The 60,677-nt window shown below is 36.8% G+C and overlaps 1 protein-coding gene and 1 non-coding gene across 2 annotated transcripts; both read right to left on the bottom strand.

Annotated features, from left to right (window-relative positions):
- Nucleotides 1-234: 234 nt before the first annotated feature.
- Nucleotides 235-33,785, bottom strand: LOC140139645 (uncharacterized). The gene is made up of 12 exons (XM_072161349.1): nt 33,686-33,785; nt 32,018-32,221; nt 30,918-31,166; nt 28,821-28,940; nt 27,103-27,360; nt 25,284-25,424; nt 24,071-24,196; nt 23,046-23,249; nt 21,543-21,836; nt 21,107-21,283; nt 18,987-19,238; nt 235-284 (listed from the first exon to the last, which is right to left on the bottom strand). The coding sequence occupies exons 1-12, from the start codon at nt 33,783-33,785 to the stop codon at nt 268-270; spliced, it is 2,142 nt and encodes a 713-aa protein (XP_072017450.1). The 3' UTR covers nt 235-267.
- An 8,000-nt stretch (nt 33,786-41,785) lies between these two features.
- On the bottom strand, nt 41,786-42,004 carry LOC140140173 (small nucleolar RNA U3). The gene has a single exon (XR_011857226.1). It is a non-coding gene; the product is annotated as a small nucleolar RNA U3 (small nucleolar RNA).
- Nucleotides 42,005-60,677: the final 18,673 nt, after the last annotated feature.

Here is a 60,677-nt window from a genome sequence, read left to right as displayed (position 1 = left end):
CACTGGCAACAAAGGTTTCCCTTTGGCTCAGAATAAAACGATTACAAAAATTAGAATATGTAATGAGATTCAAGATTTATTTACTGCGAGAGTGTCGAGAGAGGCAAGCGTCGAATTTGCAAAGATAATAAAAGGAACGATTGAACACTACATGTACCACAAAGAATATAACTTCATGGGCCCTTAAACAAGCAAGAGCTTACTCAATAAATAAATCATTATTGTACCATCAAGTAGTTTCTTGTGTTTCCAATCCATTATTGCTGGCTAGGTACATCCCGTACCTGTAAAAGAACAATCAACACATAACATGCAGCGAAGCTATACAATCATGTACCAACTCATATGACGGCGTTTACTACGCCTGGTTCTGCAGAAAACATTTTCTGGTTAATTTAAAAGTTCCGGTATCCAAATTTGTTTGCGCAGTTCTACAGAACTTTTTGTGTCAGTTCCTGCAGAACTGACACCTTCTCCTACAGGTTTGACGATCACGTGACAATTCGAATCATCATATCGAAATATCACGTGAGCTGTAAAAATATCAATATCAATATCAATACTATTCGTCAATTCAGCCCCAAACCAATTCGCCCACATGCTAATTCGAACCCTGTATATTGATGTACAAAAAAAGTTGGGCAAATTTAACTATTTCGTGATTTTTTCCATAACCGTTGTTTTACACCAAATCTGTATATTTAGATGCCTTGATGTCTTGCATTCGGTCACAAACCAATTCGTTGCACTGTGTGCACTTAACCCTCTATCTTTTAAACCAAGTATCCTAAAGAGTCGTGTGATATGTCGAACTTTTCCTCTGGTCATAAAGAACAAAAAGAGTCAGCGTTCGCGTATCTGTACGTAGCCGCAGTTTGTGGCCCTCACACCACGGGCTTCCGGTGAGCCGCCGGTCCTAGGAAATGGAATATTACTGATAAATATATAAAGATGGCAAAATCAGTAAACCAGTTCAAGTTACAAATAAAGAAAAGTCTAATAAAAAATTACATCTAATATTTAGGCATTATTTAATGACCTCACCCATCCCCACCCATCTCCACCCCAACTATCAATTTCTTCTGTGAACTGTGGAATGTCTATATGAAATGTTATAAATATTTATATTGGTTCTTTCTTTGCATGTTCTTCTCCTCTTTCTTTTTTCTTTTATTTGTTAACTTTGTGTAATTGTATGCTGTAACTTAAGGCAGTGTAAGGGGGTGCTCGCTTCAGGCCTTTGGGCCTTTTGAGAATATCCTCATTCAAATGTTGTGTCTTTTATATATATTTTGTATGTCGATTTGAATGAAAATAAAATGATGATGTATGATGATGATGTACATCATTTCCTACAGAGTCGTGAGATATGTCAAACTTTTCCATTGGTCATAAGGAAAAAAAAAAAAGTCAGTGGTCGCATATCTGTAGGATCATTGGTTTATAAGATATAATCATTTTTTAAAATTTTTTAACCAAATATCCTAGAGAGTCGTGCCATACCGTAAACGTTCGCCTAATGGCGCTTTTGGATTCATAGAAATGTGAGAGCGCCCTCCTTGTAAAATCTCAACAGCATTAAGGATACGTGTATGTTAAATTGAGCAACCTGGACATTATGCCTCAGAAAAAAAAATCGTGACTTGACCCAATACTTTAGGTCACTAGGTTAGTTGCTAGCGCAGCAAATGTTTTGGGTTTTTTTCAGGTATTCTTTCTCAAAGTGCCATTGGCCTTAATTTGTGTATCGATACCTAACTCATTTTGGTAAATCTTTCTATAACATTGTAATTTCTTCATATTTTTTGTTAATATTCTTCAGTTCAAAATTGACCCGTTAGCTCAGTCGGCAGAGGGTGCGCCTTGAATGGTGAAGGGCACTGGTTCTACATTTAACAGTTAAATGACCTTTGAAAATAGAACGGCCTCAACGTTTCAAATTGTGTAACTGCATTACTTTATTCTTTTATGCATTATAAATGATCAGCTATTGTTTTCTTTTCTTAAGGGGGTACTACCCTTGGCCAGTTTGGTGCCTATTTTTGCATTTTTCTCAAAAATTATAGCGCATTTGATACAAGATATGTATATTATAGGGGCAAGGACTACAACAACTGCACTGAAAATTCAGCAACTCAATACAAGTAGTTGGTCGAATCCAACCAAAAGTGTCCACGGGCCAAAAGTAAAAGTCCAAAATAAAAATGTCTCCACAATTTTTTCCTTTTGCCCATTGATTGATGGCATGTTGGCCTTATAGGAACCAAAAGTGCCATCCAGGACGTGTGATAGTAAATGTGACATCAAAACCCAATGTTACCTACGAATACCACTAGGATGCTTTCACTATCGCAATACTAATCCACCTAAAACAAATGGAATATTCCCATTAACGCTTTTTTCGTGTAATGTAGACCACAGGATGTCAGGAAAATGCTGGCTCAACCAGAAAATATTTGTTTTTATTTTTATAACGCGATCAATATGATCTTAGTCAATTTATGCTACAATCTCAGAAATATTTGTTCGAACACTTTTAAGGCCATATTGGAAATGGTCCCCCTTCTACCCCCGTACAATGTTGGCATGCCCAATATGCTCATCTTCACCATATCTTCTCCCAACATTGTTTGGTGGGGAAAGGGGAGGGGGCATGCTTAAGATGAACGTTGAGACAACACTATTATAATTCTTATTTTCCAGTGACTCATATAGCGTGCGCACTATGCTAAGAAGAACATGGGAATTACAGTGGGTGTTCGAACACATTTTTCCGGGATTGTCTACAAAATTGCTTAGCAAAATCATCTGATTTTAGTTTTTGGACAATAACTCTGCAGTTACGCCATCGATCTTAATGCAATTTGGCACACATGTCAGAGACATGATTTGCTATCATCTCACAAAATATGGAGGAAATCGATGAATATTTGGATAGCGGTCAGTTACCATAGATTTAATATAGCGTTTTGTACACACAAATATTAGGCCTTAATGGTTTATGTGCTATGTTAATTGCTCATATGTTCATATTGTATAATAAATTAAGAGGAGGAATTAAAATTTTATTTTCAGCTAGAAATAAAAAATAAACATTACTCGTAAATTCAATGTTATTTATTTAAATGTCACACAGTACCACGGTACGATAAATGGGGAGGGGGGGGGGCATCGAGAACGAGGGAGAGGGAGAGAGTGATAGGAAGGGAGAGAAACGCACCGGATACGCACATGTATTGCTTTAAAATTAGTTTATAATAAAAAAACATTACTTGACCAACATTTAAAAAACAGCCTAATGTGTGAAATTGTGTTCATTAAACATTTTAAATACACCATGGTTAGGATGGTCAAATGGTAAAACGTAATGATTTACACACATAGACAAGCACGCATATCCATCGATTTACCCTATAATAGAAAAGTAAATCATATTATTCTTTATGTTTTGTGTTCAATCGTGCATACTGTGTGTTTTCAATGGGGAGATGAGCAATGATTTACCTTTACCATGAATAGGGTTTCACACTTTCAGTGTACATAATTATACCCACAGAAGAGGCAACGTAAATCATGTTTTTAATGAATTTTGCCCATGTAAGATTGCATGTAGGCCTAAAAATAAAGGTCATTATCTATCATGCTCGTAATGATCGGTGGTTCTTTAATCGAAAAACAGCATTTTTGAAAATATTTTCTTTTATTCCATTCAAATATAATGACAATCATGAAATAACCATGAGCTTGCATACCAATCATTGAATATGTCAGTTAAAATTGATTTATGTGTCTTATACATTGCGCATGTGTGTCTTTTAATGTGCAATTGGTCTTGAACTTGAAACTTATTGACCAGCAAGTGACATGTGCACTTTTTATTACTTTTTTTTATTCTTCCTTCTTTTTTAATTATGGTTTTCTTTTTAGTTTAATTGTTCGTTTTATCTTCTTTAATTTCTTTTTAGTATTTTCTTTGCTTTTTTGTTTTTATTTCCTTTCTTTGTTTCTTTCATCTTTTTTATTGGGGGGGTCTTTAATGATTTTTTTTTCTTTTTCTTTGCTTGAATTCTTTGAGGTATACTTTCGTGGGGTCGGGAAGTACTGGTTTGGAGGGAGAAGTTTGGCAAAGCAAAGGACATAGGTTGGTATATGTCTTTGCATTATTTTGCTATCTACTGCAGATAACATTGATAAATTTGCATCCCACATCCGTATGATTTTTGCTTGACGGTGCGCTTAGTGTCATAGCAAATATAAAAGATGAAAATGTGAAATAGCAAACACTGATTTAGGAATTCCTCAGACATGTCTACAAAATAGCTTAGCAAAATCATCTGATTTTAGTTTTTGGACAATAACTCTGCAGTTACGCCATCGATCTTAATGCAATTTGGCACACATGTCAGAGACATGATTTGCTATCATCTCACAAAATATGGAGGAAATCGATGAATATTTGGATAGCGGTCAGTTACCATAGATTTAATATAGCGTTTTGTACACACAAATATTAGGCCTTAATGGTTTATGTGCTATGTTAATTGCTCATATGTTCATATTGTATAATAAATTAAGAGGAGGAATTAAAATTTTATTTTCAGCTAGAAATAAAAAATAAACATTACTCGTAAATTCAATGTTATTTATTTAAATGTCACACAGTACCACGGTACGATAAATGGGGAGGGGGGGAGCATCGAGAACGAGGGAGAGGGAGAGAGTGATAGGAAGGGAGAGAAACGCACCGGATACGCACATGTATTGCTTTAAAATTAGTTTATAATAAAAACATTACTTGACCAACATTTAAAAACAGCCTAATGTGTGAAATTGTGTTCATTAAACATTTTAAATACACCATGGTTAGGATGGTCAAATGGTAAAACGTAATGATTTACACACATAGACAAGCACGCATATCCATCGATTTACCCTATAAGGCTAGCTTCAGACTCCGTATTGTACGTACAATATTGTATGTACAATACTTTTCGTGACGTCAAAAAGTATTGCACGTGCAATAAATATACGTGCCACGACGAGTTGAATCAGATTAAATAACGCGCTATAACCATGACGGTTCATTGTTTGCTAAATCCAAACGAGGTCACCAGAAAATCTATGCAAGAGAAATTTCTACTGCTGCTGATGAAAAATCCTATAGTGCGTTTGGAGGTTTTTTCTGCACTTTACAAGTAGCCCTAATAAATTCATAAAACAATAAAAATCAAATAAAGATTTAGGGCAAATGTTTTTACTCACTGCTCATCTGATCCACTTTCCCAGGAAACTAAATACCGATACTCCTTAGTTTTTCCCTGACTTTCCAGACATAATTATGAGTAAACGTCAAATGTAATGCTTACAAAACAATCAAATATATATACATTCTTTTGCATTTTGTACATAAATATTGATATCAATAATGTAGGCCTACAAACATTAAAAAAGGGGGCCTAAGAGTATGTCTATTTTAATCATATACTAATTCCGCCATGCCCAAACATATCTTATTATGAAATCGTGTAATGGAACCCAAATTCCAATCAAAAATAAAAACAAATTTGTTATCAAATACACTAGGCCTATACATTGTATTATAGGAATTTAATAGATGGTTCATTTTAATAAATAAATAGATTAACACGGGTAATGGACAAGAAATATTTGGCAATACCGGATTTACCAGAGAGCCAGTGGATAAAGAAATTGATTAAAATTAAAACAAATTAAATGAGAAAATGAAAGCAAGGACATTTGGCGAAGTATTGTTTTAGAATTCGAAGGAGTCCTAAATGTTATCCTGGCCCCAGGACACTGATTAATGTAAATTCGACCCATAGTTATTTTATCTACTTTTGCCAGCATTCAACCTGTTCAATGTGATTTATGCCTATTTTTAATAAAATTCCGAAATCTGACGTATCAACGTTGTATCGTGCACAAATTATGATTCGAGACTATTTCATTTGACACGGTTGTATGGATTTCAGAAGATCGGTCCTATAATAGATATCGATTAGAGAATTACAGCAAGAGGCTTTGAGGATGCCGTAATCCTCTTGACCATCAACCAATCAGAGAGACATATTTCAGAAATATATTCGTAGGGTTGAAACTCTTTCAAATCTGAAATATATATTTCAAGTAATCTCGTTTCACACTTTAGCTTGCAATAAAGCCACGAAGGGGCGGTAATGTTAATATACGATTTCAGTCAAATATTGGTGCAAATATACGATTTCGGTCAACTATTTGGCTATCCTTTGCCCAAAATTATGAAATGTTTATTAGTAACAACAACTCTTAGGAGGGTTTTCGAGTAATTTTAGCGAAATAATGAGGTTAAATAAAAGAAAACCCACTTACAATTTTGGACGCTTAACTGTGGTGTTCTAGGGAATTAAAATATCACATTATTAACATGTTTAATTCAAAATCGTTGTCCTACAAGCACATGTTCAGATTGTGTGAACATTACAAATACAAACAATAAGGTTGAAAAATAACTAGCCATTTAAAAATGATTTTAAAAGATCGTCTATTTTGTAGCTTTATGACACTGAATAGGCCAAATATCTGCCTCTGACGAAAAAAAATGTTTTCCATGCTGATTTGTTTTTGTAACAAGTACCGTATGTCATTTCAAAAAGAAAGAAAAAAAGGTGGATATTACTTTTTAAAAACTCAACGCATTACTATTAATACGCCTATAATTAATGAATGAACAAGTATAGAAGGCGTTGCATCCGGTTCTGATGAGGGGGGAGGGGCACAAGCCGTTTTCGGCAGTTTTCCTATGGGATTTTCTAATATTTCAGATCAATGGGGGGCTTCCGTGCCCCTAACGCTACGGTTACTGCATTAACACGTTTATGGATGTATTGTGATGATCATAAGTAGGCCTATCATAACATGCCTCAACGATATCAATATGTAAAAAGGTGTTGCAAATTCATAACACAGCGTGTTATAATGTAACGAATGCTATGCCAAAACTATAAAAAAAAAAAAAAATATCAGTAGGCCCTATCAATAAAATCAGAACCAGAATAAATACAAAGGCAAATAATACTTTTAAACTTTCTAAATCAATATATGACTAAATATCAGTATAAATGAATCTCTAAATCAATTAATCAATCAGTTATCAATAAATAAATAAATAAATAAATAAATAAATAGGCCTAAATAGATAAATCTATAAATAAATAAATAAGATCTGAATGTGCCATTTATATTATTATTACAATTTTAATATTATTAATATTAGTATTAATACGACGTAATATTAACTTTAAAAAGGTACCCATTGATTATATAATAATTCAAGTACAGTTGAATCATGGTAGGTATTATGATACCTACCATGGTTGAATACAAGAAGACATTAAAAGATGTTCATCATTCCGTGCACTCACTAAATTTAGAACTCTTAGAAATTTGGCAACTCCGTATCAATTAAGCAACCTATGATTGTAGCAAAATATATATTTTCCCGGTACATACTATTTATTGCACGTGTAATACTTTTTGACGTCACGAAAAGTATTGTACATACAATATTGTACGTACAATACGGAGTCTGAAGCGCGCTTAATAGAAAAGTAAATCATATTATTCTTTATGTTTTGTGGTCAATCGTGCATACTGTGTGTTTTCAATGGGGAGATGAGCAATGATTTACCTTTACCATGAATAGGGTTTCACACTTTCAGTGTACATAATTATACCCACAGAAGAGGCAACGTAAATCGTGTTTTTAATGAATTTTGCCCATGTAAGATTGCATGTAGGCCTAAAAATAAAGGTCATTATCTATCATGCTCGTAATGATCGGTGGTTCTTTAATCGGAAAACAGCGTTTTTGAAAATATTTTCTTTTATTCCATTCAAATATAATGACAATCATGAAATAACCCTGAGCTTGCATACCAATCATTGAATATGTCAGTTAAAATTAATTTATGTGTCTTATACATTGCGCATGTGTGTCTTTTAATGTGCAATTGGTCTTGAACTTGAAACTTATTGACCAGCAAGTGACATGTGCACTTTTTATTACTTTTTTATTCTTCCTTCTTTTTTACTTTATGGTTTTATTTTTAGTTTGATTGTTCGTTTTATCTTCTTTAATTTCTTTTTAGTATTTTCTTTGCTTTTTTGTTTTTATTTCCTTTCTTTGTTTCTTTCATCTTTTTTATGGGGGGGGGGGTCTTTAATGATTTCTTTTTCTTTGTCTTTGCTTGAATTCTTTGAGGTATACTTTCGTGGGGTCAGGAAGTACTGGTTTGGAGGAGAAGTTTGGCAAAGCAAAGGACATAGGTTGGTATATGTCTTTGCATTATTTTGCTATCTACTGCAGATAACATTGATAAATTTGCATCCCACATCCGTATGATTTTTGCTTGACGGTGCGCTTAGTGTCATAGCAAATATAAAAGATGAAAATGTGAAGTAGCAAACACTGATTTAGGAATTCCTCAGACATGTCTACAAAATAGCTTAGCAAAATCATCTGATTTTAGTTTTTGGACAATAACTCTGCAGTTACGCCATCGATCTTAATGCAATTTGGCACACATGTCAGAGACATGATTTGCTATCATCTCACAAAATATGGAGGAAATCGATGAATATTTGGATAGCGGTCAGTTACCATAGATTTAATATAGCGTTTTGTACACACAAATATTAGGCCTCAATGGTTTATGTGCTATGTTAATTGCTCATATGTTCATATTGTATAATAAATTAAGAGGAGGAATTAAAATTTTATTTTCAGCTAGAAATAAAAAATAAACATTACTCGTAAATTCAATGTTATTTATTTAAATGTCACACAGTACCACGGTACGATAAATGGGGAGGGGGGGAGCATCGAGAACGAGGGAGAGGGAGAGAGTGATAGGAAGGGAGAGAAACGCACCGGATACGCACATGTATTGCTTTAAAATTAGTTTATAATAAAAAACATTACTTGACCAACATTTAAAAACAGCCTAATGTGTGAAATTGTGTTCATTAAACATTTTAAATACACCATGGTTAGGATGGTCAAATGGTAAAACGTAATGATTTACACACATAGACAAGCACGCATATCCATCGATTTACCCTATTAATAGAAAAGTAAATCATATTATTCTTTATGTTTTGTGGTCAATCGTGCATACTGTGTGTTTTCAATGGGGAGATGAGCAATGATTTACCTTTACCATGAATAGGGTTTCACACTTTCAGTGTACATAATTATACCCACAGAAGAGGCAACGTAAATCGTGTTTTTAATGAATTTTGCCCATGTAAGATTGCATGTAGGCCTAAAAATAAAGGTCATTATCTATCATGCTCGTAATGATCGGTGGTTCTTTAATCGGAAAACAGCATTTTTGAAAATATTTTCTTTTATTCCATTCAAATATAATGACAATCATGAAATAACCCTGAGCTTGCATACCAATCATTGAATATGTCAGTTAAAATTGATTTATGTGTCTTATACATTGCGCATGTGTGTCTTTTAATGTGCAATTGGTCTTGAACTTGAAACTTATTGACCAGCAAGTGACATGTGCACTTTTTATTACTTTTTTTATTCTTCCTTCTTTTTTAATTATGGTTTTCTTTTTTTTTTAATTGTTCGTTTTATCTTCTTTAATTTCTTTTTAGTATTTTCTTTGCATTTTTGTTTTGATTTCCTTTCTTTGTTTCTTTCATCTTTTTTATGGGGGGGGGGGTCTTTAATGATTTCTTTGTCTTTGTCTTTGCTTGAATTCTTTGAGGTATACTTTCGTGGGGTCGGGAAGTACTGGTTTGGAGGGAGAAGTTTGGCAAAGCAAAGGACATAGGTTGGTATATGTCTTTGCATTATTTTGCTATCTACTGCAGATAACATTGATAAATTTGCATCCCACATCCGTATGATTTTTGCTTGACGGTGCCCTTAGTGTCATAGCAAATATAAAAGATGGTGAATGATTTTCCAAAAAGATTTTCAACTTTTTAATTATCCAAATTGCTATGTTTTAAAATGTTTGGGGCTACGTATAATGTATTCTACGTCTTATTTGACTTAACTTAATCAAAATTTGATGAAAATATATGTTTAAACTGACCGATCCCTGAAATATTTGTGAATGGAATGTAATATTTTTTATTCCCTATGTTCCTTAGTATATATAAACTAACATGTGTAAATTTCATTTCAATCGCTCTACTGGATCTGAAGTTGTGAACCCAAATGTGAAGTAGCAAACACTGATTTAGGAATTCCTCAGACATGTCTACAAAATTGCTTAGCAAAATCATCTGATTTTAGTTTTTGGACAATAACTCTGCAGTTACGCCATCGATCTTAATGCAATTTGGCACACATGTCAGAGACATGATTTGCTATTATCTCACAAAATATGGAGGAAATCGATGAATATTTGGATAGCGGTCAGTTACCATAGATTTAATATAGCGTTTTGTACACACAAATATTAGGCCTTAATGGTTTATGTGCTATGTTAATTGCTCATATGTTCATATTGTATAATAAATTAAGAGGAGGAATTAAAATTTTATTTTCAGCTAGAAATAAAAATAAACATTACTCGTAAATTCAATGTTATTTATTTAAATGTCACACAGTACCACGGTATGATAAATGGGGAGGGGGGGGGGGGGGTATCGAGAACGAGGGAGAGGGAGAGAATGATAGGAAGGGGGAGAAACGCACCGGATACGCACATGTATTGCTTTAAAATTAGTTTATAATAAAAAACATTACTTGACCAACATTTAAAAAACAGCCTAATGTGTGAAATTGTGTTCATTAAACATTTTAAATACACCATGGTTAGGATGGTCAAATGGTAAAACGTAACGATTTACACACATAGACAAGCACGCATATCCATCGATTTACCCTATAATAGAAAAGTAAATCATATTATTCTTTATGTTTTGTGGTCAATCGTGCATACTGTGTGTTTTCAATGGGGAGATGAGCAATGATTTACCGTTACCATGAATAGGGTTTCACACTTTCAGTGTACATAATTATACCCACAGAAGAGACAACGTAAATCATGTTTTTAATGAATTTTGCCCATGTAAGATTGCATGTAGGCCTAAAAATAAAGGTCATTATCTATCATGCTCATAATGATCGGTGGTTCTTTAATCGGAAAACAGCATTTTTGAAAATATTTTCTTTTATTCCATTCAAATATAATGACAATCATGAAATAACCCTGAGCTTGCATACCAATCATTGAATATGTCAGTTAAAATTGATTTATGTGTCTTATACATTGCGCATGTGTGTCTTTTAATGTGCAATTGGTCTTGAACTTGAAACTTATTGACCAGCAAGTGACATGTGCACTTTTATTACTTTTTTTATTCTCCTTCTTTTTTAATTATGGTTTTCTTTTTAGTTTAATTGTTCGTTTTATCTTCTTTAATTTCTTTTTAGTATTTTCTTTGCTTTTTTATTTTGATTTCCTTTCTTTGTTTCTTTCATCTTTTTTATGGGGGGGTCTTTAATGATTTCTTTTTCTTTGTCTTTGCTTGAATTCTTTGCGGTACAGGGCAACTATAATTAGGTTTATACTAGGGTCCATCACTGTGTTGTCTAGATCATGAGACAATAAGAAAAGTCGTTTTGTCCAGGGTATTCGTAGGTAACCTTAGCGAAAACGTCAAAAATTACCTTCGAATAAATCAATTTAGACACAAATTACTCAGAAACCAGAAGGTCGGTAAACGTTTAAAATGAAGCACACATGACAGCTGACAAATCCAAGTATTTATCCCCTTCTAATCTGCTTTGAATCCGATTTTTCTTTCAAATGAGCAGACAGTCGTCTATTTCAGTACATATTTTTCATCAATTAAGCCGTATTCAGTTTTGCATGGTGGCATGTATGTGAATTCGCAACTTTCATTGACATATGATTTGATAGCGAACGTACAGGCCTTCTGTATGTACCGATATGGGCATTGGCATGAATGGTGTTTCACAATAGTTCATGATGTCAAATTGTATTTGTAGGCAACATTCAGCTACCGAAATCTACCTACGAATACTTACTTTTTTTGTTAATATCTCAGAAATGGTTAAATGCAGGCTATTGAAACATGGTAGTATTAAAGGGTGCATTACAATGCACCTATTGCTTAAATATAATTTACTATTCTCTCAGTTTGTGGAAATGACAGAGCTTTTAACATGTATTCGGAGGTAATGCATATTTTTACCAAACCTACCTTTGTGCCATTTAGAATTTCTGGCAGCTAAACACAATAATAAAGATGTCCGAATGCAATGCATTTCAGTATTGGACATATCAAAGCTTGTATCAATCGCGCATTTATTAGTGATTTCCATTTTTAAAAGATATATCTAGAGCTATGAAAAATTGTATTCGTAGGTAATGTAAAAAAAATACCACTCAAAAAAATTATCACAAAAATTCATAATTATGTACAAATATGTGAAAAATTGAACAGGCAATCTTTGAATACACACCTTTCAGGAAATCAATTTAGATTCAATGCAATGACTGCTTTTCATAACTGATTTAGATGTTTTTAAAAATACCTTAAGAAATATTTTTGAACAAATGGGTAAAAATACAATGTTTTTTGGTCTCTGTGTCTAAGTTTTTCACAGAAGGGGGTCTTATTATATATGGCGCGAAGCGTATGATCAAGGCAAATAAATACAATACAAAAACGAAAGCCAATTGATTAATACTTTTAAGTTATGGCCCTGAACATGCCGTGTACACTTTTCGTTGGATTCGACCAGTTATTGATTTATTGATCAAATACTGGTTTTCCTTCATTTTTGACTGTAACCCCACAACTGTTGTTTTTGCTGAAATAAAATTTCCAGTGCAGTAGTTGTAGCCCTTGCCCCTATAATATACATATCTTACTTGGCACCAATCCGCACCAATGCGCTATAATTTTTGAGAAAAATGCAAAAATAGGCACAAAATTGGGCAGGGGTGTAGTACCCCCTTCAAAGGATCGAACCCAAGTAGATCAAACCATGGAGCTATTATAAGATGGAGAGGAAATAGATTACGTAACGCATTGAAACCTTGTGCCGATTTGAAATCTGACAAGCTATTCATCGAAAGGTACCTTTTGTTTGGGACAAAGGGCTTCCACCATTAAATCGGTAAGCTGACCCGACAGTGTATTAACGCTTTACCTAGCAGGCTACTGTCAATAAATGATCAAATGCAAGTCGCGTGAAAGCGCTTAATGGAATGAAAAGTACCTATTGTTATACATAAACCCAAGGGTGTGATTGAGTAGCCGTAAGCACAAAAGGCACACATTAGCCGCTAATGCATAGTTCGTTGTCACCCCACTGACATTAGGTGCTTCATTTAAATAAATTGAATGCGCCTGCTGAATGATTACACATCATGGCTGCCATGTCTATAATGCATGGTATTAAATAGCTACGTCCCGGAGCTACGTATGCATGTAACATATAATAAGTATACAGGTATAGGCCTATATAAAAGTTGTTTTACAAATTGAGATTTTATTTTATTTTATTTTAAGAAGGAGAATGTCATAATCAGTGGCGTACTGAAGGGGCAGCTCTTCTGTGAGAGGTCTTGGGAGGGATGAGGTTGAAGGAGGGATATGAAGAATGAGAGGGACTGGAGGAAGAGAGAAAGAGAGAAAGAGGAAGAAATAAAGAGAAATAAATAAATAGACGTAAATAAATAGAAAGGTAAGGAAAATGATAGGAATGAGAGGGGACAAAACGTAAGAGGGGATGGAGAAGGAAGGGAGATAAGAAGAGGGAGTGATACTTTAGCAAGTACAGAGAAAGGAAAAGAAATGAATGACAAATAAATGTAGGCCTTATAATAATTATTATAGAAACTAAACACAGCCCCCCCTCCCTAACACTAACAGCACTATAGGCAGCCATTCGATAATGCCAATGCCTTTATGCGTTACGTATTTAAAACGCCCAGTCAGATGTATTTTTCACCTGCCAAGCACAAGTCACCCAATTTCGAAAATTGGACGTTGAATGTACACTCTCATGAATATTGATTGGCAACATTTTCCAATATGTCAGCGCTCAAATCGGACACAATAGAACAATAGACCATTCAGTGCGTTGGATCAGACCATTGATCATAATTATAACCATCAGACCACGAAGTAGTTACGTAACTCCGTGGTATCGGAACCAAGCACTGTTTGTATGGCGATCATTACGATCGCGCTATTTTGGTATGCCTTTTTTGTGTAGTGATTGTTTCGATCGTGGTTCATTACTTGAGCGCGTGATCCCGTTGAGGCGTTGACATAGTAACATTACGTAACTTCGATACTGAATAGTTGTCGAGTGCACATAAAATGGAAAGTCATTCAAAAGCGCCTTTTCTACATGTTGTGGAATCCTAGCCAGTATTCAATGATAGTCATTTATCTATAGAGGCCTTGCATGCGTTTATCGATTGGCTCCAAACAAAGGATTTGAACCGGTTTTTTCCCCGTAATCATGGTGCAGTGCAGTCCATTCAATCAAATGTTGTCATCAACCTATTTGATCGTAGTGCATTTTGTTATGTGTATGTGTGAGACGATCTGTCGCGGTAGATGCAATCATGCTTTTGTTGAATGCATTTGAGTAGTCCGCCATATTTACGGGATGATACGTCATATGCACAACCTCTGTTGGTCGTTGTATGATTTTGTTTGTTCACTCATTCAAATTTTATTTATATATATCATTTGAAGACTGAGCCTATTATGATATATCCTCCGTGGAACAGTTTCAAACAAATATAGCTAGGGATTATTGGGGCAGAGGTTATCTTTTGAATCCTCTTAGGGGCTATCATTTTTTTCGCACCCCCTATTTCGGCAACAAAAATTTTATGAACCCCAACCCCAAAATTGTATTGAAATCATTTTTTTTATAAATAAAATGAACACACTACCTGTGGTCATCGTGTGACTCCCTACATTTTGGTCATGAAACATTTTATGACCCCCTCCTATTTTTCTTTCCAAGAATTTATGACCCCCGTATATTTGGGATCCCCCCTTTCGAATAAAATGATATACCTCTTATGACCACTGAAGCATAGGCAAGGACACTCGCGCAAATTGAAAGACTTGTCGCTCGCGACAGTTCGCCTCACACACATAACAAATGCACTACGATCAAGTAGGTTCATGACAACATTTGATTGAATGGATTGAGTTACTCTATACAAAGAAAAAGAAACGATAAAACAAAGAATCATGAAAAAAGACACATAAAAGATAAAATAATAAAAACATATAAACAATGTTAAAGATCAAATCAAGAAAATAGAGAATAAAATTTCCCCAAATCAGAAAAAAAACATTGACAGACATCATAATCTGTCAGAAATTACTGCATGAGATTCGAACCATCAATCTTCCCCACATGTTTTCTTTATTCTCGCACTATAGTCTAATGCTCTGCTCACTGGGCCACAACGTATCAGGTGAATGGTTACTGCATTATCATGAACAAGTTTGTTTGATCTTGTTCATAATTGTATGTGTCGATAGGTTTCACCCTTTAACTACACGTATCCTTAATGATCAGTGATAATAGTCGGCTTTTACAGGGATGGCGCTCTCTCATTTCTATGAACTCCATAGCGCCATTAGGCGAACGTTTACGGTATGTCAAAAAGGAACAGAAAAGTCAGTGGTCGCATATCTGTAGGATCATCGGTTAATGAGATATAGTCACATTTTTGTACGTTGTGCACGTAACCCCCTTGTTTTTTACTTCTGGATATCGTTTGGAGTCAAATGATTGTTCATTTTAAAGCTTATGATATATTTTCTAAACACGAAATAAAACAAAATTGACCGCGAGCCGACTTTACAGCTGTTTCGTGATGGACGGTCACATATATTCATTAACATATTAAATCGTTTATCCCTTTTGGTCAATATCGAATTGGTTTGTGGCTGACTTAGCTTGGGGCCAAATGCATGAATTGGCATATGGCCAAGTCAACTGTGGACGAATTGGTTTAGGTCCGAATCGACCTGCTTCCATGCTGATACCAGGAAATGGCGAAAAATTACGTACTTTTACAAGGCAAAAAGCAACTTTTCTAGACATTGTTGACATGGTGCCTTCGCTAAAGAAAGTTTCCTACTATAAAGACCTAACTTTTGAGATAGTTTGTATGTTTGAAGGTGCAAAATTAACAATAAGCTTAAAATAAGGCGCCCGGTTTACCGCCGGGTTTAGCAAGTCATCATCAACGACTTTGACAGATGACGTCAGACGCAATCTCTGTCTTGATAATATCGACATGGACTAATATATAGAGCACGTAGTGTGATGGACTTGAAACTTGACGTATCGATCTGAGGACAGCTTTCAAACATAAGTCTTGATAGTAATACGCTGTTTTACTTAGCCTATATCTGGTGGCAGCAGCATTTTTCTACAGTCACGTGATAATGTCACGTGATAATGGTACCGGCGGTTAATACACGGGGGAAGCCGACGGTGTCCACATCTTTTTTTTTTTTTTTTTTTTTTCAGCTTTTTGTATTTTATCTGTACTTGGAGCTGGTGGGGAGAGAAAGCATTAAAATACATTCAGGAAAAATACAACTCGAACCAAAGATCAAGGCTCCATTTCAAAATCAAAATTACAAAAAGAAAAAAAAAAAAGCACCAGACAATGAGCAGGTTCAAAGACTGTGGGTCTTGGATGAAGGAAGATGACGAAACAAGAGTCCTGACCCAATCCGAATTCTATTTTGACCTTTACACAAATAAACCACCAGCCCCCTTCTTCATCACATAAAATATTTTTTATAAAAACATCCAGTGTTAATTAAACAAAAAATCTTTTTGTATTGCGCTGGTATAGGAGTTGCAAGGGCCTGACACTTTGCTGATATCGAATGATGAAATTCGCCATCTTCCTCCTGTGAAAAAATTTGAAGAATAGAAGGCTGACGTTGCGCCATAACACGTAGGCCTATGTAAGTGTATAATTAGGCATATTTAATGATATATGAACTACCACTAAATGTTCTTGTCAGTGATACAGTACAAAACTTCTCTTTAACATTACATTCAAATAATAATTACATTGTAAATTGGAACTGACACCAATTTTTTTCAGGAATTCTTGTTCTTTTTAATAACATACTGCAGTTACTGTCCGTTTTCCTATACACAATACACTGTGCTCTCACCATTGACGCGTGAACTCTACAAATGATGTACGTTGGAAGAATGGGCACATGCCTAGTTAACATCACTGTGTAAAAAATAACCAGCCAATATTTTAGCTATTCTCCAAACTTCTAGCAAATATATTTCTCTAACATGACCTAAAATTACAGCTAAGTTAGATGTTCAGAAATAGTCGCACTTTTGTAAAATATGAGTGAGGGCAAGGCATAGCTAGCCAACTCCCCGTGTTAATTGAATGGAGATTTGACCGAAAATATTAGTATCGGACCTCTCACTTCTGAAGGATGCCACTAAAAAAGGGTATAAGCTACATTTTAACTATTCTAAATAGGTTCTAGAAAATATAGTTTTGTAACATGTCCCTAATTTTAGCTAATTTAGATGTTTGGAGAGGGTCGCACTTTTGTGTTTTAGGAAGGATATGTAAACGACAGATAACACCAAAAATATGAAGAAATTATTTCCAAACCGTGTTAAGTCAACAATCATTATGTTGCTAATTTTCAAGAATGCTGGTTAACAAAAAGCAGGTCTTTGTCTCATTTCGTGAACAAAAGTACACATACCATTGTTTCCTTTCGTTTCCTTTATAATCGGTTACCCAACTGAAGCTATAATACCAGCTTTATTGTGATGTCGCACATTGAAAACAGACACTTGTGCACAATCAGAGAAGATCTGATTTAATCAGTTGAGCTGCTTCAATGAGTGTTATCTTGGTTTAATAGCTTTTAATGGGGTTTAAGTCCTGCAAAGGTCGAAATGAATTCTACTGTAGACATGACTGCATCATGGTGGCAACTGTGGGTTGTAGAATTTTCAAGTCGTGCCAATGTGCTTGAGGTTATGCAATGAAACGATTGTAATTTTATCAAGGTGTAACCTATTTTATGTGAACCGTCATGTAGAAAGATTTGATAGTAATGGCAACGCGTGGTAGCTATTTCGCGCTCGCATCTATGCGGCGTCTTTAAGCGCGTGCGTATGTACACCAGCGCTTTGAGCGAGTTATAGCGATTTGAAGTTGTGTCCAATGAAATGCGCACTGACGTTCACTTCTACATCAGGGCGAAAATTGTATAGGTATGGAAATGTAGATTTCCTCGCTATACTACGTACAGAAATAAAACGACAAGTGGGATTAAGCCAACTGGGATGGCAGGGACTTTTTCCAGTTTTTAGCTATTTAAAACTGCAAAGTATTTCTTCTTTACGTGGTCAGTGCCTTAAAAATCGAAGCAGAAAGACCTGTGAAGAAAACAATATCACTGTTTATATTCGTAATCATAATCTTTCACCTGTTTTTAACAATAGCACATTGGCTTGGTGGTTAACTTCAAGCATATTATGTGAAAGATTAGGATGACGAATATATATGACCAGTGATTTTTACCAGGTCTTTCTGCTTTCTGTCCACATAATGTTATTATTGTGCATTGATTGTATAGAAAGTGAGTCAAGGAAGCTTATAGTCACATTTAAATTTCCATAGGTCTTACGGTTCTTTTGTTACGGCCACTAATATATCAAAACGAGAGTTTTGGGCGTTTTCTGCTCCCGAGAAAAATCCTGAACATGGGGCAGAAATGACACCCTTTATATCAAGCGTTGAGATCAATTTTATAGAACCCATATCATTTCTCTCCTTATATCAGCTTTATTTGTTTTGATTGAGTGTAAACAACGCTAGTTCCTACTCCACTCCGACATGCCTTACAACGCTACATCTCCTTACCTGGACCATTTTGTACACACGCAGGAAATTCACAAACTACTTGGTTATGTCGATCATCAATAGCCGCACAAGTCACGTTCGTGGTACCTATAGCAAACGCCGATCCCCGCACTGGATTACATGATAAACTGGCTATGTCCCCAGCATCATCAGAAATTTCCTTGTACCGCCAATAAACTGGGACTGAGTTCACACCTGAGGGCAGTATCTCCATTACTTTAGTCGGGCATGTTAATATCGGTGGTTCGTTGACTTGAAATGAAATAATGTTAAAATTAAATCATTTAAAGTCTTGCTTCACAAGTTTATACATAGTAGCGTAGCGTTATAGGGGCACGGGGGCAACCCCCATCGATTGCCAAATCCCCCAATCAGACCCGGTGCGCCCCAAATCATGGTCGCTGCCTCCCCCCTACGCCGCTGTTTACACATCCTGCTACTCGTCTTGGAATCGTTATGACTCAATAGACACCACTAGTACGAACGTGAACAACGTTACGTAATCGCGTGATTATACGAGTTAAAGAAATACGTTCAAACAATATCCAAAACCGGGATCTGAAGTAGAATATTCATATAAAGAGCTAGAGTCTGCGAAGCCGTGGAAAACAATCTTATATTATAAACTAAACTATTAAACACAACCGCAGTGTTGGTAAAATTGTTCTCTATTGTCGTCAATGATTTCTATACATATTGTTCTAGATAGATGAAGATACAAGTCGTGATATTCTATGCTCTATTCGCGATCGTAGTCCGACGTCACTTCCTGCCGAGGTCACAACTACTTCCGCAGTGATGGATCAAGAGGTTGCATGACGACGCTATCTACGTTGCACACGTCGATGTTCTCCTGTTTGAAAATCAAGTTTTTGCCATTTCCTATGGGTTTCATTGCCTAGTAAGCTTCTGCAAGATGTTTTCCTTCTGAAATCATGAGGTCTTAAATATGACTGGTAATTAAAAAATTTGATATATAAATTCCATACATTGATATCGCCATTGCGGTTCTCACGAAAGCGTGATCCAGTCGCTATGGTAACGCCCCGGGGTCACCAATATGACGTCATGTCTACGATAGCGAATACTATTCATTAATACGTGAATGGTATTTTTATAGGCCTATGCACAGAAAGACAAACAGAGATAGAAAATGGTCGAACCTGGATATTTCAGAAGACATGAGAGAATAAATAATAACCCATAACAACCTCTGCATTACAGTTTAAACTGCAAGATGCACTTCAAGTCCCATTAGGTAAAAACTACAACATAGTAGGGTATACAATTCTGTCTCAAACTATCGCCATGATCAACCGCTTCATCAAGACTTGCACCTCTAAAATCATTTGGCAAAAGTGACAATCTCAGGATATATTGCAAAATATATATCGTCGTATTTCCCATTAATCCAAAAAATTATATTACCATTACGTCGATTTTTAAATCAATGTTCGGGACTTTTAGTTAAATTCAACCTGTGACAAACTTTATATATATATATATATTTACTAACCGGTGTTATTTCATGGATTACTATACACGCACGGGAGCAGTATGTACGTCCATGCCTGGGTGACAGAGGTCATGGAGGTCGAATGTTTTATATGAATAGACCTAGTAGAGAGATTGCGAAGTTAAGTTCCAAACGTAGCATGTTGAATAGATTCCACGTACGTTCGATACGTACGTTTGGAAATCGCAATCTCTCTAGTGTCTTCAAACAGACGTAAGCGGAACGTATAATTAAGGCCATTAAGATTAGAAACTAAGTTCAATTGTTGCGATTTGGCCCGCGATTTGGCCGTTTGGCGAATGGTATTGAACTTTGGACTAAATTGTATTGCTCATTTCATAGCGAGCGTGTATGAAGGATTCAAATATCACATATACTGTGGTTCTTGAGCTATGTTGTGAAGATGGCTGAAATCTCATCACCCAAAACGTACGTAACAACAATAAATCAACCTCAAAGTATAATATACTGATTTAGACATTATTGATTTGGGCTGATATAATAAACAACCACGCTGTGGCTAAGAGAAGTGCCATATCTCGTATAGATTTTAGTCAGAATAAAGAAATGAAATTATTTTAATAATTTCATTAAAATTACTTACCACTATCAATAGTGACCTGTAGTGAATAGGCTCGTTCACCGAGATTTTTCATTAATACTATAAACCCGATTTTTACATTTGCTGTTAGCAAATTAGAGAATTGGCAAAAAACAGTGTCTGTTGCGATTTTGTCCATCGGAATGACTCCGGTAGCAGAACCAAAACCTATCTGATCACCTGCAGAATAAAATGAGTAAATATATATCAGCTAGCACAAAATGTGCTTTTTTAAAACATTTAACATGGTAAATGTTTTTTAAAACATGCTGAAGTAAAGGTACAATGTTAAATGTTAAAACATATTAAAACGGTGTTTTTGAAATATTTAAAACGTTTTATAACATTTAAGGTGCAGTCCACCGGAGATAATTTTTTTTCAGTCTTGTATACAACCCTATGTTCCTGGTTTATATCCGGCATAGTACCACAGACTTACCTTGTTTCGCATAGATTTGTTCATCTACTGGCACATTGTATGAGATGTACTGATCAACTGGAGCACCAGGTATATCATTTACTCCGATCACTTTATAGCTATTCCCGATACGTTGCCACACTATAGCTTTCCAAGCTATGGTGGATGTTGCTAAATACTTCCACTGTGTTACTAACCCATCATATGGAATAGTTACGCCCGTTACCACTATTACGTTTTGTTTAGGTTCCCCGCGATATTCGCGGTATCGTAAATCCCAACCCAACGTGGTGTCTGGACCTGCATTTGTGGAGTCTAAATTGATGAATGTAAATAGATAAAGAACAAGCAAAAAAAAGGAGATTTTTTTTTACTTAAACACATGTACACACTCACTGATGATACATAACTGATTTAGTTTAATCGCTCAAACGAACTTGAGCCTTACGGTCCGATGTTTGTCAAACTGAAGTTCCAACTTGACAACTGTGTACGTCTCCGTCTCCGGGGGGAGGGGGGTTGGCTCACTTCAATTTAAAATGGATATAGGTGTAGGGCTGACACTTTCACAGTAAGGGACATTCACTGAGAGTAAAATATTAAAAAACGCATATTAATGGGGTCATTCGGTTAGAGATGGGGGCATAGGGTAAGAATCTGACCTTTTTTTAATAGGGTCTGGTCCTAAAGGCATTAGATGAGAGCCAAAAGAAACCTCTATTGAATTTCTAGTTCTGAATGGTTTCAAATGGCTTTATTTTAAAATAAATAACAAAATCGGTGAGAAAATGAAAGTTGCTGCTCAAAATAATAGAAAAATAAGAATCTTTAGGTGACAGATGGAACTGAAAATATGTGGTTTTGGGTGACACAGTGCATGTGTTCCAAAAATATGGGGTCTTCGGGTGACAGCGATGCTAAAAAACCGGGGTCTTAATAGCCCTATATACGCGTCACCTCCAGTTAGAGTGCCCCCCCGGACCAGTGGCGTAGCGTGTACCATCTTATTGGGGGAGGGGGCACCGACAATGATTGAGGGGTACCGGGTCTGATGGAGGGGGCACAAGCCGTTTTTCGGCAATTTTCCTATGCGATTTTCTAAATTTTGCAATCGATTGGGGGGGAGGGGCAGTGCCCCCGTGCCCCTATGACGCTACGCCACTGCCCCGGACATGTCTCTTCAGGACACGATGCAGTTTTAGCCAGGCAGCTATTATGGCCATGGTATGCAAGAGTCATTTTTAGCTCGGCAAGCTGCATATGGCCACCGAGTATTGATTGCAGTCCAATTCACAATGTAATCATATAAAATTATTGTTAACCAAGCAAATACACAAATATTGTTAGCGTTAAAACAGGTAATTTGCATGTTTTGATTTGTGTAAAAATATTTTAATAACATTTAAATGTCGGATTCCTGTCAAACGAGTTTTCGTTGTTGTTGTTTTATTGGGAAGCTATTGCTCAAGAACTAGGCAATAAATAGATAAAGACAAATACGATAATGAAAATCTAAAAACATACCTTGCACTTCGTCAATTGAACCATAACATTCCAACGGACCAAGAGTAAAAGCATCAGTAGATTCACCAATGTTAACATTTATTCCTGTTACAGGTAACGTTTGTTTATCCATTAAAAACCCGCCATCAGAAAGCAACATATCAGTTAGTGGCGTTGTTGCGTCTATGTCACAATGACAGATTTTGTTATTTTCATTGCAGCTATCTATGAATGAAGAAGCAGTAAAACAATTTATGTAGAATTAATTATTCGTCATTCCGATGTATTTTTTGTAAACACTTATGTTAGGGTTTCTGTGTTACTCAATACGTTGTGCTCTTTTGTCTCTCTAGTGATATTGATGAAGTTTTTATTCGTGTTCTTTTGTTTGTTAACGGCCCATTCAGTGATTTGCTCATCCAGACGATCATAAAAATCATAAAAATTCAGATTTTGGTACCTTTGTCATTGTCATAATTATATGACGTGTTGTTAACATATCCTGCTAGTGGTTCAGCCGAAAGCCATGTATTTAAGACACATGAATCTGTAATTTTATACTGACAGTATGTATATCAGCTACATGTATTTGAATGGGACTTCAACTTCGACAATACTGTTGTTTTCTTCGTTTTTTTGCCAATTTTTTCATTTCAAAAATACCAAATGACAATTTGAATGACAGTCAAAGAATGCAAATGCGTAGGTCGTAGGTTCAATTATACTTCTTGTCTACCACAACTAGTCAGGTGGGCAGGAATGCCAAGATGATCTACTGCATATTTCATGATGTGGTAATTAAGAGGAGTAGTGAGAGCCATCAGTTGCAATCCTCTAAAGGTAGCGTATTGCCAATGCCTGAATATAGGAGATAGGGAAACTAGTCCCTGACAGACAAAAGTATAGAGGTCGTAACCTCAAACGGTAAACCATGCGCGTATCCAACTGTTTGGATTGGTTAGTCATGTGGACACTAAATCATAATTTACGCAATGCTGAAGACCATAAAAAGTTGTTTTGTTCGTCAAATGTTCACGAGTACTTACTTATATCATGACAAGATTGTGGTTCTCCAACGTCACAATACTCAAAATGAGAATCCGGATCCAGTGTGTAGCACCAAGGACCATGGACCCCGTCCGGATTGCGACAGTAGGCGTGGTCTCCTAGACCTGTGTATTTCATTGGCAAACAGCAAAAAATCAACAACATATTCAACTTCATATACCACCTACAAGTAAATTATTGTTATTCAGCCGTTCTTCGAGCGGAAATGGCAGGCCTAAATCCCACGGCATACTATTTCGTTCTTGCTTTTCTTACAATTGTGGTCACAAAATTCTAAGACTTGGCACAAGTCTAAGCATTCAAAATGTTAATTATCATGATTATAGGGTAAGAGTGAGCTCAAATCACCCAATGATCCCATTAAATACAACATATTCTCACCCAATTCCCCCTAATCTAGGTCCAAATGGTCCGTCTTTCAGTCACTGACCCCATTTGTACAATTTGCCAAAAATCTTGCTCTCACCCAATGTAGATATAAAAGGCGAATTCAAATTTGTAATCAAATCACATCATTTTATATCAAATTAAAGCCAAAGAAAGCCAAAACTGAAAACCGTTTTGTCATAGCGCCTTCCATCCTGTCAAAGAACTAAGGTTTGCGTTTTGTTGTAACTACCCAATGACCCCATATTTTTAATATTTTGCTCTCACCGAATGCCCCTTTACTGTCAAAGTGTCAGTCCTATATCTATATTTATTTATATTGAAGTGAGCCCCTCCCCGGGATCCATAACTGGTGTGCAAATACTCTCGGCCGACTTAAACTATGATTACTGACTGCATCTTCCCATTTTACACCTGGGTGGAGTGAAGCAATTCGGGAATTAGCCCGCCTTGCTCAAGCACACAATATACTGGCCATGGTAGGGCTCGAACCCGCAACCTGTCGGTTATGGAGCTCGCGCCCTAACCATAACGCTAAATTAAGAAAGATTTGTCTCACCAATTAAAATGTTTTCTTGTAGATACTGAATTTACTTTAGGGGAAAACTATGCCATTTAAAATCCATATTAGTGATTCGCCTAATCAAAACCGTCCGTACAGACAATAGAGCCGTTTTCTTCCTTTTGTCAACATTTTCATATGAGAAAACATTTTCATGAAATATTTCGACTCCTTTGTTGGGGTCACCGTGTTACTTGGGAGGGCATTTACCACTTACCGGGGTATGTGCATACATAGCATACCTGCATTGGGGTAATTCGATGTCGTACGGTCGTGTTCTTGAGGCCACTGAGAAGTCCATTTCTGACATTGTTTCCCCGTTCTGGTTTGTGATATGTGACCTCGATAATCTGTACCTAGCGAGTCTTCATAACATTCAAGAGCTGTGACAAGCATTAATAGGAACCAAAGGTCCGTATGCACAAAAGAGTTAGACTGGGTCTAAAGTTAGACCCAGTCTAAGTGGAATTTAATACCAGGAGAAAGGACATTTTCCTTTACATTTTCTTAAGTTCTTTTGTATTATTTTTGAACTTTGCATTTAAATCTTTAAAATTTGCTAGCTACTTTATGAAGGAAATAAGAGTAAAGGTCCATTCTTGGTGGAACTAAATTCTGCTTAGACCAGGTCTAACTTTAGACCCGGTCTAACTCTTTTGTGCATACGGACCAAAGAGTTTTCAAAAGCATAGACATTATCTCAAACTTGCTTGGAACGATTACTGTTACTTTATTTGGCACATAATGGAATATTATTTTAAGGCCGTTAAAAAATAAAGTAAAGGTGGCTACGTCGGCATAAAAAATTATAGGCTGTTGGAAAGGTCGCCGTGTTCAAGTATTATGTCCGATACAGATTTATATTTATATGGCCTCATTTTGCCGCGGAATGTCTCCGAAACCGTCTCTGACGAGCATCATATGGGGCGATATATCATAGTTTTGTCACAATTACCGTTTGAATTCTTAACAAGGAAGAAATCCAAATGGTTGCCCGGAGAAATATATAGAAAGGTTTAAGCAGGGATTTAATGGGGTACTACACCCACTGATTTTTTTTTTTTTTTTGCATTTTTTTTGCATTTTGTGAAGAAATTACAAAACACTTGGTGCTCCACACCTATCACAAAACGAACTGGCTAAAATACTTCTATTTTCAATGTTGAGCTATATTTTGCATTTTTAACTTGCGACATTATTTCACTGAAACTTAATTAAGCCATAGGTAACAGGTTACCATAACCACACTACAGCAATGTTGACAAAAATTGTATTTCTTGTCACCTATACCACCATATTAGGTAGTTTTCTGTAAGCTTCAGTTTTGTGATTTTGGTAACTATCTTATATTTATTTGTCCAATCCATCTCAACTAGGCAATCTAAATTGTATTATACTCACCATTTACATCCCAAGGTATTTTAGTATATCCACCTCGTACTTTTCAATATATATCCAGTAAAAGACAGAATATCAAAATTGATGCCTCATTATGATATCACAGACTCTCACACGTATTCAAAATGGATGCCTACATTTAACCTGAACCAAGTGACCTATAACCTGACCTATGATGACCTATATAGCCTTTTTAAATCTCTTTTCCTAACAACACATTATAGAAGGTACATAGTATTAAATTGACTACGCATTCATTGTGTAAGAGTTTATTTAATTTGTTCAGTGTTATTTTGCATGCACCGCTGAATAAATTTTCTATAGAGAGTATAACAAAGGATTTAATGCATCTATTCATGTACTCTACTTGAACATGTTGAATAGAATAAATTATGGTTTGTTATGAAACACACATCTGAGTTACTAGGATACAGTAAACAAAAAATAAATAGGGCTAAAATGATTTACTAAAATGGTTTAAAAGCACTTTGTATGAACCGCTTGTCTTGAGTCAATGAAATTTCAGTGTAGTAATTGGATTCCTTGCCCCAATAATATACAAAACTTTTGTTACCAGTGTGTTATTATTTTTTGAGAAAAATTCAAAAATAGTCACAAATTTACCACAGGGGTGTAGTACCCCCTTAAGTGACTTAAACCTACCTCTAAGTAGTCCACACTGGCAACCCGTGGTTCCTGTTGGTGTTGCCCAATTAAACATCCTAATTCCATTACGAGAATACCAAAACCGGGCAGCTCTTTCTGTTATATCATTCGTGTCGCATTCTACTTGAAGTTGCTGCCTACAGTGCACCGATCTGTCAACAACGGCTGTTATGTCTGCAATTTTTGTCGAGTATTCCGCTTTTAAATAACCTTCCTCTTCCACTAATTGGAGACTGGGTGTAAAAATTGTTTTACCTATAATAAGAACAATACCATGGATTAATAATAAAAATCGTTAATTCACAGCAATACCAATGCTTTCCTATATGTGACCCGGCAGCACAAATGAGCCGTAAATTCCCTAAATTGTATTCTGAGTTACGGTGTAAAATGTGTACGAAGGTCATATTCATCGGTAACTTTGGCCCGACATCCGTCTCATTTTGATAGTCAAAAACTAATCAATAATCCTATTGTTGAAGTGGATAATAAGCTTCTACCTTAGATGGCTATAGAACTTTTTAGCTCTGGTCTTTGTTTGCTTTTGCTAAATCCTGTTCAAGTGGTGGGTTACCAGGCATTGTATTTTGAACAGGTATGCATGACCAACAATTAACAATGAGAGAACTTTCTTAAACCTCGTTGACTTGGGGGTGATTTGAAATGACCGCCAATTATGACTGTTTGATATTTATTGCCAGCAATGTGGAAAAAGAGACACATGTAAAAACGTAAAAAGTTATAGTTTTGTTGAAGGAGCAAAGTTTAACAAACCATAACCCCGCTTCTGGATATCGTTTGAAGTCAAATGATATACCATTTTAAGTTTATGATGTTTATTTTTAAACACGAAATAAAACAAAATTGACCGGGGAGGAATTTACGGCTCATTCGCCGTGAACGGTCACATATAGCATAATACGATTAAGTGAAAATTGTTGTAGATTCCAGAAAAATCTACTTATATGTGTAGATGTTTCGACAAATGTCATTTTACGATGCATCAGATTTCCAGTTGAATTTGTCTTTATGCGCTGATCGTCAAAACATGAAACGAGTAGTTATTATTTGTCTTTTGTTTATGTTACTTTTCAATAAAGATATTTAAAATCCGTATATGTGCTGCATTATGCTCCATAATGCATTTTGATTTAACCTTTAAAAATGTCACACATAATTATACAAAGACACTAATTTGTACACATACGGGCGAATATAAAGCTTATTTAGCCAATGTCAACATCGGGTAATCAACAGAAATGTTTTCTTAACACCTGAGCTATTTGCTACGTCAAATTATGACAGAAAATTGCAAATGATTGTAATCTTTCGTCACACAGATTTTTACAAATCACAATTTCGGTATATCCCATAAGCCTTTGCGGGTAGACCTCAGATGTCGTCATTTGACGCCACGAATGTGCACATCGTTTAGCGAACATCACGTGCGCATTTGAAAGCAATAAAGTGCGCAGTAACGATGTGCGCATCAGCGTGACGACATCAGAGGTCATACAAAGGCTTATGGGGCTTACCGAAAAGGTCAATTGACTGGTAAACATCAATCGCTTATACAAGACATACCACACGCTTGATTGCACAGTGTGGGTAGGGGTAGGGGTGTGTAGGGGTGTGTGTTTTGAAGATTAAATTAAAGATGCATTAATATGGGCAATAGGCAAATGGCCAATTCGTAAAAAAAAGCTTGAACTTACCGATAGCAGACGACAAATTACAATAAACATCAAACGGCATTCCACCAAGTGGGTCAATCTTGAAAACACCACTGGGGGAATCGGGGTGTTGGATCTTAATCTCGTGGCATGTATACGGATCTGTATAAGGCAGAATTTATCATACGAAGAATATAGGCAATTTATGATTCGAGCTGGTAGATATTTATTCAAAAATATTTGAGGAGCACTTTATAACCGTGTCACCCATTGTTTCAATAATAACATGTTTTGTAGCATCGATGGATTCCATTATGTAATCAGTATGCACATATTATTAAGACAACGTAATCACAAAACCACTTGGTGACGTATTAGGGACCGTTCACAAACACTTGTAAGGGGGGCCTGATGCAAAAAGGGGGGCCCTGAAAATGTTTGATCCTCCTAAGGGGGGCCTGAAAAAAATGGCCACAAATTTTTCTGGGAAAATTGAGTTTATATGCTTTTCTATGGGGTTGACCGATAATTTTCATGTCAGAAAGGGGGGGCCCTGAAATTTTCGAGGTCTGTAAAGGGGGCCCCAAAAAATGTTCGCGATAACATTTTTTTGCATCAGGCCCCCCCCTTACAAGTGTTTGTGAACGGTCCCTTAGTTGAATACAATATACGAGTTAAATGTACTACCGTACGTCTTACTACGTGATATTCCTTCGAATAGGGAATGATGTTTACTTCAAATATCAATATGTAAACCTAAAAAGACAGCAGTGCAAACTGTTTCTGTATTTCTAGTTTAGGCGATATGAGCACGTTTATTTAGTTAACGGGCTGCACAACTACAGCCTGGATCAAACAATGTGCAGGTGAAAACGCCCTCTTTTGGCAATTTTGAAAATACTGATGTGATATAATGCTTACATCAATGTCAACAAGGGCGCAGTCTTAGTTTTCAAATGCCGTTCAATTTGCTTGTTTTAATCTCGAGATATGTTTAGTTAACAACGAAAGGGTAAAATCACAACTGTGCCACTTAGGGAAGAGGGATGTGCATGTAAATCAATGATAGCATCAAGTTTATAAAGAGTTCCTTCGTGAAAGCAAAAAATGCATCGATTACACAACAATACCAAATTTAATTTACTGTTTTCAGTGTTTTATCATGATACAGGAATAATGATTCTCTTTTTCCACTTGAAAGAGATTAAAAGATAAATAAATATTTCACATTCTGCTGTGAAAGTAAATACATGTACATGTTAATGATTTTATCACGGTAAATACTGTTCTCTTTGTCACTCAAGACATGTTAAAGACAAGCAAATATTGCACACTCTGTTGTAAATTGAAATCATGTCAATGAAATATTACATATAGGCCTGGCCTAGTATACATTTGAAATTTTACTGAGCAATAATTGTTACATAATCATTTCTAATCCTACAAATGAATGTTCTTTTACTCCAGATATTTGGATATAACATTCTATTCAATTTTCAAAAGAGTGGCACAACAGGGTTTTCATACATGTGTTAGTGAAGCACATCTCTGGATTGCCGAAACCAAAATGAATGAAATAAACAGTATTTGAAAGCTAGTCAAGCTCCCTTGACGATGATGTAAGCATCATCATGATCATGTCACAACAGTATTTTCTAATTGCCAGAGATGGCGCTTTCCACTTGCACAATTGTTTTGAAACAGGGTGTAGATTAATATGAATATATACTAGAGAGATTGCGATTTACAAACGTGCGTATCGAACGTTCGTTGAATCTATTCAAAATCACTCTCCTGTGTCGGGATTTTGAATAGAGGCCTTGCATGTGACGTATCATCCCGTAAATATGGCGGACTACTCAAATGCATTCAACAAAAGCATGATTGCAATCTACCGTGACAGTTCGTCCCACATAACCCTGCACTACGATCAAATAGGTTGATGACAACATTTGATTGAATGGACTGCACTCCGCTATAACTACGGTGAAGGACACAGGTACAAATCCTTTGTTTGGAGCCAATCGATAATTTGATGCAGGGCCTCTATAGATTCCACGTACGTTCAATGCTACGTTTGAAAATCGCAATCTTTCCATATATTACGCAAACCGCCAAATCACAACCGTCTAAACTTACAAGCATAGTGAACAGTTAGACCACATTGCCTGGCTCTCCCAGCGTTATCTCGAGCCGTGCATACTACATTAGTAAGACCAGTGAGAAAATGTGCTACCATTGGACTCCTGTTACATAGTATACTTGCTACATGGCCACTGTTGTCGGAGAATTCCACATATGGCCACCACATAACAGACGACGAAGAACCGATTTGTGCGCTCTTTACTATTATCTCGGATGGGCAGACAAAAATTGGAGCAACGTTATCTTAAATTTTAAAATAATAAGTGTAATTTTAATTATTTAAAATATAAAACATTAAACTCTTAAAACCAAGTCTGACTCAAAATCAAAGATCTTTGACAACACCATCTTGCCACTGGTCAATAATAAATTGCCGCCAGATCAACAGACGGCTTGAAGATGATACACTAGTGGAAAATTTAAAATGAGAATTCTTTCAAAACTATGAGAATTGGACGAGAATTATGAGAGTATGAGAATTTAAAATTTTCTCATTTATATAAAATTTTCTCATCCAAATGAATGAGAAATATTAATTACCGTGTCAACAACCTGTCACAAGTGGTTAATTTTCTCATTTAAAACAAGGTGACAGGTGGTTGACACGTTCATTGGTATTTCTCATTCATTTGAATGAGAAAGTTTTATATAAATGAGAAAATTTTAAATTCTCATACTTTTGTCCAATTCTCATCGTTTTGAAAGAATTCTCATTGCAAATTTTCCACTAGTGATAGATGATACAACTATAATGTGGGGAAACACAAATATATTGCCGGGCATTTTTCTACATTCCATAAAACAATTAATGCCCGTCAAAGGCCAAATCATTTTACATGCATTGTTTACTAAACATTGCATAAGAAATTAGTAGGTTATATATAAATCAAATTGATAGTTATTGGCAAATTCTGTCGCTTGTCTATGTTGGCTGTTTTAAAAAAGAACCCGAGTCGTACATCTTCACTGGGTACTTACGCACGCGGGGAGGGGTGGCTGGTGTGATTTTGCTAGGAATGGGTTTTAATATTGAAAGAGTAAATGAACGCAAATAATTAATTACTTAATCACAATGAAATGCTTTAGTCATTTACCTGGGCCTTCTACCGTCGTAGAAGTCGATCCACTGCATTCCAACGGCCCTAAAAATACCCTCACTGTTTGATTGATTCTACCGACATCTCCAATATGAATAGCTGATACAGGCAAGCTGTTTTTGTCTGTAATATATCCTCCATCAATATGCCAATTGCCATCGTTCATGTCGCTGTTGCACAGCAATTTGTTGTCGGTACAATCTAAAATTAATTATTATATAATGGATGAAATCAATGTGACTTTAATGGGACAATAATACAAGAATGCTTTTAGGAAACGTATTCAATATCCAAATATTATATGCATTACTGATTTTTTTTTAATCATTAGTTGCTCATTTCCAATCATGCATTTGGATACAACATAAAATACGTCATATATAGTTTTAAACCTGATGCAAATTAAGCCATGTGGGTGATTGGAATAGTAAACGTCACATTAAAAGTTCAGCATAGCCAATGATAATAAGGCTAAGCAAAACTGCGGAGAGTGTCACATGACTACCAAGATTGACATGCGGATACAAAAAGGTGATCTTGTAACATTTGATTCGATGCTTGAGTGTATGGATATGAAAGGCCCATATCTTTGGACAGAGCTCTACTCTTCTTCAAAGGTACAAAAAGCTGATCATCCGTAGGTTTTTGTAAGAGGATATATCCATAAAATTATACTATATAACCTATAACTTAATTTTATGACGTCATTTGCCCCTGACGTCTTTTGCTCTGTTTGTCACTTACGCAGAGCTGACGGTGGTACAAGTCATTATCTTGTTGAATCATAATACTAGGACCGAGGTGACTCCAAATCGGTATAGGCATTAATTACCAAAAATCATTTGCAAAAGAAACCATGTCATCACATCGTCAATATACATGATATAGCGCCTACGGTATGTGTGCATTAACGATGACGCAATTTCGGTTTCTTCGCAAACGATTTCGGGAAATTACAAATGGTCAACATTTTACAATAGTTAAGGGCTGGGGTATGAACGTTTGGACAGTATTTATTTTGGGACATCAGAGCACATCAGACATATCGAATTGCATTCTGAATACGAAGAATGTCATTCTGATATCAAATAATTTTGATTTTTGAAATTCGCAATTTAATACACATTTTATGGCAAATCATTAAAATTGATATTTTTGATATTTAACAGTACTTGAAGGAAACTTTATAAATCTGATGATTTATACTTAAAGTGTATGTAGGTGAGATGAAAAGCCGACGATCAATTGAACATTTTGACCTTTCGTATTGAAGATATGGATTTTTTTCCCAAAACACCAAAAAAAAATAGGTCTTTTGGGGAAAAAATCCATATCTTCAATATGAAAGGTCAAAATGTTCAATTGACCGTCGGCTTTTCCTCCAAGCTACATACACTTTAAGAATATATCATTAGATTTATAAAATTTACTTCGAGAACTGTTAAATATCAAAAATTTGAAAAATATCAAATTTTTATAATTTGTCATAAAATTTGTATTATATTGTGATTTTCAAAAATGAAAATTATTTGATATCAGAAAGACATGCTTCGTATTCAGAATGCAATTCGATAGGTCCGAAGTGCTCTCATGTCCCACAAAAAATACTGTCGAAACGCAATAAACGCTCATTTTAGATCCCTTAAGGTGAGTGATAATACTTACTTCTTGTAATGCCGCAGAAACATCCATATGTACCAGTTGGTCCTCCCCAATTCATCATTTTCTTGCCATCAACGGAGATCCACCATTTTAATGGCGCCATGTTGTCATCAAATACGCGAGAATTGTACGTCTCAATTTCGAGATATTGGTGACAGGTTTTCGACACTGCAATTAATGCTTTAATCTGGGTGATGTTACTGGTATATGTAGGCCTATACAAGGGGTGAAGTTGATACTGTCATCTATCCATGTGCCTTTGTTTTCATACTTTCCATCTACCCACGTGGTACCGTTGATTTCAAATCTGGTTAGATTGTGTTCGATAATTGATTCAGCTGAACATGTAGAATGGGAAATATAAAATTACATTTTCACGTGTCAGTAATTGCTACATCTAGCGTCTATAAGCCTTCGAGCTTTTGCGTTTTCATAAAAGAATAATTCGAGGGTTCAGAACCAGAAAGCCGTAACTCACTATGACTAGCTCTGACAAAATGAACATAAAGTTAGCTCCTTGCTTTGGTCTTAAAAATCAATATTTCCTCTACAATGTCTTTTGTTTTCTATTGAATGTTGTCGTGATTCAAAGCCATATTATAACATTTGCTGAGGAGAACGCCCTCAAAAATTTTTGAATTCTGTTTTTTACATGATTGTAATGTACTTTAGTCAATAAAGATACTCTGCAAAAATCAAGACTTTAGGTGCTGTAGTTTTGTCAAAATCCGAGATTTTGAATAAAACGATGGAACCGGCGTTTTATTACCCATTTCATGTACATGTCCTTAAAACTTTTGAATCCATGCTTTCTTCAAATGTTTTCAGCTTTGACAGCCAGTTGCCATGGCAATTGCCATGAGCATGAAAGTTAGTCTTAAAAACACAGTGGTCAATCTGTCATCCTAACCAGCTGGACTTCACTTGGGTCACCATATTATATGCCCTCTGGCAATTCCAGCCCTGAAACTCACCCCCTGCCCAGCTGACCTCCAGAGCACCAGGAATGTGTTGACATGCAAAAGGTCAAACATCAGCAGGTGTCGAGGTATATGAGATCAAATTATGAAATCCAATATCAGAAAATGAAACCAGTGAAACAAAATTTATTACCCTCGCTTTTCTCTAATCGAGGGTAATTTTGCTAAAGTTCTTTAAGGACCCGTCGACGAAATGCCTTTTATTATTACGATGGAAATATTAGTCGAACACGTATGCACAGTACGTATATGTACACGTCGTGCGGGATACACATACACAAATACCCCGAGGATCGTACCATATTACAACCGCGGAAAGTAACATGCATGGGCGCTAATAGTAAATTCCAATTTTCTATGCTTTACCTCACTTGTTCGGCCCAAAATTAAAAGGGGGCATATCTGACAGTAAAAGCTAACATTTTATGGACAATAAAATAATACTAATCTATTTTTACAGAAATGTTATAATATGGCTTTAATGGGCTGTATCTTCTATAGTGTCCTGGCGACTTTATGATCATTTTGTGGGAGCAGATGATTGCGAGTTGAGGCTTTCTGGCTCTCAACCTTCGAAAGTGGAAATGAGCTTGTTATAATGTTACTGAAATTGTTGAAATGCTCTCTTTTGTATTCAAAGTAGTTTAAGTTGGAGAAATAAAGTTGCATCGTACCGAATGAAGTATCAATCAAAATACGCAGAGCTAAATCATATCATTTTCAGAGTCTTTGCTTGTAGGCCAGTAAAATCAGCTGAAAAATTGCAACATGAATTTTTTTTGCGGAAAACATTTCTATTAGGCGCCCTTATTAACATACTAAAAGTCTACCAAAATCAACCTCTGCGAAATATGGTTATATCGAATTTTTTCAAAATGGCCTCCAAAATGATTAAAATGATGGACAAAATATAGAAAACAGATTTACTATGTCACTTATTAGTAATAGTAACACGATTTGTATGTCTCAAGCCATGCTTAGAGGGTCTGAAATAAGATTCATCACTTTTCCTCACTTGAAAGTTTTCAAAATGGCCGCCAAAATAGCTAGAACGGTCATTATTCCATCACTAAATATGGAATTAAATAATTAGCACTTGCAAACACAAAATGATAGTTTGGGACCACAAGAAACCCCCTTGTACCACAGAAAAAGGTGTTGACACCCACAGAGGAACGGGGAATGCCCAGTATCACCAAACCCTAAACGACCTATCGCCCACACCAACGCACATTTCTTGTGACCCTCTAGGTATAAACGTATGACAATCTTGAGGGGTGGAACGCCTAAATCGCGGGTCAGTATCAGGTCGTGAGAGGTGAGTATTGTTCGCACCCTCTACTTACCTCCCACGATCTCCTTGAAACGCGCAAGGTACCCTCTGAGGGCCCTGGCTGGACACGTCGGTTTCATCGCATATACCCGCAATGAGAACCAGATCAGGGAGGCACTTCGGGTAAGTCAGCTTCGGAACCCAGCCCGGGGAAGGATAGAGATTACCCCGGTGGTGAAGCGTAGGTGGTGCTCGTCTATAGACAGAGCCCCGGGGACAGAGCACACACCGTCATCGTCCCTATATCTTCGTGTTAAAAATTGCCGTGATAGTACGATGAATCCTCACGTTTTTCAATAGCTACGCATGGTGATTTTATTCGAGATAGGCCGAGCGACTTAGGCTAAGCATACAATTTGAGATTTTGAGAGCCTGCCACACTGTTTCTATTCTATGTTTTTACGATTTTCGCATGATCAGTTTATGGCTGGCCGTAACCGCCACAACGTGGAGCTGCTACGCGTAGCTTACTTTTCGCTTCGCGGAGCTAAATTGACCAATCATGTTAGATCTTTTCATTACGCGGAGCCAGTGGATGCATCCTCGTTCCAGAGAGAAAACTCTTGCCAAAATTAATGTTTACTATGGGGATTTTAAATGAATCGATTGTAAATAAACCACGACCAGTTGTACAGGATCAATACCATTGTTTGATTAGTGTATAGTCAATGTTACCTTGCATGCATGTGTCATGTGTGTGGCGTGTTTGTTTGTTTGTTTGTCTACTGTGTCAGGCCAGGATCACTGACACCCACGGTACTGATACTGTCATACTATCACGGTGATCATATTGTTGAATGTTGTTGACTTGAAAATAATCATGATGCAGTCATGTCTACAGTAGAATTCACCACGACCTTTGAAGGACTTAAACCCCATTAAAAGCTGTTAAACCAAGATAACACTCAATGAAAACAGCTCAACTATGTTACATCAGATCTTCTCTGGTTAAATACACACTGCATTTGTGTCTGTTTTACCTGTGCAATGAGCAATGAGCTGGTATTATAGTTTCAGTTGGGTGAACGATTATAAAGCGAACGCAAGGTAACAATACTGTGGGCTTTTGTCTACGAAATGAGACAATAGTCTGCTTATTGTTAACCAGCGTTCTTGAAAATGAGAAGCTTAATGACTTAACACGGTTTAGAAATAATTTCTTCATATTTTTTGGTGTTATCTGTCGTTTACATATCCTTCCTAAAACACTAAAGTACCAATATTTCCAAACACCTAAATTAGCTAACAATTTAGGACATGTTACAAAACTATATTTTCTAGAATTTCAGAGAATACTTTAAATATTGGCCGGTTATTTTTTTTTTTACACAGTGACGTCAACTAGGTAATGGCTTATACTTCTAACATACACTATTTGTAGAGGTCACGCGTCAATGGTGAGCGCACTGAGTATTGTGTATAGGAAAACGGACAGTAACTACAGTATGTATGGCCTACTACTAGTATATAAAGTAAATCCGAACTGGTTTGCAGTTTGCTGAAGGTCGAATTCCGCAGGGACACCGCGCAAGTTATACAAATTAGCTCCCGGCGATACACTGCAGATCGCAGAACTGTGTGCATAGTTTACCACCACTCTGCCTAGCTATATAGTTATGTACAATATGAGTTTCTTATGAGTGCATGTCCATCTTAATAATAAGTCAGTTCGTACTTTTCATAAACTACTTTTTGAATCATAACTTTCGTGACCGAGGATATCTTGCAACTACGTGACGCTCGTCTGGCAAATTCTTAATGAATAAATTCGCTTCACGTAATGAGTAAGTCGTACTTAATTGGTCAGTTTTACCTCCGAGTAATGAAAAACTCTAACATGATCATGATTGGTCAATTTGGCTCCACGGAGCAAAAAGTCAGCTACGCGTAGCAGCTCCATGTTGTGGCGGTTGCGGCCTACCATATCAGTATCCCATATGATATTTTTATTGCAAGAAAATTTTATTTGTTTTCAGGTTTTATATTAAATACACTAACTGGAAATTAAATACACTAATTAGTGAGGACCGGTATTTTGCTGTGGATATGTTTAACTGCAATTTGCGGGTAAAAAATTTGAAATCCTGGGTAAGAATTGTGATCATATTCAACTCTTTGAGAAAATAATAATATAAAGGAATGCATGGAAAATCCAGCTGCAATACAATGTACATTATTGACACACTATCACTCTCTTTATCTACGGCAATAATAGAATATCGATTTCAATCGAATTGAATACGTTGCTCAGTTTTGAGTTTGTAGTTGACTACTAAGCGACCTAAGCGATCGATTGCTAGCCAATCAGATAGAATTCCTTTATTGCGTTCGGTGAAATACCACTCGCCCGTCGCTCACCAACGGAGTATTAAATTTATATTTATCGTATAGGACGTCGACACTGTGGAGCATGTACATAACTGGACAACGTCGACCGCAGGCCACTGCCATCAAGAACACAGTTTTGAGTGTCAAGTCCTGCAGCGAGATGTCCTCTGTGGGTTCGAAGGCCTGGGGTAGATACTGCAACACCAACAGGAGGTCCCATTCCGGAACCAGGGAGCGAACTGGGAGTCTTTCAGCCACCATGCTCTTAATGAGGTCGGAAAGTGCCGGACTCGATAAGACCGTCATAGACCCCCCCCCACCCCCTCCCCAAGCCATGATGAACCGCTACAATGGCAGTCCTGTAGGCTTAAGCGGGAACGAGGCATACAGTCCCCGTGGTAAGAAAATCTGTGACTTGTAGAATCGGCGAAGTCGCGAATCGTAGTTCTGTGTAGTTACATGACTATTGCCTTGCCTTGCAAGCGCAGTAACCGAAATTTAATGGCCCGCTGTCTGGACGAACTGGCGGAAATACGCCAAACAGTTAGGTGGAAGTTGTTGATCACCTCCATCTGTACCTGGTGCCGGTGGCGTGGCGGAACTGTGAGAAGATCTACGCGACATAGACGACTGACTGGTTCTCCCACGAGAAGGTCCAGGAGGCGGGAGAACCACCACTGCTTGTGTAAGAGGGGAGCGGCATAAAAGGGTAATCAGTTCCGAGAATTGGCTACCTTCAGCAGAACCAGAAGGATCATGGCAGTGGGAGAGAAGGCATAACCGAATATGCCCTCCCAACTCTCCTGCATGGCGTCCCTGCTTACCACCCTTAATCCCGGGTGAAGTAAGTCGGAAGCTGATGTTCTGATGGGACGATCTAACCTCTGAAAGATGGACGGACATATGCATACTGCTGAGTGAGGTGCCACTCTATTAGACAAGAGAGAGGAGGACTGACCCCCCCCACCCGACAAGGAATCGGCGAATCAATCCCGGCCAGAAGCTCCGTACCATCTCCATTGACCCCACAGAAGGAAGGACACTGTCTCCCTGCAAATGCTGGTAGCTGGGACTTTTGGTGCCCCCTCCCTGTTGATGTAAAACGCAACGGTCATGCTGTCACACTGAGTTGATTTATCCACCAGGAGATGCAGTGGAGCTGCCGAGGGACCAGAATTATGAGGCTCTGAGGATGCCGCCATTGGAACTGCCCGAGGAAGTATAGCTGTATCTCCTTCGTACGCAATTGGCAGCTCCGAACGCTGGCCACAATAGGTGAAGCCACACCCGAGCCTAAACCGATGCCGCCTGCCTGATAATCAGAGCGCAGAAACAAACATCAGCGATCCTCAAGCCTATGGGAGAGACCCGGACCCTGGCGAAGTCTATCGTCGTCCCCAGAATTATTAAAGTGGAACAGTAAAAAATAAGTTACAGTCATGTTGCAGTCATACTGACAATTAAATTACCTGTTCGAATCACCCATGATGTATAGTCTTTAGAATCGACTCTGTAGCTCTTTGTAGGATAAATTTTTGACGACTCTGTATTGAATGTTATATTAGAACCGTCCATCCAATTACCATCCAAATATTTGCTCTAAAGTAGCCGATACACATAATATGTGGATCATAACTTATATGTATTATTATAATACTGATTCAGCTTATATGGGGAAAAGTTGATTGCACTGTCTGTATTCACAACCCATAATGAACGTATTTGGCGGCCATTTTGAAATTTTGAACAAAAATTACGCAGCAAATAAATATTTATGAAACGGTTAGGGCATAAGAGCATTTGTAGATCAAAAGGTCACCCAATTCCCACATGGACACTCATATATATTGAAATCACAACTGTCTATTATTTTACGACATTTTGGCTGCCATTTTGAAAAAGTCAATTTTATACATCTTTCGCAGAGGTTGATTTTGGTAGACTTTGAGTATGTTAGAATAGAGACTTACGAGCAACATTTCCTGAAAATAGAATTCATGTTGCAATTATTTTGACCTTTGGCGATTTTGGGGGTGATTTTTACTGGCCTATTGGTCAAAATTGTCATTTTTGGTCAAAAACGTAATTTTTTGTCAAATATTTGATTTTTGGTCAAAAATGAGAAGATACTGAGAACATAATAATGAGTGATATTCGGTTGTTCAAAACATACCTGTAATCATATTGCAATTGACAAGAAAAGGCAAAATGTCATCATCAGGTCCGGCTGGACTTATCTCATACTTTCCATCAGCAGGTGTCTGACTGGGAAACTCCTGTTGATACGTCATTTTCAAAGTTAAACAACTTTGAAATCGATCTAAAATTCGAACCAATAATCATTATTATCGTATATCATTAATTGGTAATTCATATACATCAGATAAGTAGTTAATTCTAATAGTAGATTTTTAATCAACCCTCCTTTCCCTTTTTCTTCTTCCTGCTCTTCTTCTTCTTCGCCTGCTCTTCTTCACCTGCATCTTCCTCAGTTTGTCTTTTAATCGATATTCATTTTCTAAATCAATATATTATTGAAAAATAACACTTTGATGTTTTGCAAAAGTTCATTGTACGTACAAATCGTATACTTTGAAAACTTCCTTGATTTATTGTTGTTAATGAGTTACGTACGTTTTACAAAAATGTTGTTGTTTACAACATAACTCAAGAACCATAGGACCTACAAAAGTATATATATATATATTTGAATTCTCCTACACATTTGCTATGAAATGATCAATGCAATTTTTGCCAAAGCTCACTACCATTCGCAAGATGCTGTGAACTACCAAATCGCATTAGTTGCTAACCTTAATTGTCTGTTATACGTGGGTGTTTTTTTGTTTTTTTTTACAAGCTATTTTTCTATCCCTCATAATACCTACGGTATACTTTAATATTAAAGCCACAGGATCCGGTATTCCCTGACGGATCAGTTGCTCTGCATGTTACTCTTGTTAAACCACTATTGAAGGTGGAACCAGATGGGGGAATACAAATCGCCTCATTGACGTTCCCACTATTGTCACTAGGTACAGGCGTTGCCCATGTAACATTAACAGTAGCATGTCCAATGGTTGTGGCTACTTGTTGGTCCCAATAAAAACAGCGCCAAAATGTTGGTCGATGTATATCTGTTATACAACAACAGTGAAATTATAATCAATGGTAACTTCACGCTTAGAAAAAAAAGATGCAAGTTGGGACCCCTAAGGATTCTTGACCTTGTCCCGTATATGGAGCCCTCAAGGGTTCTTCCAAGGAACCTTTACATTTGGGGTTCTTTGAAGAACCGTATCAAAAAGGTGCTTCAAGGAACCTCTCAAGGAACCTCTAAAGGGTTTCCAAAGAACCTTTGTGATAGGGTTATTTGAAGAACCCTTTCACAAAGGTTCCTTATTGAACCTCTAAAGGTTCTTCCATTTTGTCCCGTATATGGAACCCTATGGTTCTTCAAAGAACCTTCATGATAAGGGTTCGGGTTCTTTTAAGAATCACGTCAAAAACGTTCCTAAATGAACCTTTAATTGGTTCCTAGTTGAACCTTTAAAGGTTCTTCAAGTTCGTCCTCATATATGAAACCCTATGGTCCTTCAAAGTCTACACTTTGCAATCATGTTTCTTTGAAGCATGGTGTGTGACACGTACTCTAGAAATTATCCTTAAAAGTACGGTCTTAGAAGTGAACGGGCATAAAATTATATGTAGTTGCTTGAAAATATAAAATATGTGGTGTTAAATAGCGTTTGTTCTGCACTAGGAACCCTATTCAAGAAAAATAGGGGTTCCTTCTGAGACTTCTAGCGAACCTTTGAAGGTTCTTCAAGCGCACATGGTTCGTGAACGAACCCTATATCATTTTTTTCTAAGAGTGTTCACTTTATTTTTGATCACACCGAGAAAGCGAGAAGAAGGGTTTCTTCTTAATTAAAACAAACTAGTCATCGTCAAAAACAAAAACAAAACAAAAATTGAGGAGTTTGAGTACCATTGCAATTAAACGGCGATTGACTATATCAAGGAACACCCAGAATATGGTTATATTTGTCTGGAACTCTTGCATCAATAGGTGTGATTCCAGGGCATTATTTTAAATGAAAGGAAGCGCATAATTGGTGCTTTCAAAATGTGACTTCTCAGTGTGTCCTAGAAATCTACCCCATATTTTTGCTTCTGCAAATAGTAGCCTTCGTATGTTTTAAGATTATAATTAATTGAAGTGACATTAAAATACTAGTTGGGCATATTTCAGATGGCTTAAAATGAAGTAGGCATAATGACCAATATCGAAAATAATGTTTTGGTGTATATTTTATTTCCAGAATCCGATTTAACCTTACCTATAAATAATGAGCTTCAAACAAAAAAGATAAGAGCACATTATAAGGACTGCAATCAAATTAATGTTGCCCTCCTTTGTAGGTGACATTTTAATGTATATACTTTGTTTGACGAAGCTAACCTTTACAAAAATGGATTAGATTTGTTAAAGCCTTATTTGTATGGAACCTGAAGATCAGATTTTACTTCCACAAAATGTATTTTATTATAAAATTGTTCTCTTTAATGTGTTCTACTTGTTTTTTGTTATCAAGGGGCAGTCTTCAGTGAACTGCACTTTTTAGAGCCACCAAACCTTTAAATTAAGCAGATAGGCAGAGTCTGCTTGCTCTCTGTTGACAAGGGGCAGTCTTCAGTGAACGGCTCTTTTCAGAGCCACCAATCTTTTACAATATCTGATAGGCGAGGTCTGCTTGGTCTCTGTTGACAGGGACAGTCTTCGGTGAACGGCTCTTTTCAGAGCCATCAGTAGTTGTCCTGAAGTTCTAAGTCATAGCTACTCCTGACGAAAGCTTGACAGTTCTAAACTAGTCCGACGGCGAACCCGCTAAAAACTTTCGTCGTAAAAGCATATTCCACAATACATAAAGTGCTCACCTATAATATCCACCGTTACGCTGCAAGTTGCATAATTCCCTGCGTCGTCATAGGCGGTACAATTTGCTATCGTTGTTCCAACTTGAAAATTCAAGAATCTCTGAGGGTCACATTGAAGCTTGGAAACGTGTCCTGAGTTGTCAGATATTTCCTCAAAGGGCCACAAAACTGGGTTAACTGGTCTGTTCACCCTTCCATCTAGGCGTTCGGTATAAGTTTCATTGTAACATCGCAGCACCGGAGGTTCCGTATCTGATTTAATTTCAAAATAAATCAATTGGACAATGAAAAACCGGTTTCATTAATTATCATTTTGGAGCATCATCAATTACCCAATATGTGCAGCATTAAAATAATAACACACATTCGTTCTTTATTCACTTCTTAGCAAACACAAAACGGTTTACAGAAAAACGTTCAAATGTCGGTTTAATAACATTTTGAAAACTTAATGCACAATATATATTCTAACATAATGTTAATTAATTGTGACAAATATGTTGCCAAAATGTTTGGCAAAAAGCATTTTGCAATAACATTTTGACACCATTTAAAAAAGTTGTTGCAGTGTTTTTCCACATAGAACGTTCTTAAAATGTTTCAAGACCTTAACCCGACATTTTAATGTTATCAAAACGTTTTCCCAAAACCAAAACGCGCTTATAACTTTATTCATTCATTCATTCATTCATTCATTCATTCATTCATTCATTCATTCATTCATTCATTCATTCATTCAATCAATCACGCGTAATTTTAAGCGAGATTCCCCTTTCGATACAAACACCATAGAATATAAAAACATGTAATTTGATAAGTAAAGTTACATAGAAATATTGTCGACACCTTATGGTTACGCGAGGTGTTTTGAATTATAACCCAATTTTTGTAAGCTTAAGGGATCTAAAATGAGCGTTTATTGCGTTTCGACAGTATTTTTGTGGGACATGAGAGCACCTCAGACCTATCGAATTGCATTCTGAATACGAAGCATGTCTTTCTGATATCAAATAATTTTCATTTTTTGAAAATCACAATATAATACAAATTTTATGACAAATTATAAAAATTTGATATTTTTCAAATTTTTGATATATAACAGTCCTCGAAGTAAATTATATAAATCTAATGTTATATTCTTAAAGTGTATGTAGCAGGGAGGAAAAGCCGACAGTCAATTGAAAATTTTGACCTTTCATATTGAAGATATGGATTTTTTTCCCAAAAGACCTAATTTATTTTGGTGTTTTGGGGAAAAAAATCCATATCTTCAATACGAAAGGTCAAAATTTTCAATTGATCGTCGGCTTTTCATCCCACCTACATACACTTTAAGTATCAATCATCAGATTTCTAAAGTTTACTTCAAGTACTGTTAAATATCAAAAATATCAATTTTAATGATTTGCCATAAAATGTGTATTAAATTGCGAATTTCAAAAATCAAAATTATTTGATATCAGAATGACATTCTTCGTATTCAGAATGCAATTCGATATGTCTGATGTGCTCTGATGTCCCAAAATAAATACTGTCCAAACGTTCATACCCCAGCCCTTAAGTTAATTTTTAAAAATACCATCAGTGATAATTGTGGTTGCGCATTCACCTTGCTTTCTTGTCCTGCGAGGCCATTGTAAATTGGAACTCCATTAGTTGCAAATTCTCACTATGCCGGGCTTCCCCCCTTGATGTTGCAACTAATGGAGTTACAATATGCAATGGCCTCGCAGGGCAAGAATCAACGAACGTTGGCAATACCATCTTGTCACTGATCAATTGCCAATTGTCGCCAAATCAACTGACGCCTTGAAGTTGTAACTAGTATAAGGTGCAATACCGTAGCCTCTCAAAATATGAGTCCAGTTGAATTTTTAAGAGTTTTTAAAATTGAAATTAAATTGTATCTTTAATTATACCTGGATGAATGACAACCTTCACAATCTTGCTATTATATTGCTTTATTAGCGGATAAAGCACGTGCATTAGTATTTTAAGATACGATGTCATTTAGAATGTGACCCCTAATGACCATTTGAACTGATACCACGGTCGTTTGATGGCATGTAAAATTGTGTAATTTTAAAGAAAAGTTGAACAATGATGGCGCTATTTATCTAAAATCTTGTTTGCATCTTTACAAGGGGAAGACACTTGTAAAATGACATTAGAACAACAGCAAACAGACTAACAAATGACAAGGGAATTTTCAAAAAACCTTTTTATCATGAAATGTAAGGTATAACTCATATTATTTGGCTAACTTAGATTCAAAGCATATGTAAATAGCGCCCTCAATTTGCACACAAACGTACAGTTTATAGAATTAAAATTGTAAAAAAGACACCTGTAAAATGACATAAGAACAACAGCAAACAGACTAACAAATGACAAGGGAATTTTCAAAAAACCTTTTTATCATGAAATGTAAGGTATAACTCATATTATTTGGCTAATTTAGATTTAAAACATATGTAATTTGCACACAATTGTACAGAGTATAGAATTAAAATTACCACAAAAAAGCAGAAAAATATGAATAATGTGATATAGAAACAAAAATCTATGTTAAAAATTGCTACAGAATATAATGTGTACATACAATTTATCATTGTGATAGCTGTTGGTATTATCCATGGTATTATTCAGGTCTAGAATTGAACATTATAATAATCAAACAACCGTGATACAGGGATACAACATACAACCCGGGGATACAACATTTAAAAGATACGTCGCATTTTTCATCTGATCATAGTGATAGGCTGTACAGCCCAAAAAAAGGGGTGATGTTGGAAAAAGCTTAGGGTACTAGCTGAATTGAAGCAGCTAATCCTTCTGAGCATTTTGACACCTTTAAAAAAAAATCGGTTGAAAAATGAGACAGTGCGGGCCAAAAAACTACGCACAAGGGGGATTTCTTGGGACCCCCCTGTTTTTCACTATTTTGACAATTATGGGCATTTTCTTTGCTGTTTGTTGGATTCTAATGACTATTTACATGATTTTGGGTCCCCTGGATATATTTATGCAATTTTTACACAAATCGTATGTTTTGATGCAAGTTTAAGAGCTAATTTAGGATGTGAGGGCGCTGTTCAACATAATAGCCGTTACGTATCCCCCCTACTAAAATTTTATAATTTTTTATTATCAAATCAAAGTTACTGATAAATAACAGCATCTGTCCAAATTTGAACTCTCAACCTTATTTCACTTGTGCGTGGTAACCATTTGAAAATGTGTAGAGACGCTTCCATTGACTTACATGTGATACAAAGTTCGTTGACCCCTGTATATTGCTATGGGCAGGTTACCCCTGTATTAAAAATTAGTGCCACGGTCACACCAAATGTGACAAATGACTAAAAATTTCAGAATATGGATGATTAATGATTATCTCTAGTATGATTAACTTAAAAATAAAAAATGGCTGCGAAAGGGGTCACTAAAGGGTAAAGCGCCCTCACAGCCTAATTTTGCCCAAAACCGTTAATTTTAAGGACACATAAAAGTTTCATTTGACACAAAGTGCATAAATGACCTTCCTGGACCTAAAACTATGTAAGTAAATACCAAAATGCATTACATAATCCTTAATGTGATAAAATTCCCTTAAAACTAGAAAATAAAGGTCAAATCCGCCCCCCCTTGTGTGTCGTTATTTGGCCGGCACTGTCTCAATTTTTGGCCGATTTCAATAAAATTGGTGTCAAATTACTCAGACCAACAAGCTGCATAAAATAACCTGGTACCCTAAGCTGTTTGCAACTACACCCTTATACAGCCTATCACAAGGATTTCAAAATTCTATAGTTTTTACAATCTATACGCCCAACCATCACAGAGTTATTCTTGTACGGTGGTTACAATTTCAATGCATCGTACCTTTGGCCAACGTTTCCAATGATCCAGTGCACTCAAGTGGTCCAACATGGAATTTGACACCTCGAATTGGCGGTAACCTCGTCACACCGTTTATCAATAATCCTATAACTGGTAACATATCTTTGTCTGTATTATAACCTTGGTTAGAATGCCATATATTGTCGTCAACCTTGCCATTGCAGCTCTTTGTTGGATCATCACACTCTAAATAAAGTGAACAAAAATGCAGCCAGTAAAATGTGCAAGTCCTCCTGGCAACGGGGCCTGGCAAGTTGCAATCCGGCTTTCTCGGTTCGTAAAGAAATGGAAAACAATCTATGCTACTTATTTAGCATATTTGGCACAGCAAAAGTAAGCAAGTTGATAACCTCTGGTCCTGCTACCCCTACAAATACACATCACTTCCCCATACGGATTTCCGGATGTTGGAAATAGAGAAAACATAACCGAAATTGAACACAAACACACACCCTACCAGGGCTCGAAATTCAATTTTAAGGGTACCTTTTTCCAGGCCAATGAGCAAATGACACAACCGATGGAAACTTTGTAATTGAGCCGCACCAAGGCCAATCCTAAGGGTAACAGAGACTATAATGGCGGCCTCCCTGAATTTCAAGGACTTACCCCTACATACAAGAATAGTTTCGAAAAAAGAAATGACGTTACAGGGATTAATGACGTAATTGCGAAATTCATGTGTTGGTTATGAGAAAATCAGTCACTGAAATGAATGGAGATCAAGGTAGCGTAGGTTGAGAAATGTTGGAAGTTTCATCAAGGTAGTGTAGGTTGAGGGGTGTTGTGAGTTTCATCAAGGTAGCGTAGGTTGGGAGATATTGGCAGTTACATCAAGGTAGTGCAGGTAGGCGGATGTTGAGAGATTCATTAAGGTAGTTTAGTTTAAGAGATGTTGGGAGTTACATTAAGGTAGTGTAGGGAGGCGGATGTTTGGAGATTCATTAAGGTAGTGTATGTTGGGAGATACTGGGAGTGTCATTAAGGTAGTGTTGGCCTAGGTTGGGAGATGTCAGTAATTACAATAGACCAGCGCCCTCCGGGGTTTGGATGTCGTGTCGTGTCGTGACCTTTGACATGACTTCGTCTTGTGTTTTACCTGTTGATTATTATCTCATTATATTATGCTGTTATTATGTATCATTGTGCCCACGTGGTGGTTGTGTAGGGTATACCAAGATAGGCATTCAATACTACAATTAAAGTGTTATTGTTCTATAGGGCCTATTATTTAGTGTGCTGGTCTATCAGTAATGTATGTTTGCTTAAAATGGAAGTTTCATTAAGGTATTGTAGGTAGGGAAATGTTGGGAGTTTCATTAAACCTAACCCAACTAGGACTCACTAAAGCTCACTATTAAAACCACTCTGCGTGCATGCATTCCACGGGACTTGATGACGCAATCAGACGAAGTCATATATACCCAGGGAATCGTTGGCCGGGCCAACGTCACCTGTGTGGCTACATGCTGGGGATCTTCTGCGTGGCATGCGAGGGGTCCGAGGTTCGAATCCCGGGGGTGCCAAGTGACTTTTCTCTCCTTTTTCGTTTCTTCTTTCCCTTCCGATAGCAAAAACCACGGGTAGGGTTAGGGTTAAGGTATGTTGGGAGATGTTGGGAGTTTCATTAAAGTAGTGTATGTTGGGAGATGTTGGGGGTTTCTAGAGTTTGAAGTTCCATTAATATACCTCATAATAAGGATACACGTAGACAAAATAAACCGGCCGATAATCTAACCCAGGACTTCGGGTTTACACGACCTGTGCCTTAACCACTTATCCTTCCCGTCGACCATGCCACTTTTTATCCATAATGTAACACATTCTCTTACCTTTCTTTAAACCACAAGCACAGCCATGAATGCCGGTTGGAATACCCCAATTTGGCATATATCCGCCTCTGCGTGATCTCCAATATGTCCGGCTATTATAATTTATATCCATTATTGCAGTGTTAAACGTTTCAATCCTCACAAACTGCCGACATTGATGTGACTGCTTAATCATGGCTTCTATCTTGTCCATAGAGACCTCGTAAGTAAGCGATAATAGTCCTTTGTTGTAAATTTCCCCGTGTGGTTTATCGTGGAAGATTAAAGTTGGACCTGCAGAAAAATATACATTTAACGTAAAAATTTATTTAATTGTCACACGAGCGAAACGAACTTGAATATCGTGCATAAATCAGTGGCGTGGCTATGATTTATCCGAGGTGTAAGGGGCGACAATTGACAAAAAATGTCAAAAAAGATCACGCGAGGTTTTTTGGTGTTTGTTATATATGTTGCACTGTGACGTTTAAAGACCCGCTCAGTGATCCCAGCGCAAATGTAAAAAAAATTAATTGTTTATAAATTGCTTAAAAGTGTAGGATAAATCATCAAAATAATTGTCATTTGGAATTTTTGAAATGCAAAATTTTGCAAAAAAACGAAGAAAAATAACAGTATTGATTAAGATGAAGCCCCATTCAAATACATGTAGCTGTCATGTAAAATGCCTTATTTTGTCTTAAATACACGGCACTAGCAGGCAATGTTAGCACATCTATGACAATGACAAAGGTACCAAAATCTGAATTTTGATGTTTTGTATTATATCACTCATACATAAATTCTAGACAGTTCATTGGTTGATTACCATTTATTATTTTTACCATCACCCCCTCCGTGTGATAGATAGTCTTTACTATCATAGTGCTCTGCCGTAGTGCGCCTGCACCAAGCCGTGCGCTGACTCTTGGACTCGCCGATTTAATTATGGGGTGGACCCCAAAATGTGAAGTATATCACGGCAAAACATGGTGTTATGTTGATAAAAATGTATTTCCTACCTTAAATAGTATTTTAGTAATAGAATTTATGCATGAGTGACATAAAACAAATATTAACTGTCTTAAATTCGTGTAATGGTCGAAATATAATCACTCGGTGAAAGATGTATTGTTCCATTCCACTCGCCGTTCCGGCTCGTGGAATGGAACAATCCATCTTTCACCTCGTGATTATATTTCGACCATCACACTCATAGACAGTTGATATTTGTATACTATCGTCCGGATGAGCAAATCACCAAATGGGCCTTTAAGTCTCTAAGAGCCCCTACAACGATGACGATGGCGATGAGTGTGATTATGACGCTATTCTGATCGTGATGGTGATCATATTCATGCTGACAATGGCGACGACGGATCGACGTGGGCAAATAAGAAACATACCTGTACCGTTCAAACGACAAAGAACGTCAAAATCACCAACAATATCCTCTGGTCCCGTGGAGTCAATTCGATACATTCCGCTTGGTAAATCAGGGTTTTCCGTCATAATTTCAAAACACGTTTTTGGATCTATTATAAAGGTGCATATTATTTACATGTTTTAAATAAGATATTTACACAAAAACAAGACGAGGACGTATAAGATCTAACCCAATTGTAATTGAAGTTCAGATATCATTTTTTATTTAATGAAGTAAACTACCCTTTCTACATCCCATTCTGCATAAACGGTCAATACAAACACTTCCAACTTAGGAGGTAACGGGTTCAACCAATGCAACCATCTCTAAATTCCGTCAACCGATTGTCCTTTCAAACTCTTATAATCTTTCGTTAGAAGACAAATCAGTCCACGACCTCTTCTATTAATTGCCGAGGGTCTTTGACAAAGACTAGTACTGACTTTCATACCGTTATGATTACCGCGTTGTGACGAAAACATACTTATGCTGGTTTCATATTTTCCTGCCGCTTTGCCGCTCTGAAGATGATTTTTACTTCACTGCGCAGTCGCACCAGAAACGCTAGCGGTGACCAGCGGCAAGCCGATATATCGATCACTCCACCGCTTTGCCCAAGCAGCAGCACCGCTGGTAGTTGAATTCAAATCAACTCGGAGCGGTGCGGCTCTAACGTATGAGAACAAAATACGATTTTGTTGTGGTGCTGAACGGCAAGAGTGGCTTTTAGAGTCATGCCGCTGCCGCTCAGCGGTGTGCCGCTCTGCTTGCAGACAAGTGCACGCGGCGTGATGAAGGGTCAGGCTGCTCAGCGGCAAGCGGCAGAAAGTATGAAACCAGCATAATTTAAACCGTCCGCAGCTATTTGCACTATATTGACTATAGAGGGCGACATTATCGATTTCTTTACAATGCAGAATCGCTACCCGCGCTCAGCGAACTGCCTAAGTATTTTGTATGTGGTGTTAACGTCTACAAAATACGATCCAAATATTATCTACTTCACAATCTAGATTCGTCATTTAGGAATTACTTACAACGTACGGTTACGGTAAACCTGCACGTATCCAGTATTTCTGCACCGGCTTTAGCTTCACATACAACTTCGTTATACCCTACATTAAACTGTGCTGAAATCCCCGGTGAACAAGAAATCGTTGAGGCTACATCAGGGTTGCCTGCCAGATGAGGAATCGTCCAGTTGACACTCAGTGATGTTGCATTGCTATATAGAACTTCTGTCTGGTTCACGGGACACGAAAGTACTTGTGGAAAAAAAATAAGATACAAAACTGTATTTTCCTATTTCTCATCTCTATATCGGTGATCTCAAACCCATGCTATATCGAGATCACCGTGAGCCTATAGTTTGAATACGCCTTTTCCGTGGATGTTAGAATTACGAAATAACCCATCCCTTTGTCAAAAGTTGCCGTATACCATCCATCCCCAGATGATATATCTGGCTCCATTATTTTCACTCTCAAATTATCCAAACAATATCGCACCCGCGAATGAGTATCTATCCACTCTCATCCAAGACTCATACCAACCTATCTCATCTTAAAAACCAATTCGAATAACCCCACAGACATTAGGGACCACTAATCAATTGGAGATGTACTTACAAAGCACTGTGGCAATAAAGGTACATGTTCCTGTGTTTCCCGATGGATCAGTTCCGCTGCACTCTACTTCCGTGTCTCCAGGTGGAAATGAATGTCCTGATGAAGAGTTGCAGGTTATGTGTATTTCCACCCCGCTGTCTTCTGTATATCCTGGATCACTCCAATGAACAATGGCCGTTTGAAGTAATTTATTACTAACAACCTGAATTGGTTGTGGGCAGATAATAATGGGAGCAGTAACATCTGAAAAAAGGTGAAGAATAAGGAGGAAACAAGAAGCAGCACAAAACATACACAAATTGTGAATTAATGAAAACAAATATTAGAAGCAAAAGCAAAAAAATAATAATAAATAAAATAATGCCTTGACAAAATCGAAAGCAGTTTTTCAAAGATTTGAACCACCGAACCAATGGAAACCTTGTCCATTCTCTACGAAAAGTATTTCTGCGGGCTTCTTGTAAAGAAGGCGTATGTAAAGAGCCCCATGAGCTACCTCTAACTCAAAATTCAAAATGCCAAGTATAACGTTTTCCTTGCTTCGGATGTTCCGGTTAACCTAGAGACTGCAAAAGCAAAGAATACTGGCACGCGCGCACATAGAGTACAGACAACCACATATTTAGAAAAATAATTGTATAAAATTCCAGTAAGTCTTTAACTAACTTGTGAGCTAAGCAAATCGAAAAGCTTTGACATCAAAACTTTAATTTATTACAATACATTCGAATGGGTGGATTTGGTCCGGCACTTTTATTTACCTAGTACATAGATTCCAAAAACACATGTGTCAAGCACTCCAGTTTCATTCTTAGCGGTACATGTTACCTCCGTCCATCCTACCGAAAATTGTGTTTGATGATCGGCTGAGCATAAAATGGTGAATTCAGTGTTCAGGTTACCAGAGAGCTGAGGCTCGGGCCATGATACGGTTGGTGTCGTAGTGACAGCCGTCTGATTGGCTGGGCAGATAAGTTCGGATTTTATCGCTGTCGTGGGTTCTGATTATATGTGACCGTACAGCACGAATGAGCCGTAAATGTCCTCAATTGTATTCTGAGTTACAGTGTAAAATGGGCATGAAGGTCATATTCATAGGTATTTCAATTTGGTGCTACGTGTATCTCATTAAATGAGGTACACGTAGCACCAAATTGAGGTACCTATGAATACGACCTTCATGCCCATTTTACACTGTAACTCAGAATACAATTGAGGACATTTACGGCTCATTCGTGCTGTACGGTCACATATAATATTATAGAACAGAAAAGCTATCAGAACGGTACCCTTCCGTTTGTACGGCAATCTACATGTTCGACAGGACCCTAACGCTAGCTGTCCTATCCTTTACACTATATAAAATCATAACTTATTCAGACTTTGCTGTTGAAACAAGCGGAATATCGAGCAACGGAGGAATGCATCCATCAGTATTATACAGACCTGAGACATTCGTCTCAAATACAGACTTCGCAAAAAGTAACTCAGTCGTTATAAATACGCCTACAGCTTCAACAGAGCTGTTAATTATTTATTTACGCGCATTTTGATACCCCTTCGTCTAATGACGACATATACGACAGCATGGGAGCGACGTACAAATATATATACATCAAAAGGACCGACGATCGATGGACTAACACGCATATGCACTGATATCAAGTTCCGATTTGCTTTGCTTGATTTGTTCGGCTCAAAATTGAAAGGGACATATATACAGTTAGCAGCCTACACAACCAACGCTCTGCAGGGTCTATTGTTCTATTGTTTCCGATTAGAGCGCTGACATATTGGAAAATGTAGCCAATCAATATTCATGAGAGTGTACATTCAACGTCCAGTTTGCGAAATTGGGTGAGTTGTGTTTGGTAGGTGTGAAATACATCTGACTGGGCGTTTTAATTACGTAACGAATAAAAGCATTGACATCGTCGAATGGCTGCCCAGTGCTGTTATGTGTTTAGTTATTATATAGGCCTAATAATTATTATTAAATGTATTCATCATTCCTTTCTTTTCCCTTCTCTGTACATATTCTTTCCTAGACCTACACTTTATCACTCCCTCGCTCTCATTGTCCCCTCTCACCCTCCCTCTCTCATTCCCATCATTTTCCTTATATGTCTATTTATCTACTTGTCTTTATTATATTTTTTTAATTCTTTTTCCTCCAGCCCTCTCTCATTCTCCATATCCCCTCCTCCCCTCTTCCCCTCCCAAGACTTCTCACAGATGGGAATCTGCCCCTCCCCAACCCCCTCCCCTCTTTGGGCACGCCACTATTTCTATTCTAATCTCCTTCTTAAAATAAGATTAAATGGAAATTTCTTAAAAACAACCTTCATAGGCCTATACATGTATACGTAGACCGATTACCATTATAGTGTAATACAGATATATGGACTGGACATGGCAGCCTTCATACATTCTAATGTGTTATCGATCACCAAGAGCATTCAATTTATTTAAATGAAACGCCTATCGTGAGGTGGGTGGTAAAGATGATGGCATCGACAGCTAAAGCCTCCTTATAGTCTTCAGACCCACACAAGCACACATTTGGGATACATGACTACAATGGTACCACTTTACACATGACTGCCCTTACACATGACTGTAGCGTGGTCACTTATTGATACTCGCCTGTTGTGTAGAGCGTTAATATGATGCCGGATCAGTGACCAATTTAATGGCGGAACCCTTTCTTCGAAACAATGGTACCACTTTTATGAATAGCCTGTCGCAACTTCTAATCGGCATCAAACGAACAAAAGATTATATAATCTATTGCGACTCTATTTCTATTGAAAGCTCTTTGTGCACAACCGATTCTTTTGTTTGGCAAGGCTCACTCAGTCATTTAATGAGGCAATACAAACGATCGAATTTGGTGTTGAAATGAGCTAAATTTTTAGTTACACCTTTTCGATGTAAAATTAATTTTCTCGGCCAAATGAAAAGCAATCATTTTCATTTTTTCAGTAAATGTCAGGAAAAATTGTAGTGCTTGATACTGTATTTTTTTTTCAAATTCTAGTGTTAAACTTAGGCGTGAAATTTAGTCATTTAGTGTAAGATTTTCGATTTTGATAGGCTTAAACTCTGTCCGCGAGCCTTTTTTGGATCAACCTTTTAGCTTTTCAAAGTAAGATAGTTCGCTAATGAAGGATTTTTCCCAACTTTCTAACGCACATCACCGTGAGCGATATATCATAGTTTTGTCAGAATTTGCGTTTTCATTTCACTATTTTAACTGCCGGCTGACCAAAATCAACGAGTGAAATCTAAGGCTAATACCACACCACTCCACGCCATAAATAAATTCTGCCAGTCACATTTCCCCAATATGAAATTTATTAAAAAGTAAAATTTTAATTTTAATTTTAATTCATTAAAGATTGGCGGAGGCGGGTTCGAACTCACGGCGGCGGACTGCTTTGGACACACTATACTATGAACCCAGCGCCTTAGACCACTCGCCCACTTGTCTTGTTGGAATTTACTTGAAACTTATTTGTAGATATAATCGCAACTTCAACATAGGCCTACCACGTGACAAGCAAAGGCAGAAAACGTACCATATTTTGGAATTTTATTTGCCTAAAAACATTTATGTGTATTATTAGCGCTCAATTGTTGTTAACTACGTGTTTTATACAAAAAAAATCCAACAAAAATATGATAACTGGGCGTCTATATGGACAATACATTATATCGATTTTGACACGTGCTTGTGTCTCGTGTAAAATACTATAGAGGAAAACCTACCATTTTCTTGTATACACGTTCGATGTTTTGAACAAGCATGTGAATATTCGACATTAGACCCAAAATGTTTTTTCAGGAAATAAAAGATTAGATTACCATAAAAACGTAACAGTAATCTTTGGTTGGGTCTAATGTAATATTCACATAGGATTTTCAACGTTTTTTCTATCCTTATTCTTGCTCAATTAAAAAATATTTTGGCGTATATAAAATTGAAATAAAATTCTCTGGCTCTTAAACGACATCAAATGCGCCATAATTGGGTATCACGAATCGTTATATATGATGTGCAGTTAATATTCATATTTTCTTTTATACAGAAGATGCTTCAGTTTTGACAGGAAAAATATTTTCTTGAAAACCCTCTCACTCGGTTATTTTGAAAATGTAACCACGCTTCCCTAGAATGTGCAATAAATTAGCATTAAAATTTTTCTTATTCTAACAGCAAGCGTTTCTAGAATGTATTATGGCGAAATGTGGTGTAGGCTAATACTAGCATTGTGGATCGATATCCCTGGGTTTAATAGGAATACCGGCATGGCTACAGTGTTGCTAGAACTTCAATATAGCAAAGAAATTCCCAGGCCTATAGCGCTCCTACTGATCATGTTTAACCAGAACACTCAATTGGGGATTTGGGCTACCAAATCGCTGGTCGGGCAATTTGCTTTCAATGGAAAATTGACCTGGATAAACAACAAAGGAAATATCGACTATTTCTGTTGGTTGCTCTCGAGATAAAAGTACTGAGTTAGACATTTTCGGAGTATGAAGGGAAAAAGGGTAAAATAAAAACGGAAATTCTAACAAAACTATAATATATAGACCCACACGATGTGCTTTACAGAGGTGGGAAATATCTTTCTTTAGCAAACTATATTAGTTTGAGACGCTAAAAATGAATTCCGTAAAAAGCTCGCGTGCGAACTGAAGGCCTATAAAAATCAAAAATATCACACTAAAAGACACAATTTGATGCTTAATTTTAACACCAGGATTTGTAAAAAATGTATATCCAAGCACCAAGTTTTTAACTGACATTACTGAAGAAAAAAAATATTGCTTCATATTTGACCGAGAAAATTAATTTCATAGCAAAAAGGTGTATCTCTGAATTGTGCTGATTTTAACATGTATCGATCGACTTTCAGCGCGATTAAGCATTTCTAAAGAATCGGTTGTCCAGGCTGCTAACTGTATATAATAGTAAAAACAAACATTGGCGGGGCAGTTGTACCTGCTGACATCGTTGGTGGCGTGGTTGTACCAGATGACTGAGGACAATTGGCATATCCATCTGGTGACGCGTTATCTTTCTCTGATAAACTCCATTGCCATTTGTCAGTATTACCTCTATGGCACCCATCGCCATGTGCAGCAACTACGCAGGAAATATAACGAACAAAAAAAAGATAGGCAGAATTTTTAAAGACTAACTGCTGTTCCCAATACGAGGGTCATTCAAAGAGTTCTACCTCCATCATTACAGCTCTGTTATCGTACGTGTCAGGATATTGAAATTACCCATGATTATACTCTTACATCTAGTATTCAAATTAAAAGGTTATTTGATGAAAATGTGACTTTTAGTTGTTTAGATACCGTAAAAGTTTGCCTAATGGCGATATGGGATGCCTTGAAAGTGGAATTTTAGGAAACCTAAAAGTGCCCTCCCGTAAAATTCCCACCAGCAAATAAGGGCACAAAACCTAAATTCTTGTTGGGATGCTCGGAGGAGAGAACTCTCTATTTGCACCTGAAATTTACCCCCAAAGCAAAGGATCTAAAGTGCGCCATTAGGGGAATCTTTTACGTTATGTACGTTAAAGCGAATACATATTTGGTATGTCGAAGACGGTTAAGGGGGTACTACACCCTTCGATAAATTTGTGACTATTTTTGCACTTTTCTCAAAAACTAATAACACACTGGTAACAAAATTTAAATATATTATAGGGGCAAGGAATCCAATTACTACACTGGAATTTCAGTGGCCCAAGACAAGCAGTTCGTTATTTATGATAAGAAATGAGGTACCGCTAGGATGTACCTCATTTCCTATCATATATACTGAACCGCTTGTCTTGAGTCACTGAAATTTCAGTGTAGTAATTGGATTCCTTGCCCCAAAAATATACGTAACTTTTGTTACCAGTGTGTTTCTAGTTCTTGAGAAAAATACAAAAATAGTCACAAATTTACCACAGGGGTGTAGTACCCCTTAAAAACTGAAAAGTTTAGTAAGCATCACATTGTAGCTTTGGATAATCTCCATAAGAATGTTTTTAAGAAGTGGTTGACAAACTGTTTACTTAGGATAAATATTTTGGTCCTATTTAAGGTCCCTGAGATGCCTTGGCACTTCAAAACAAAATGAAACATATTTTATATGAGAAGAAAACATCAACAAAGGGTTCAACAGACACACACATGGTAGTGATATTTTGCCAGTTTCGACTAGACCACGATTAAGGATAATGAATAATTACGTCCTTATTTTAAGCAATGGATGCAATTTGACGTGGAAAAAAGATGAACAATTTGTTAATAGCCTTGTATATAGTTACAAAATACAAAAACTGCGCTTACAACTTAGTTGATTTCAACTTGTGAACCAATTAATTCGACTTGAACCAACAAGTGCTCACCTGATCGAAGTTAACACCCTATGGAAAAGGGTCAACATGCATGCTATTCTGAACATGTATCGGTTTTGTTGTGCAAATGGCAGTTTCAGTTTCAGTTTATTTTACTATGCAGATATCTGCAAGCATTAGATATTGATTAACTTATTTGAACAAAATAAAACAATTCAATCATTTTCAGAAATATATCTGGAATGATTTACACATAGATGTGGGCACACAACCTTTTATCAAAATCAGCCTTTTTCAGATCGTTTCCGGCGTACCAAATCTGTATTCACTTTAACCAACACATCTGAACAACCAAAATCACATTTTAAACAAATACAATTTATTTTGTAGCCAAGATTTAATAGTGACTTGAGTCAACCTGAATGTTTGGTGACTTGTTACAGCTCTACATTTTTCATGGTAAAAAGAAATTAAGGTTATGATTAGGATCATAATTTGGGAAGTATCAATCTTCTGAACCTGCTCCCAATAATAAACGAATGATTTTGATGGCGTTGTATATGGTGCGATGAGAAACTAAATAAAATGCCAATAATGAATAAACATAAGGTACAAATAGAAATGATGTTATAAGGATTCGAGTGTTAATTTATTGTGTGATTTTTGGTTTTTGTTTTTGCAAATTGTCACAATAATATGATTATTTATTTATTTATCATTGTGAAAATAAAATTAATGTTTACACGGAAAACAAAGCTAGCCATACTTGTTATTTTGCCTTCCATATACAATCAATACGAGCGTATTTATGACTAAATGAAAGGTTGCCTTTCTAATTGAGAGACAATAGGCCTATAATATATAGCTTTTTTAATGAAATTAAAAGGTTTTGATACTTCGAAGTTGAAATTTGCACGTAGCAGCAGAACAATCATAATCAAGTGCAGTGATGCGCATTATATATGCACATGTTCACAAGGTGGAACTATAATCTATCCCCTTCATTAGCTTAAGTGGTAATTATAGTGCTTTGTCACTGTTTACTATAAAATAATAATGGAATGAACAGGCAAGCTACCACCTCCCTTCGCTCAGTTAATCCTAAACGTTGTTGTTGTCCATTGGTTATTAACTTCAGGCAGTGTGAAAATTGCATTTTTATCGTTTGTGTTTGAACGATAATCTATCCCCAATTGGTTTCGGTGGTAATTAGTGTATTTTTTCAACGCAATTTCTATGAAATAATAGAATGGACGAAGCAACTTTCGAGCTCCGCAAAATATACATATAAATAATTGTACGGGTAGTGCAGGCCGCTGGGAGTGCGGGTACCTTTTGGTTTCCACTTGGGTTTATATCCTCTTTAATACCGCGGGTATTTTGACACTGGTTCTAAAACATGGGCAATAGTATAGATGAGTTGACTTCTGACGTCATATATTGCCAGGCAGTATGCGCACGCATCACCACAATTTCCATTGTTTTTTGCCAGTCAGTATGCGCGCGTATCATATTTTGTTCAGGGCCCATGCTTTTAAAACTCCCGCCACACCACAATAAGGCTATTGAACAGTGTGGTGGTTGTATGTAGTTCGCTCAAGCATATCGATATACCTGTCCCTTGCCTTTGTTGATAAACATTGAGGTCAACTCATCTATATTTTTAGACGTTTTGCGCCTTTTACTTTTCCACCATCAGTAGGCCAGACAATCAGCCCACCACTAATTGCAATAGAATCCATTTAATCACCATTCATTTCGGAAAAGCCATATCAATTTGTAAGCGCTCTTTAGCAAAGTCATAGTTCATTGAATTTACAACCGTATGAAAAAACGGGCGAAAATATAAGTTTTTCCACAAGATTTTCAATTTAAAGAGAATTAGTCATTGCTCATTAAAATGAGGCTAGTATATGGCCAATATAAGTGTTCTCTTTCATTTAATGACATAGAATTTGAAACATATTGTAAGGAGCACTTGAGGTTTTTAAAAAACCTACATTTTGTCAAAAATGTGCTTGGATAGGTAGTTTTCAACAGATTTACCACATTCGCCTTGCTATAACATTGAATGACGTTATCTGTTGACCTAATGGGGAAAAGTGTTTTCAGGTTTTTCGTTCGATATAAAAAAAATTCTGATTGGATGAAGGGAACATTTGAGGTTTCGACAAAAACCAATCACAGAGGCCTGTTTTCTAGCTAGAAGCTTACACAGCTCTTACGATACTATGCACTCAACCGTGTAGTGTTATCAAAGACTGTGTAGAG

This window comes from Amphiura filiformis, chromosome 18 (assembly GCF_039555335.1).
Source record: "Amphiura filiformis chromosome 18, Afil_fr2py, whole genome shotgun sequence".
In the NCBI taxonomy this organism is placed as follows: Eukaryota; Metazoa; Echinodermata; class Ophiuroidea; order Amphilepidida; family Amphiuridae; genus Amphiura; species Amphiura filiformis.
Note: the sequence above shows the minus strand (reverse complement) of the source record. Positions and strands in the feature narration are given on the sequence as shown.

What these genes read in the sequence shown, in the direction of transcription:
- LOC140139645 (XM_072161349.1), bottom strand. Translation starts at nt 33,785, where the DNA reads ATGGCGCCATTAAAATGGTGGATCTCCGTTGATGGCAAGAAAATGATG. An exon ending in TACGACGGTAGAAGGCCCAG is followed by an intron (nt 31,167 to 32,017) that starts GTAAATGACTAA and finishes TTAAAATTTAAG; the next exon opens with ATAACGTTGCTCCAATTTTT. An exon ending in ACAGGTCACTATTGATAGTG is followed by an intron (nt 19,239 to 21,106) that starts GTAAGTAATTTT and finishes TTTCATTTCAAG; the next exon opens with TCAACGAACCACCGATATTA.